Source organism: Sorex fumeus, unplaced genomic scaffold (genome assembly GCF_029834395.1).
Source record: "Sorex fumeus unplaced genomic scaffold, SorFum_2.1 ptg000033l, whole genome shotgun sequence".
Classification (NCBI taxonomy): Eukaryota; Metazoa; Chordata; class Mammalia; order Eulipotyphla; family Soricidae; genus Sorex; species Sorex fumeus.
In genome coordinates, this window is record NW_026606090.1 from 17,989,863 (window position 1) to 18,061,951 (window position 72,089).

The 72,089-nt window shown below is 44.0% G+C and overlaps 1 protein-coding gene across 1 annotated transcript; it reads left to right on the plus strand.

Moving 5' to 3' along the window:
* Positions 1-1,015: 1,015 nt before the first annotated feature.
* SFRP1 (secreted frizzled related protein 1) lies at positions 1,016-48,802 on the plus strand. The gene is made up of 3 exons (XM_056116655.1): positions 1,016-2,021; positions 7,773-7,850; positions 45,506-48,802. Exons 1-3 carry the CDS (start codon positions 1,016-1,018, stop codon positions 45,826-45,828), a joined length of 1,407 nt encoding a protein of 468 aa, XP_055972630.1. The 3' UTR covers positions 45,829-48,802.
* Positions 48,803-72,089: the final 23,287 nt, after the last annotated feature.

Consider the following 72,089-nt stretch of genomic DNA (forward strand, 5'->3'; position numbering starts at 1 on the left):
ATCCCCAGCACTTCACAAATAAGTTGGCCCCACGATGCAGCGATGCAGGGTCTCCTCTGCTGTTGACCTTGTGCTCCAAGTCCTGTGGCCCTTTTGCCACACAGTGAGCTACACACTGCCAGGATAGGGGATTTCGGCCCCCTCCTCCCCTTCCACCCCCAGTCCAGGACACACGAAGCTTGGAGAGTCAGCAAATTTTATGAAGTGCTGCTGTAGTCTCCCGTCCCTGGCATCCATCATGGTCACACTCTCCGCTCTCTGGAGCTTGACCCTCATTCACAGGGAGATGTTTGAAACAAAGAATTTCTGGAAACTCTGAGGTGGAGGATGGCAGGGAGACTTCTTTCCTTGGGAGGGGGTGGGAGACAAAGCTATTTCTGGGAATGGGCTCCTCTTGCTTTCTGCACAATGGGAGCCCTTGGTTTTGACTTGGAGTTTCCGAGCCAGCTCTGAATGTAGCATGTGTGCCTGAGTGATGGGCTTGATATTTACACAAGCCACACTGATAAGTGCACATGTGTTTTTAATGTTTTGGCTTTCTACACCACAAACATGTCAGTGTGTATATGCCTGCACACACAGACTTGCTGTGGGGCTGGTGGTTGACTAGGGATTTTCCTCCGGTTGGACCAAGGGTAACACCTTTCTTTGCAAGTTTTCTGCCATACTGTGCCACGTTTGCCTACTGTCTGCTCTTGTTGGCGCGACACCATTTAGTCGGAAAGGTGCCACCTTTTAAAAGCAGCGCAGTTCCAAAGGCACTTTCCTTGCTTTTGCTGCGCCAAGACCACCGCCCGGGCATTTAGATGCAGACTTTGGTCTCTCTCGCCCTCTTGAACTCCTTAGTGCTGAGGCATGGCCCTTCCTCTTTGGAACAAAACGAAGGAGACGAGCGGCTGGTCCGCTGGGTCGCTCCTTGAAATTAAGGAAAAGTGCAGACTGGAAAAAGAATCTTCAGGATGTCAGGGGTCTGCAAGTACCACCCCGAGTTCTCTGCGGCTGTGTGTCCGAGCGAATGACAAAGTCCAGCCTTCCCTCTCGCCCCTGCGCCCGGCCCGCGCCCCTCTCCCCTCGCCTCTCCCACAGTGGCCCCCTTCTGTATTTGTTTATCGGGTTTTGTTTTGGAAGGGGTGTGACCTGTGCTCAGCCCCAGGAGCGGGCCCCGTGGCGAGCGCGGCGATTGGCTGCAGGAGAGCGGCCCGCGGGCGCCGGGCGCCCATTGGCTGCGCGGGGAGAGGCTTTGCCCGCGAGCGCCGGGCACTCGGGTCCCGCCCCGGAGTCGGTGCCCGCCGCGCGCCTCAGCCTGCAGCCCCGCGCTCCTCGCGCCCTCCGGCCGCCGCTGCCCAGGGCGCCCCAGGGGCAGGCGCGAGCGCGGCCGCACGCGGGCGGGCAGCAGGGCCGGGCCGGGCAGCGCCGGGTAGCGCGGGGCAGCGCGGGGCAGTGCCGCGCCGGCGCCTTTTGTCCCGGGACGTTCCTCGAAGTTGGCCGCGGAGAGCCGGCCGTGCGTGGCCGCAGCATGGGCAGCGTGCTGCTGGCGCTGGCCGCCGGGCTGCTGGCCGCGGGCTCGGCCAGCGAGTACGACTACGTGAGCTTCCAGTCGGACGTAGGCGCGTACCCGAGCGGCCGCTTCTACAGCAAGCCGCCGCAGTGCGTGGACATCCCGGCCGACCTGCGGCTGTGCCACACCGTGGGCTACCGGAGGATGGTGCTGCCCAACCTGCTGGAGCACGAGACCATGGCCGAGGTGAAGCAGCAGGCCAGCAGCTGGGTACCCCTGCTCAACAAGAACTGCCACATGGGCACGCAGGTCTTCCTGTGCGCTCTCTTCGCGCCCGTCTGCCTGGACCGGCCCATCTACCCGTGCCGCTGGCTCTGCGAGGCCGTGCGCGACTCCTGCGAGCCCGTCATGCAGTTCTTCGGCTTCTACTGGCCCGAGATGCTCAAGTGCGACAAGTTTCCCGAGGGCGACGTCTGCATCGCCATGACCCCGCCCAACGCCACCGAGGTCTCCAGGCCCCAAGGTGAGCCCCACGGCCCCGGAGCGCGGACCCCATGCGCGCCTTCGGCTGGGTCCTTGGCGTCGCCAGCGCCTCGCCCCTGGGCCCGCTCTCTGTCCACTCGCCGCGTGCCAGCTCCCATCCACTGCCGCCACACCCCCGGTGCCCGCTCCCTATCCTCTCGCCCCGTGCCCGCTCCCTATCCACCCCACTCCGTGCCCGCTCCCCATCCCCTCCCGTCCAGGTGCCCGCTCCCCGTCCCCTCCCGCCCAGGTGCCCGCTCCTCACTCCCTCGCCCCCAAGTACCCGCTCCTCACTCCCTCGCCCCCAAGTGCCCGCTCCCCACTCCGTCGCCTACAAGTCCCCAACCCCTCCCAGCCCCAGGTACCCATCCCCTCCCGCCCAGGTGCCCGCTCCCCATCTCTTGCCGCCCTCCAGGTGCCCGCTCCCCATCCCCTCCCGCCCAGGTACCCGCTCCCCACTCCCTCGCCCCTAGGTGCCGGCTCCGACTCTCTCGCCCCCAGGTGCCCGCTCCCTGCGCCCCTCCCGCCGCCCCCCGACCCCAGTTAGGGGGATGGGTGTTTAGTCTATTTCCCGCACCTGAAGCAAAGTGTTAAACGCTGAGGAAAGGGGCGCGAGCTCTTGCCGCCTCCGGAGTTTCCTTTAGCACTTGAGACAGGATGTCCCGAGTCGTGGCGTGGGGGTGCGGGGGCACGCACGGGACCAAACCCCAAAGCTTGGAGAAAGGCCGAGGAAAGGCTAAGGAGCATCTTTGTTTATTTCCATCGTTTTGATGAGGATGGAAAACAAACAAAACCCCTTCCAAACAAGCTTCTCGGGGACTAAAGCAGAACTGGCAGAGAAGTTTAGAAACACGGGTTTCGGTTTGTCCACGCGTTCGGGTGGGTTGTAGCTTTGGCGGGCTTGGAGGTGGGGGGAAGGAAAGTCTTATCTCCCATTCTTGCCTCCCCTCTGCGCTTCTCATTTGCACAAATCCTCAGGTAATTAGAAAGATAAGAGTGTAATTAGTGCATTGTTCATCTCTCCTTAGGGAGTGAGGCTCTCCAATTCGGAGACTTTCCTAACCAGTTTAAGATTTCCTTCAGAACTCTTCTCCTTTAAGGAAATGGAGGGGGAAAATTCTAAGTAAAACAAAACAAAACAAAAAAAAAACACGAAGAAAATTAGCTCCCTCCTTTTCCTCCTCTCTCCACCCCCCCTCCTAGCCTAAAAGACCCAACAGAGTGACTGACTTTTTAAATATCATCTTCAGCTCAGAATTTTTGATATAGCAGAGTTGAGGCTCAAAGATGTGGAGATAATCTGGCTGTACAGTCTTACTCAGGGAAGTTTAGTACCCAGTACTTTAAAACCTGACCTTAGACCTCTTTGAGGAAGGCATTTGGGGGTGGGGGGAGGGTTCCAAGTGCTTATGGACTTAGCTTTTCTTATCTTAAAATTTTTCTTTTAATGGACTGAGACATGCAGTATAGGGGTTAAGTCACTTGTCTTTCTTGCAGCCAACTCCAGTTCAATTCCTGGCACCACATATGGTTGCCAGAACACTGCCAGGAATAACCCCTAAGTACCACCAGGTGTGGCCCAAAACAACAACAACAAAATCTTTAAAATTATAATTTAGGTAATATGGCTATAACTGTTACAGTTTATGGTGTTGTTGTACGCGAAGTTACTGCATCCAACCAGTAAGTGCCCATGGCCCATCATCATTGTCCCTCGGACTTAGCTTTTCTCAAAGTGATTCCTGAAAGAGAAATGCCTGACTGGGTGGGGTACCTGTGGGGGAAGAGGCATCCGCATCTGAAAGGCTCTTGATTCTTTTAGACTGGGTGGAGACCAGTTCATAGAGATCAGTGTTGGGTGGCATAGGCGCTGACTAGGTGGCAGAGGACTGGCGCCTCTGCTGTTTCCTGGGCATGTGTCTGTACAGGGTTAACCTTTGGGAAAAGCAGTTCTTTGAGAGCCAGAGCTAAGCAATTACCTAGAGCAGACAAAGCAGGTTGTGTTCTAGGAGGGATCATCGCCTGCAGCCATTAGGATATTCCTTCTCCCCTTCCTCAGCTGACTGTGGGAGATTAGTGAGCCCTTCCCTGGAGGCTGGGGCCACCTCTGCCTGGGAGTTCCCAGTGATGTCTCTCAGGGACACTCCATCAACGTGCAGAAGAGGGGGATCTTTGGGAACACTATGTGAGGAGCTATCTTTTCAAACTCTTTTACTCCTTGACTGATGTTTACTTGTCTGTTCCTGCCTTAGCCCGATCCTTTATACTTTCCCTCTCAGACCTTCCCTCTCTCCAAAGAGAGCTCATGTGGTCATCTCCCGAGACCGTCTGCTGAACAGAGCAAAGCTGGAAGGGGCCAGTCAGGTGTGAGGTGTAGGTCTTAAACTGGTGCTCCATCTTTGTCTCTAGTAAGAGGGTATGCTGGTTTGTCCCCTGATGTCTGTGAGCCCCTCATACCTCCTGAAGTTGTCTGGCTGATTGCCATAAACATGATGCGAGAGGGCTGTGTGTGTATGTGTGTGTGTGTGTGTGTGCGCGCGCGCGTGCGCGCGCATATGTGTACGTGTACACTTTGTATAAATGTGTAGGGTTTTATTGAGATAGACAAAACTACTGTTTCTCATAACTTTATGGCTTCTGTCTCTTGAATAAGATTTGCTACTGTTAGATGAAAACAGTGCATGGACTAATTAATCCTCAAGTGAAAACCAAATTTCCAGAGTAATATATCTCTGCATGCTGTGAGTTGATTTCCGTTTGCATACATGAGCGTGCATGATTTAAGAGTGTTGGGTAGTCATATGTTATTAAAGGCAAATTTTACCAGGAAGAATTAGTCCAAACTAATCTTCTCCTCAGGCATTTGTGTCTGTTAGGGAGCAGCAATTGTTCTTTTTTTGTGAAGTTCTTTCTGTGTACTCCAGTTAGTTTAGATGTACACACTCCAGGCTGAGAAACTGGGTCTTCTCCTGGCCACATCTTACTGACCCGGGTGATGAACCTCCATATACTCTGAGTCTGTTTTCTTGTTTTTCAGGATGTGGTACGTACTGTTGCTTGGTTCTTGTAGTTGCAGATTTCAGAGGCAGGTGCCTTCCTTCTCCCTCTCCTGGGCCCCTTCTTCCAATATGGGAACTGGTCAGGGCAATGTGTGTGCTTGTGTACATGAGTACTTGCATTTATCGGGTTTGTGTGTTTGTGCATAATATGTGTGTATATGTGAGGCTGTACGTGTGCGGGCATATGCTTTTGTGCTTCTGTGTCCGTGTATATGTGCTTGTTTATTTGTGTGAGTATTCTTGACTGTGTGTGTGAATGTGTATGCTTGTGTGTGAAAGCACTCGTGTTTGTATGTCTGTATTAATTTTTTTGGAAGAGAGATTTTGGCCTGTGCTCAGACGTTGTTCCTCATTCAAGGGCCCATATGTGGTGCCAGGGAGTGAAGGGGTCAGAAGCAATGCAAGGCAGGTGCCCTACCCCTTCTTTGTACCATCTCTAGCCCCGGCACATTCATTTATAAAGGTCTGCTTCATGCTGATTTCATTCTTGGACTTTGTCTTCATACTGTGCTTAAATCTTAATGAAACACAAAATCTTAGGTTTGGGTTCCTTTGCTTTAAACTTTAAGTACTTCTGAAAATAGCTATTTACTTTTAGTCTCAAATGGATGACGGTTGAATTTTTCCTGCTTGAGGCAGCCTCAGGGCCCCAAGGACGCCCCCAGAGGGGCCCAGATTAATATTGCATTACACATTCCTCCCTTCTCTGGATCAACTGCTCCAGAGTTGGCTACAGGAAACCTGACATGGGGAAAGCTCGCTGGGAGGACGGAGCTCACCCTAGTGAGTGCCTGCGAGACATGAAGGCAAATGTAACTGATGGAGCTAGGAAATGCCTGTGGGCTCCAGGGCCTTGGTGCCAGTTGGACTCGGGTAACTCAGAGTTAGCCGAGGAGAGCATGCGCATGTGTAAAGGAGATGGAGACCCCAGGACACTGATTTCTGAGCTGAGGGCTTTGTCATTTATTTGGTTAAGGTTGTATTTCTAGGACCTTGCAGCAACATGACTTCCACTTTCATTACTTTTTTCCCCCAAAACCTAAACCAAGACAACCCCTAAACACAAATCACTTTCCAAGTATAGGTAATTTCCTATTGTGTATACATTCCCATATTAGGGCTTTCCTTTCCTTGCCCCCCCACTCCCCATGGAAACAAAAACTACAGTGTAAAATTTGGGTATGTTTTACTTTTTTTTGTCAGTAACACACATGCAGAACCAAACTCTAATACTGTGTTTAGAGAAAAATTGCAACTCCTAAACCAAAAAACAGACACACAGCCTTTTGCTTGGGATGTGGCTATGGTTTTTGCTACACTGAAAATCTGGATGGTGTTTGGGGTTGGGGCCAGAGTACTACTTGGAGATGAAACTGTCCATAAAGATGAAGTTGTGTGGTTTCTGCCCAGCCATGTCTTGGAGAAGGGTGCAGTAGCTGGGCATTACCTTGTCACTATTTCTAGCCAGATTGGCAGTTCTGCATCAGTTGTGTCAGGGGCAGGATAGGTTGGGAAGGAGTGCACCTTCTGCCTTATCACTCTTAGAGGGAGACTTTGCCCATTTCAATCTGCGCCGCAGAACCCAGTGGGGAAGGAGATGCCACTGCCAAAGCCTGGGGTGGAGGGACGTGAAAATACAGAGACACGCCTGAGCAGAGGTCACCCAAAACACTATTGTTCCTCAGTGTGTGTGTCCTGTGTACCCCTGCTCCTGACTGACTTGGCCTACAGTTCTGTGTCCAGTGTCCAGGCATGGAATTCCCTTAGGGCTAAGGTCCTATTTCTAGACTGAATGTTTCTCCATGTGGATCTTAGATGGAACTCCAATTTGTTTGCTCGCAGATGGTGGTGGTGGTGATGATGGTGGTACATGTAATGAATAGGATAAAACCCTTTATCCTGACAAGGGTTCCATTATACCCCTTCTCTTCTGCCCTTCACAAAAGGTTCTTACCTTTCAGAGATCTCTCCACAATAGCAGTAATTTATTTAGAAGAGGATCCTGTGGCCTTGGTCTCAAAAGCCTCCTCTCTCTTTGGACTTAGCTATGTCCCCCCCCCCCCCCCTTCCTGAAATGGCCTCTCCCCACACATGCACGCACGCACGCATGCATACATGCACACTTTCCTCCTCCTGTCATGCACTATCCTGGCATGTGGCAGCTCCTGTGCATGCCTCTTTCAGGCCCCATGTGTGTAGGTACTCTGGTTGCAGACTTTAGTGGCGGCTGTTCTGGGCCCTATAGTTGGCGCTTGTGAGTTTGGCTGAGTTTCTTTCTTGGCTCCTAGAAAACTGAACATACTGATGGATTGTCTTACTGTGAATTTGAGAATGGGAAAGCAGCAAGAATCAGAGGGGGTATTTAAAGGAAAGGAACTCAAGAATAGGAAAGCAATACTGAGATAGATGTGTTTTCCCCCTAATAACAGAAAACCTACTCAACCCAACCCCAAATAGTTTTGGTTGAGTGTACTGTGACCTAATAATTTAGTTTGCTCTCAGTTTCTCAAGTCATTCTGTTCTGTTTGTGGACCTAGGTCTATCTTGGGTTCTCTATGTCCTGGGCTGCCTTTAAGAAATTCTAAAAAACTCTTCAGACTGGTCCCTGGACTGAATCTTCCACGTGGGGTAGTTGCTTCTTGTGCTCTGCTCTCTGTGACTCATGACTCCCATTTCTCTCTCTCCCTGTCTAGGTACAACTGTGTGTCCCCCCTGTGACAACGAGCTGAAATCCGAAGCCATAATCGAGCACCTCTGTGCTAGCGAGTTTGGTAAGAGAGTGCCTGGGATCTGTCTCCTCCTGGTCTGTGTTTCTGGTAAACAAACATGTTGAAACATCATTTTTTGAGCTTGCTTCTCTCTCTCTCTCTCTCTCTCTCTCTCTCTCTCTCTCTCTCTCTCCCCCCCCCCCCCCTTCCTGAAATGGCTGCTATTCTCAGGCAGCGAGCAGCATAGAGAGAGCGTGGGAAACTGGCCGGTCTTGACTAAAGTCAACTTGGCTTCTGCCTTACTGTATGTGGGGTCTTTAGGGGAGGAGGGAGTGGTTGGGGGCAGGTGGAAAGGAGAAAAGCTCTCCGTGGCTGCTTCCAAGGCTTGCCTTCTCTTCACGCTGGCCTTCTCCCATCTCTGCAGCCTCTGAAGTGGTTGACTGTAGTGTGCCTTCCAGGGAGGAGGAATCCAAGAGAAAACCTGAAGCGCACCCTTTGGAAGGATGCGCTCATGTCTGCCTTACATTTCTGTGACAGTGGAGAAGTGGCCAGGCAAGTCCCTACTATGTAGGTCCAGCCTGGCAGGGGATAGTCTGTTGCTTATGATTCCGCACAGTGTTCCCAAGCCCAGGAAAAGCACAGTTGTAGGTGACATGAGTCTATGATTTTTCAGAGTTATGTGCACCTTGTGTTTATTAACAAATGATAAGAAAATGCTTGGAACTGCCTTGATCTGGCAGATACTGTGTCTGAAGAAGCCCCACATGTATGTGCATGCACCCAAAAGTTGAAGAGAATTGTGAATTTGATAGATATTGTCTCAGGGTATTTGCAATTGTGACCAAAGATAAGATTTGGTGAAATCAAATCCTTAGCCAGAGAGCTTCCTGATGTTTTATCCATGCATTATTTTTCTGTCAGGTTTTGTTGTGCTCACTGGAGGCCCATGGGTATTCTAGAAAAATTGGCTCTGCATTGCATTTTGCTGCTGGTATTTGTCATACCCTTTTGTTCCTTGCTGCCATTTCAATGAACTTAAAGTAATTTGGGGTACCTGCCTGATGCATGTAAAGTCTGACAACCTTTTCTTTAAATGGCAGGGTATTTTGTCTCTTGAGGTTAATATTTTTGTTCTATACAATAGCAAACACCAGGATGCACCTCCATCTGGAAGGCTGTGGTGCATAGCCCACCTCAGGCTGCCATAGATACAAGCTTTGCTTGATGAAATTTCTTCCTGAAGGTTAAGTTGAACATAAAAGAAAAAAGGCAGAGAAAATATCTCATGAACAAGAAGCCTTCCCTAAAAATTTTTAAACTGAAATTCTGTGGTTCACAGTACTATTAATAATGGTTTCTTGTGCACATGATTCCAATACCACACTCTTTACCAGTGTACCTGCCTCAGAAGACTTTTATCATGTGACTAAGGCAGGAAGAACCTGCCCAGAGGTAGTTATGTTCATGAAGGATCCCTCATGAGGGAAACTAAAAGGTCACCTTTAGATTTCATTGATCCATTTCAGATATAATAAATAATCCTGCTCACTTGTAGTGTAGAAATTGGTCCCCTGACATTTTAAGAATCCCAAGGTATTTATTGAGCTCTGAAAGGCAGTATATCAGCTGATACTCTCTGCTTAGATGACTTCTGCCAGGTTTAGCACCCTAGGAAAGATGATAGAAAACCTTGGAACAGAATTCGTGGAGGTAAGTAGTAGGTGGAACCTTCCTAGTATGGAATTCAAAGTCAATGTAACCAATTAATCAAGCTTTGAATTATATATATGTTTACACACATATATGTATATATAATTATATATGTATACATATATGTATATATTTGTAGTATATGTTCATTCAATATTAACTGGGTATGGAGAAATATTAGGCACTATATAAAATACTTATTTGAAGTAGAGTTTAATATTTCAGTTCTTAAAATCCTGACCAAGCACTACTTAGTCATCATAGAGAATCTTGGAGTTATTTCTATCACTAGCAGTAGAAGAGACTATGGGAACTCAGGGCCAAAGTTAGTGTCAAGGAGATCTGAGAAGAAAATTCATGTCCTTATGCTCAGAGTTTTGTCTGAAACTCATCAATCTTAATTCCTAATACTTCCCAATTTTGGATGCACACCAAGATTCTGGTAGCTAGGGGCTAGTGGCAGCTAATTAAAAGCATTTTTGAAAACACAGACTGAAGAGACAATCTGGGGAAAGAACTTGAATGCGAAAGATTGACTTGATGATATAGGGCCAGATAACTCTCTAGGACATGAGTGTCCTTTCCCTAGTGTCTAGGAACCTCGTGAGTTAGCACGTCACACTTCTGTAAGTTACTGCTTACAGAAGGTGCATTCAATCTTATTTTAAGAGCTAGTTAGATCTTGACAAATTTGAGTGATCAGGTATTTGAGACTGTGCTCTTTCAGTTCTGAGAGGTTTTTTTCCCCTTAGAATTTTTGAGTGTTGGACTCTGGAGTATATCTTGTCAAGTCCACGTTATAAATAAGGCCTCTGACTTTCCCACTTGGAGTTCTGTTGTTCTGGTGTGCTGCCTTTCTCATTAACAGATGAAGAGTCACTAGGCTTTGCTATAAAAGTGTTATGTCCTTGGCACAGGTATTGCCAGATTTAAAAAATGCTCTATTGTATTGGACCAGAGCGATAGTATAACAGGTAGGGCACTAGCCTTGCACACGGCTGACCAGGATTTGATCCCCAGTGCCTATTATCCCTGAGTCCACCTGCAGAGATCCCTGAATGAAAACCCAGGAGTAAAGCCTAAGAACCTCTGGGTGTGGCCCCAAAACAAAAACAAAAAAAATTATTATAGTTTGAATAATGTGATTACAATAGTTTTTAAGTTTATTATTTATTATTTATTTATTATTTATTTTTATAGTATTGGTATACAAAGTTACTCTATTCCTCCCCCTGCTCCCCAAAGTGTCCATGACCCTCCACTGCTGTCCTTAGGTCACCTCCGGAGAGTGTCTTTTGTTATTTTGCTTGTAATATTCATCTGAGACAATAAATAGGATTTCCCCCCTCTTTCTGTGCAGGGTTATGCTTAGCTCTGTTCTCAGCTCCCCGGGGGAAACAGCCCCGTTGAGAAGATTGTTTCCGATCTAAGTTCATTTCTAGTAAGAGAGGCAGTCAGCCACACTGATGGGATTCAGTTAGGAAACAAAGAAATCCACAATGCAAGCTTATGTGAAAGAGAGGGAAAAACCAATATTTCACTCTTCACTCTGGGGATCAAACTGCATCGTGGCCCTAATGCCACTGGGAGGCCTCAGACTGTGAGCAATTTCTCTGTGAGAGCCAGGAACAGGGGTGCATTTATTATGTGTCAGGCTGCGAGCTCCCCTTCCTGCTTGGACACTGCTGGACTCTGCTGCTTCAGGGCACTCGACCTGCTCTCCCCAGTGCCGCCTTCCCCTGGGTGCATTTTAATTGGCAGATCAGCTCGGCCCCTGACCCCTGCTCGGTACTGTGAGCTTCAACAGTGGAGATACCTGTGTGCTGATGGTCAGGAACGCAGCAGAACCAGCCTGAAACAAGCCTCAGGACTTGGGAAGTCAAATAGATAGAGGGTGCAGAGTCTCCAAATTCAACATGGCCACTGGCCTGTGCTGCTGGACTTCAGTCCGAACCCCCTGGGCTGCTGTTACTGCCCTCAACAGGCTGATGCTCTTTTCTCTGAAACAGGCCAGTGTAACATTTGCAGGCAGTCACACTAATAATCTTGCTGCCATCAACCTAGTGCCCACAGGCGTCCTTACCCCCACTAATTTATCCCAGAGATGTGAGGATCTGAATCACAACCACTGTGAGGTCGGGACCTCATGTTGCACACTCCCCTGGCTTCCTTTTCTAACATCTGTGAATCCTTCAGCTTTTCTGGTAGAGTATGCATGATGATCTACTTCTGCAGAGATGCTTCAGTCTTTCCTCTTGGGATAACTTCTCCAGTTTTTCACTTTTATTGATTTAAAATGTTGTTAATTATAGAGTTCCAGGCGTACAATGTTCTAACACTGCACACACCATCAGAGTGTCTGCTTCCTTTCTCTACTGTCCCAGAGTCCCTTCTGATTCATCACAGCCTCCTTTCCCTTGGGAAGCTCAGTTCTATAGACCACTGCTCAATTCTTTCCACTCTGGCCATTTGTTATTCCCTTCTTGTTTTTTTTCCCCCAATATTTTACATGTGAGAGTAATTATTTTGTATGTGTCCCTATTTTTCTGACCGAACTCAGCATGAGTTATACTCCTTCCATGTAGTGACAAATTGTATGATTTATCTTTTCTTATAGTTGAGTAATTTTCCATTGTGTGTGTATATATCACAATATTTTTTTGAGTGGAAGTGTTTGGGTCACACTCAGCTGTGCTCAGGGCTTACTTTTGGCTATGTGCTCAGGGATCATTCCTGGCAGGACTTGAAGAACCATATATAGTGTTGAGATAAAACTAGGTTGGCTGCGTATATGGTGAGCAGCCTACTGTATTATTTCTCTGATCCACATACCACAACTTCTTTATCCAGTCATCTTTTCTTGGGCATTTTGATTGTTTTCTGATCTTGGCTGTTGTGAATAATGTATACAATGAACATAGGAGCATAGATGTAATTTTGAAATAGTTTTTCTTTTTTTGGGTCCTTGGAGTAGATGCCAAGAAGTGGAATTGCTAGATTATATGAAACTCAGTTCTCAGTGTTTTGAGAAGAGTTTATACTGCTTTCCAGAGAGACTGAACCAGTGATGTTCCTTCCACCACATTCGCAGCAGTTGCTTGGAAGCAGGCTCTGTGTCTTACCCCAGGCTCACCAAATGTAAAATGGACCTTTATTGTGATATACACACTCTATTTTGTACTATTGACAATGAGCACATGTTTTCAGGTAAAATTAAAAGGTAACTGTTTCTTAGAATGAACAGATTCAGGTCTGTTTATACTTCAGTAGTTCCAAGTATAGTGGTAGGCATAAGAGAAAAGTTTGTTTTATGAGTCTATGAATGATGCAGAATGGCAGAGACAGGGAAATTGGACTTCCTTTTTTAATAAAAGGAGTAGAAAACGCCTTTCAGTTGAATATGTGTAACTTGTTTTTCCAGCTCAAGGAGGACTCATGTACTGCTTTGGATGACTGAATATATATGTATATGTCAAATAAAACAAAATAAACAAATAAATCCCCCAAACCCTAACATCCAGAAGTCTTCTTTAGTCAGTAAAATTAAATAGACATGGAAGAAGGAGCTGGTACCCTGGGGTGAAGTTGGCAGGCAGAAAACAACCGTTTTTTTATTGTCACTGAAGATCTCTGAAACACATATCATCCACAAATCTGTAATACTTGGAAGGAGTTGTTATGGCAACTCATGTGTAGTAAAATAGGGTCAGTGCCACAAGTGTGTGTGCTGGAAGTGCAGTTATAGTTTGCGGCCCCCCTCTCCCTCCATACATTTCCAGCCTTCCCAGGCAAGGGGCTGGCAGGAAGTATATAGTCAGAGGCCATGGCCCAACCAGCACCAGCCTTTGAAGCCTTGAAATTGGCTGGGTGAGTTGTGATGTCAATAACTTGCTTACCCACATCTCTGACTGGAGAGTCCTGAGCAGGTCCTGACCTGGGGGCCTGCCCTGAGGACACAGGCCTGGGTCAGTGTGGGCTGAGATTATGTGGGGGACACTGTACTCTGAAGTCAGGTCAAGGAGAAGCTGGGAAGAGAACCAATGTTTCCCTCTGGTGAGCATGGTGCACCATAGTGTCATCTCTGATCTGTTCATGGTTGTAAGTGTGGCAGGAAGAAATGGAGACAAGGGACATTTCTATTTGGGAGAAACATTTTGCTCTGGCACCTTAAACTATGAGTGTCTATTGAAGGAGGGCACAGGATACAAATGCCCAATCTCCCTGGATGATGAATAGAGCATGGCATCCCCTGGCACAGAGGGCAGGCCTCCTTCCACTGCAATACACATGGCCTGCAACACAGGGCAAATCTATTAGCCTTCCAGGCCTCATTTTTCTCTATGAAATGGCAATTAATACTCAGTGTTGGTTTCAGTCAAGATCTAATGAAACAGGTGTCAAGAACATAGTCCTGGACACTACCCATGCATTTGGGTGCATTATTCAGGGATTGAAGTAGCACCGTGATCTATGGCAGACAAGACCTTACTTCAAAGAAGTGATATGCATCTCAGATTCTCCCTGATCTTGTCTGTCATTCAAATATGTGTAAAATATACATGACAATATATTTATTATTTTCTGCCTCTGTACCTTGTGGGATTGGTTGCTTTTCTTCTTTTTTGTTTTTGGATCACTCTTCTGCTTGGGAAACTACTTCCTACCTGGTACTCACTATCATCCATAGTAATTAAACATTGTCTCGAACTGAATCTCTAAAACCTTGATGACCTTTTATTATCATTTCCTTCTTTTCTTCAAAACTTCCTGCCTGGTAGTGATCAGGGGCCCATGCAATGCTGGGGGATTGAACCAGGGTCTTAAACAGGCAAAGCACGTGCTCCAGCCCTTTGAACAATTTCCCTTTCCTTTTTTAAGGACGGGTGTAGGTGGGATGTGAGTGGCTCACGCCTACTTTTTCCCTCTCTGTAGTTAAGTGCAGCTCTGATGAGGTTCATCCTTCAATGGTCAGTCACTCATCTGTGTGAATTGGTTAACTGATTCCTCTCCAGCTGGGAGTTCTGTGATTCTCTGGTTCTGAGTCATCCTGCCCCATGGTCTAACTTTCCTTGCCTTTTATTTTTTTCCATTATTTTGTTAAAATAGATGCGATAGAGTTTACTGTTCTTATCACTTTGAAATATGTGGTTATTGGCATTAAGTATATTCACATTGCTGTGCCACCATCACTGTCATCCATCATTATTTATCATCATCTCAAACTGAAATTCAAAAGCCTAGATGATAAAGATAGCCATTCATTACGCCTTCCTTCTGTTTCCTGTCTCTATGAATCTGACTATTCTGGCTCCTGAGTATATGGCAAAATCCCATTTAATGTGTCTGTCTTGTTTCACTTAGCATGATGGCCTTATCACATAACATAAATATAGATACTGTGGTGAAGTGAAGCAAGGAGATGGATTCACTGACACATTCACCTTTGTTCTTCAAAACTTTTCAGAGGGTGGCTGCAGAAAAAATAGGATAGGGGATGATTTGGATAAGAACTATTTATAGCCCACATCAGCAGCCCATTTCTTTTTGTTTTTTACTTATAAAGCTTTCATGTTTGAGCTTTAGTCATACAATGATTGAACACCCATCCCTACACCAGTGTACATTTTCCACCACCAGTGTCCCCAGTATCCCTCCCCCGACACCCCACTCCTCTCCCTGCCTCTATGGCAGACAATTTCCATCTTACTCTCTCTACTTTTGAGCAGCCCAGTTCCTTGTAAGCGGTACTGCTTACTTCTTTACCTCTGCCACTCAAATGATTTAGTGAGCTGGATGGGACCTCAAAATTTAGCCAGTCTAAGACTCTCATTTTACACACAGAAAAATATGATGCAGGTAAAGGAGTTAGTCATTTGATTGCCCAAGGCCACTCCACCTGGCACCTTTAACAGTGTTTATTCCCACCAACTCTTACCTGGGTAGCCAGTCTGGATTCCATACCCTTCTTCCTTCATGTTCTCTCACGCCCATCACATTCTCATCTTGCCAGGAACGGTCGAGGAGGCTCCATGAGAATGGCACAGCAGGTTCTCTCGGCGTTCAGTCTGTGAGATAGAAAATGGCAGAGGTCTCTGCTGAGCACAGGGAAGTCTCTTGGAAATCATTGGCTTCTTTGTGAAGAGACAGGAGGTGTGGTAAGATAGAAAGCACATTGACTTCAGACCAGGTAGACTTGGATCAAATCCCAGTAGTCTTAAGTTGAGTGACCATGAGAAGGTCTCTTCACCTCTCGAAGCTTATTTCCTCATTTGCAGAATGTGGGTTTTTTTTCCTTGTTACTATGTGACTTGAATTAGTCAAATGTGTATAGTTCCTAGAAAATGGTGGCTATTCAATTTATTGTAATTCTATTTCCTTTTATTGTAAAAAATTGTTTCTGAATAGAAATTAGTCTAGGTAAGAGAATTATAGCCCTGATAACACAAGCAAAAATTTGCGCAAATTATTTGGGCAAAAAAAATATAGGGAAAGAGTGGAATGCCCTGGTTAATTGTCTAGTTAGTGGAAGATTAAATTGATAAATTAATTTTTTAAAGCCCATTAGAAAAATATTTAAGGCTTTATGAAGACTCAAAATGTTACAGTTTTTTGAAAAACAACAGATGAAACTGAAGTGAAAACGGAGCCAGATCAGACTAAACCAAATCCAAGCCAACCCTCTATACTTTAGTTAGGAGAGCCAGGCTTTAGGTAAGTGATGATTTCATCTTAAATTCTGAGGAAGAGCAGAGTGTGGGAGGGCAACTGGGGACACTGGTTAAGGGAAGGGGACACTGGTGAAGGGATTGACATTGGAATATTGTAGGCCTGAAACTCAGTCAAGAATTACTTGTAACTTGGTTATTCATGGTGGTTCAATAAATTTTAAAAAATAGTAGCATGTAACATTTGAAGGCAGAAGGCAATTATGATTCCATAAAACACATCTTAGATGTGTGATTAAATTTCCACATCAGAATGTACCACTGAAGTTTTTCTTTTGTGTGTTTTGTGATTTTTAGAAATCTTATTCCTAATAGGAGTTTTTTTCTCATAATTATCAGGTTCTGTCTAAGAGAGATTTGAGATTCCTTGTGTGTTATACTCTTACATTGTATCCACAAGCAATTTCCATTTTCCTTTTTCCCCAACATTGGCCTTGCAATGCTTGTGACATGCATTCTCTTTAACCAAATAAATAGGCTACATTCAGAAGCAAATGAGCATTTAAATATTGGTAAATTTCATCTGATTTACAGAAATGAGATAAGGGCTCCAACATGTACATTTTTTTTTTAAGAGAACAAATGGCCAAAGAGATGTCAGACCCTTGCCCTGCCCCAGCCTGCTTAGAGCAGCCAATTAAACATGCATTAGCTTTGGAATGGTTCTCAAAAGCCTATAGATTGCGCTTGAAATCTTTGTTTAGTCTTTCAGGAACACTGTCACATGGATGATTTATCAAAGAAAGTTGTTTATCTGGCAGTAAAATAAACTCTGGGCCTGTTCAGACGAAGGTTTCTCGTGAGTTTCTACCAAGGTAAACAGTGGTAACTGGCAGGTTGCAAATTCCGTGTGAAAGCCAGACACATACAATAAATATTTATTTGAGCTACAGCTTTGCTGTGGAAATGGCCCAGCTGGGCACTAGCACTGTCACTCCTGTCATGCCCAGAGGGACCTGGCACTCCTCCTAGCAGCAAGGACTCTTGGGACCCATGTGCAGAAGCCCTGGCTTGAGTGCCACTTAGTGCTGGCACCTCGGGCTTCCTGGTTCAGAGGGGGAAAGCCTCAGGATGGCATCCCTGGGCATCGCACAAACAGCCTGTGATGTCTTACAAGGGAAGTCAACCAGAAGCAACCAGCTTAGGTTTCTTGGAAAATAGACATTTGCTGGACCAATTTGGCAGGGGACCAGTTGTGTCGAATGACAGGGTGCTAGAGCCAGGCCTTGTAGTGGTGGGTGGAACCTCCCTGTGAATTCAGCTGAGCTTGAGTTTGAGTGATACAGGTATGGCAGATGCTGCCCCAGCAGAGAGCACTGCTCACTGATGACGAGGAACAAGCCATTTGAAATAAAAGCAGCTCTGTGAATGCTTCGGGGAGGAGTGCCCAGGGCATGCTGAAGTGAGCAAAGGCGTAGATGAAAGAAGCATAGTGAAGGGAAGGGAAGGAGATGGAGTCATCTTTGAGAGCATTCCAAGAACAGTGTTGCGTAGATGCTTAGAGAGACTTTTCTGGAGGGGCCACTGCAGGCATTAGGCTTGTTCTGCTCCCTGTGCTACTGAATGAAGGTCTCTCTGGGGTTCCAGCATCCTGACCCTGATGCTGCTCAGGGGGACCCAGGGGAACAGGTTGCTGTTGTATCTGTTGGAGGAAAGTTTCGGCATCCAAGGACTGGCATCCTTGCTCATGGGAGTGTCACTGGGGGAGTGTTGGCTGTGCTAAGGGCCTTTTCCTGGCTCTGTGCTGAGGAATGACTCCTATTGGTACTCAGGGCACTGTATTGGTACTGAGGCTTGAACCCTGGCCAGCTAGTGCAGGGCAGGCTCCTCATCCTGTACTATCTCAAAACCAACCATTATGTCTTTTTTTTGGATGGTGCAGGAGTAGAACCCAGCTCTCACAAATGTAAGACATAGGCTCTACTGCTGAGCCATGCTCCGGGTCCTATTCTGGAGCTTTATTTGGGGGCATGTTTCAGTTCCTTGGGAGTAGTGGTAGTAGAGGTTTAAGCAGGGTCAGCTGTGTGTAGAGCAGGTGCTGTCAGCCCTGTACTGTCCCTCAGGCCCTTTATGGTTGTTTCTTAAAGAGTAAGTTGTGCTAGTCTGCCAGAATGTGCAGCCTGGCTGAGTGAGAGCTTTAAGAGATTGCTATGCAGGGGGAAATGCTTACTGGTTTAAAGACATTTAGGGGACTAAAGGAAAATTTTCTTTAGGACAATAATGAAGAGAAATCATTTACAAATCTCAAAAGGATGGTTGTGAGTAGTAAAGAGATAATATAATATATTGGCTTCTAGTTTTCACTCATGCAGATAGGATTAGGAGGAGTTTTCTGGCTTCTGGTTTATAACTGTTGCTTGTACCCAGGGCTCTCTGCAGGAGACTTCCTCCTGGACCCCTTAGATGCTCTCTTCTGTTTGTACACTTTTTGAAAATTAGTCCACACAGCTGTCTTCCCCACAGGTGCTTTCTGCTTGGTTTTTGGCTTTACTGAGGAAGGAAATACCTGACGCAGTGTCTGTGGCAACAGATCCTGAAACAGGGCCCTAGAAAAACTCTTTAAACCCTCTGGGATGATATCCATGGGGTGTCACCACGCAGTCGGCCAGGTGGGTGTCATGCTGCCTGCCCCCAAAGCCTTTGTCTCATCTTCTATGTTTGTGACTGAAAAGCTTGTGTTCCTTCTATAGTGGCGTGCGTGGACCCTATTCTGTCCTCTAAGTGTCCCCTGTGTTGTGGAGATGAGCCTCGGTGGTGCTCTCTGTCTGCAGGCAACAGCAGTGCAGGTGTCTCAGAGCATAGTTCTGTGGCACTCCCTCAGGTCTGAAGAGGGCTGGGAGCTTCTGGGAAGATTCCTCAAGAAGATGAGATTTCTGCCAAGAGAAAGCAAAAAGGTCAAAGGATGTAACTTAATTCAGGCAAATAAATGGCTTACTGTAGCCATTTGTAAACATAGCTTGGCTATTTGTAATGATTACCTCAGTAACTAGTATTAGGGCCACCCTGGCAAAGGCAAAGGCTGAACTGACATCTAAGGAAGATCTGTAAGCCCCCCTTGGAGAATTGGGGGTCCCTGTAGCAGGAGCCTGTGCCATATGGAGCCATTGGAGTGAGCAGATGTTTTCCAGGCTACCTCTTTCGTGTGGCCCCTGGCCATCTTTTGACAAGGTCACTACCCAGGCTGGGCACAGTACAGGAGGACAGGTGCTGAGAAAGGGACAGCCAGCTGTTCTTGGAGGCATCTCAGCGTCTGTTTCTTGCAGCCTCCTCTGCAGAGGGTGCAGGCTAATGGAGGAACTGTGGCCTCTGAGATGTGGAGGAACAAAGGGTGCCTGCAAGGTGCTCAATGCCTGTGAGGTGCCTGTGAGGTACCTGCGAGGTGCCCAGTGCCTCACATCACTAGCTTCTCAGTTATGGCTGCTTTGCCCAGAACACATATTCATTTAGGAATGGTGTCTTACATGAATGTATGCATGTGTGGAGAATCTTTCATCAGAAGATATACACTCTTTCATAGGTTGAATCTGGCAGACCATACTCTGATTACTACTGAATTGTGGCCCTGCAAATGTAAACTTTAGAATAAATATCTGAGATTTAGTTACGTAGAATGAAATATGCATCTTTTTCCCCTTGGCAGAGGGCGTAATTTTAGACAAAAGATTCCCCCAGGTGTCCTAAGTCCCAAGTGTAGCTCTTGGCAAGGAAGGTAAAATCTATTTTTTTTTTTTGCTTTTTTGGGTCACACCCAGCGATGCACAGGAGTTACTCCTGGTTCATGCACTCAGGAATTACTCCCGGCGGTGCTCAGGGGACCATATGGGATGGTGGGAATTGAACCTAGGTCGACTGAGTGCAAGGCAAACACTCTACCCGCTGTGCTATTACTCCAGCCCCAAGGAAGGTAAAATCTTGTGGGCTAGAAGATCTCTTACCTTGTGCACTTCATTGCAAATGGGAGATTTCCAGTAGGCTCTGCTGGATTCTTTTATGTTTAGTTGGATACTGAGTAAGAAATCCTAAACAGAGCACCGTCATGAGACAAGACCATCTTCTTCATCATGTTTTCAATAGGAACTTGTGAGTTTTGGAGGTGGGGGCGAAGGGGGGCACGACATTTCTGAGAATGGAGTCATAAGAGGAGAGTGTGGGGTGGTACACTGCCAGGTCCCAAGGCTCAAGGGTTGGGCAGTTTGAGGAAGCGAGGAGTTGCAGGTAGGTCTGACAAGCTTTGCTTGCTTGCTCAGGTTAGGCTGACATTATATAGAGGCATGAACAAGCACAGCACAATCGATGTTTGTCCCCTTCATCCTGTGCCTATGCGTGTGTGCCATACATTCTGTACTCATATACGTATGCCTTATATCCTGTAAGGTACATACCCCATGCGTGTGTGCCATACATTCTGTACTTACGCACAATTGCTTTATATTCTGTAAGCACATACCCTGTGCATGTGTGCCTGCATCCTGGTCTCATGAATGTGTGCCTTACTTGGAAATGTGGTTATCCCCTACACCCTGTGCTTCTGTGTGTGTGTGCCTTACGCATTCTGTACCATGCTTAATAGGTGGTTATGTAAACATTGATCATACCCAGCTGGAAGTTAGGCCTGGCTGGAAGCTCTGGAGAGTAGTAGGGGCTTGGCCATAGGTCCCACATCCAGACACCTCACCCTTCCCAGGGCTAGCGTGAGGCCACAAACCCATCTGTCCTGATCTTCCAAAGTTCCTTCATTCAACTCTTAGGCCTGACACTGAGCACCTTCTTAGGCCTGACACTGAGTATCTTGTGCATGACTATGTGTCATAGTTTCTGCTGTGAGGAGTGTATTGATGATCTCAATTGAGAGTATATTCCGTGTGGTCTAAATTGAAGATATATAATGTAAAGCTCAGCCTTGTTTATGTATAGTAGAATGGCCATGAGAGGTGATGGTATATGGGTTCTGCTCTCAGAGGGTTCACTCTCTAAAGAGATAAAGTGGAGAAAGCAGATAAATACCATATCACCAAATGCTGAAATGTGTGTAATTTGAGAGAACTGGGGATCATCAGATCATAGACTCTCCCCTATTTCTTCCTGGGAGGGATCAGGGAGAATATACCTTGTGCTGAAATTGGCAGGAGATTATTAGGCTGAAAAAGTAGGGAAGGGAAGAGTACTCTAATCAGAGATCAAAATGGAAGGCAGGGCATTCGTTATCTATAACATGGGGAGCATTGGTTAGGTCATAATGTGTGTATGAATGGTGGTGAGTTTCCAGAAATGAGATTTTAAAAAATAGTTCTTAAATTCCATGCTAAGTAATGGGAATTGGTCTTGTTAGCAATCAGGAGCCTGTTTTTAAGTGATACTAACATCATACAAAAGGCCTGGATAGGGGGAATGGAGAAAGAGACAAGGAGAAGACTTCAAAGAAAAGGTGCTTTCGAATTCATAGTACAAACAGACTAAGAATAGAACTTTAGGCATCGAAGTGCAATGGTTCGGAGAGAACAGTTTGTGGTTGAGGGTGAGTGTGGAAAGGGGAGGAGGTAGCTCTTAAATCATGTCCCTTCAGAGAGGGCTCAAGGCAGTGCTGGCGTGCCTGGGCCAGCACTGGGCCACTTGAAGGCACCCGGAGAAGACTGCCTTCAAGGCCCGAAGGCCTCTGTGGCGGCCAAGAAAGGGGCCATTTGCTGTAGGCAGCTACCGCCTCCTCCCCGGAAACCTTTGTTCTGGAGAGGAGAGCAGGAGCCAGAGCCTGTAATCCATTCGTACTTGGGTCACTGTAGAGCTGCTTATTACCAAGAGCAATTGTTACTAGGAGTGGTTATAAACTGCCCTGACTTCTTTCGAGACCTTGCTGGCCCAGGCGGGCAGCAAATGAAGAAATCCTTCAGGAACCAGCCCAGAAACATTTGAAAGTCAGGCCCAAGGGATTGGGTCAGGTCCGATATTGGGGACTTTCTGAAGGCAGAGGGCAAAGGGGAAACAGTTGCAATGAGAACCGTGGAAGAGGGCTTGTTTGGTGGGTACGTGGAGGTTTGTGCATGTGTGTCTGTGTCAGGCTAGTTGGAGCTGTGGTTGTGGTACTGTGGCCTTTGTCCGTCTACCTGGTAAGCGTGTCTGTGCCGTAGTTGCTGCCATAGTCTTCTCAAGCTGCCATGCGTAGTACTAACCTCTTCCTCCAGGACTTCAGAGGATGGCCTTCAGGCATGGACCAATGGGTGCTGAGGGAGCAAGTCTTATCTGCTCTTCTCTGCCTGAGGGCCATGTAGAAGATGGGGACTCAGTGCCTGTGGCTGATGTGCTGTGTTAGAGAGCTCCCCAGTGCCAGAGAGGAACTGATGAATCATCACCCCCATGATCCAGGGCTCATCATGGCCGCCTCTCTCTTTCCAGCAGAATAGCACTTCCCATTCCTTGGCCTCCCTCAGATACACAATCTTCTTTGCAGTTGGCCTCTTAAGGCCAAAGGTGTCAAAGAGATATGAAGCCATCTCACTGATAAAGGAAAGACATTGCCTGTGGTGCTTTGGCAGAACCTAGCACTATTATGACATAAAACCCTGTTCACAAGGTAATGGGCTTCCTACCACAGGAGAGCCGGGTGTCTGCTGTACCTGGGAGGCCTAGAAAGCATGAAGATCTTTTTACAACTGCAGATTTCATGACTCAGTGGCTTATAGAACTTTCTAGAAAAGTTCTTTGCTTTCCTGTTGTTGCTCCCCTGGGAAGTGCCTGTGTCAGTGGGGGCACCTGCCTTCTAAACAAGAATGATACATGATTATCTTGAGGAAATTGGAGGGATTAAGTGGGAGCCCAGCTCATTAGATGCCCCAGTAACATGGATCCCCCTTAGACATGTGTTTCTGTTCAGTCCCAACCTCCCAGGTAGACACCTCCTTTTTAGTGCAGGATGGGTCAACTCCTGAGTGTACAAAGCAGAACTTCAAGTTGTGTTTCCTTGAGACACAGACCAGATGGCTTGGTGCATCGTGGTGGTTCTCACTCTTGGGACTCGGTCCTCTGACTAGCAGAAAGGAGGCCCGGCAGACCTGGGGTGAGGGGAACCCCTGCTTGGCCTCCCTCTCCTGCCCTTTCCTTCCTCTGCGCCCGACCATCTGGTCCTACCCCCATTCCTGGGTATCAGTTTTCCTGGAGATTTAAAAAAAGTCCTTTTTTTCCCCCCTTCACAGTTGTGTAACTGTGTGTGGAGGGGAAGGGAGGGTGAGCGTGAAGCTGCCCTTCACTGGAAAGGGAGTGGAACCAATAGGTGCTGTAGATTTTTCTCTTTGACTGACAGCTCTTTGCCTGGAGCCTTCTTTTCTTTCAGACTTAATGTGTCTTCTGGCAGATTTCCTTGTTTTGAGTGATTACACAGAATGGAGAGCAGGCAAACCTAGCCGGGCACCCACACTCTCTGCTCTCATCCCCAGCCTGCCCACCCCCTCCCCCTTCCTGATGGCCCGAGGGCATTGCTGGGTAGGAGGAAGCTGTTTGTGCCCAGAGGCACACTCTGGGCCTCCATCTGACCCCCCAGATGATGCAGTTTGCAAGTGCCAGCACCAGTGGAGGAGCTCCTGTGTCTTCCATGGTGTCCTCCGCATGAAATTCTGGGGGCTACACCCCAAGTAGCTCTGATTTAAGGCTCTGACAGACCACAGATGGTTGTTCCTAAATTTCTGCATCTCCAGGTCTTATCTTGTGCCATGAGGTCAGGGTGCCCATTTTCTTATTGCTGTATACCTTTAGGGGGTACTGGGGACACACGCTGTCTCTCCTAGTCTGGCCTCACCCCAAGACACTGATCAGAAGAAGGTGTATCCCAGTGTAGCTCAGGAAGTTTTCTGAATTGAGAAGGTGTGGAGTCTTGAGCTGCAGCTATGTGATTTGATTGGGTGGAGGTGGGGGGGGGATCCTTGGCCTAGCAGAGGATCCACTGTACTGCCCAGGTTCTTCCTGGAGACACGGGGGCTTGGAGAGGGGCTTCTGGTCAGGCATGGTTCCTCCGCCATAGCCATATTTCCTACAGGAAGTGATGCAGCTAACAGTGAGCTGGGATTGTCTTTCTTCAGTTTGGAGTGGAGAATACAACTCTGGTTTTTGACAATTTATTCTGGGGGTAAAGTAGGAGAAAGTTTGCTTGCATTTGGAGAAGCAGACGGGAAGGCTGTAACACAGACTATCATCTAGAGGTGCTCAGAGCCTCTTGCAGAAACTGAATGACAGAGTGGAAAGACAAGTGGTTGAGGGGTAGGGAATGGACATGTTGGAGGCCGTAGGAAGTCAAGGTCCACACTGGCAGCCTAGGCCCTAGTCTCTACCTCCTTCTGTCCTGTTTTCTGACCTCTAAGATTAGACCTGGACTGGATCACAAATCACACAAATCACAAATCATCCTGTTAATCGTCGACTGCCTCAAGCAGGCCCCAGTAACGTCTCCTTCATCCTAGCCCTGAGGCCCTGAGATTATATTCAAGGCTCTTTAGGAGAATGAGACCCATCATTGTTACTGGTATTTGGCATATTGGGTACACCACGGGGAGTTTGCCAGACTCTGCCGTGTGGGCAGGCTACATTCAGTAGCCTGCCAGTTTGTCCAAAGTAGGAATGAGATAATAAGATGTTATAATAGGATGTCGCATGGCCGCGAATGTGGCCGTGCGGTTCCGGGAACTGGTTTTTATAGTCTCTGAGTCTTGGCCGTTGATGGGATTACACGGTGCCAGGGGGCCATTTGGTGGGTGTGGCCCCTGCCTACTGGAATTTGGAGGATCTGGGTGGAAGATGCTCGGCCCAAATCCGAGTAGGCTTGGAGATCTCGGCCCCAGAACCCGCGTGACTTTGTCCCTCTGCCAGTACCTTCATGTGTGCGGAGAGTGGTCTCAACTTGGCAGTGGCTGGTCCTGGAGGTCTTTGGCTGCCGGAGCCCTGGTTGGGGCGGGGAAGAAAGCTCAACCCGCTCCCCTCCAAGGGGCCCCGGCGGCGAGGACAGTCAGGCGCGGGGCCTCTTCCATTCCATTCCGTTCTGCTCTAAGAGCTTGGGCGCTTGGTCTGCTGTAACACACACACACACACACACACACACACACACACACACACACACACAGAGCCTTACCTTCCCTGAACAGGAAATCTCAGTCTGGACACCACCAGTGAAGTCTTTGGGTCTATGGGGTTGAGAATGGAGGGCTCTAGAACTGCTGTCTTCCCTGCTCACTTCTAGACAAGCCTACACACAGAGCTTCATAGAAGCCCTGAGAGAAGTGAATCTGAATTCTAAAGTTAGAGTTATTTTGGCCTAAACACAGTTGAAAATTTTACTTACACTGCTCCTGAAGGCAGAGAAGTACTTCAATTTTGGGTAGTAGTTTAGAGGAGTAAAATAAATAAAGTATAAATAAAGACAAATCTATATGGGGATGGAGAGAAAGTACAGCAGTTGGGTGCTTGCCTGCTTGCCTTGTATATGGCCAATCCAGGTTAGATTCCCCAGCACCCTGTATGGCTCCCCCAAACACTGCTGAGAGTGATTCCTGAGCATAGAGCCAGAAGTAAGACCTGTGCACTGCTAGATGTGGCCCCAAAACCAAAATAAATTTATACTTATATACAATATATTTTAAAATATATAAATGTTTTTATATTTCTATTTTTAAACATGTAGTTTACTTTGAAAAGCAATTATTCATGGTATAAATTTTTTTCAGTGTGCAAAAGATAGTTAAAGGTAAGAGAACAGTTAGCCATTTTCAAACTGTTTTGAACTTAGTTTTCTATGGTAGCTGCCAACAGCCCTGGGTGGTGTGGTATGGAGAGTATTATCACCTCCCTTTAGGCTGAGGAAAATGAAGTTCATTGTCCTGCCCTAAGTTATACGGCAGACGTGGGAGTCACATACAGGACATCTTGGGCAGGGAGCAGGTGAAGACTTTGCAGCAAACTGTCCCGATTTCTCAGACCTATGTTGTGACCCTGCTGAGTCAGCCCTGCAGGGGGCTTGGCTTAGTTTCGAGGGCTGCTATCACAAATGAGCAGAAGCTGGGTGGCTAAAGAATAGGTACTCTCTCATTTTAGGAAGCAAAGTCCAAACCCAAGATTCCATCAGGGATGGTAGCTTCAGGAGGCTCTGAGCAGGAATGTTGTTCTGTCCTTAGTTGCTGGTGCCTACCAGAACCATTGATGTTCCATGACTTGAAACACTAATCTTTGTTTCTGTTTTCACATGGTCCTATTCTATGTATGCTGTGTAGTTCTGTATCTCTTCTCTTCTGAAAAGGACATGAATCAGTGGATTTGGGGACACTCTAATCCAGTATGTACCCATCTTAACTGATTATAACTGCAAAATATTTGTTCGCAATAAGTTTCTATTCTGAGGTTCCAGGTAGACATGAGTCTCGGGAGCACTGTAGCACTGTCCTCCCATTGTTCATCGATTTGCTCAAGTGGGCACCAGTAATGTCTTACAACAAATTGTGATACTTGTTGTTACTGTTTTTGGCATATTGAATACACCACGGATAGCTTGCCAGGCTTTGCCGTGCGGGCGAGATACTCTCGGTAGCTTGCTGGGCTCTCCGAGAAGGGTGGAGGAATCGAACCCAGGTCGGCCATGTCAGCCACGTGCAAGACAAACGCCTTACCTGCTGTGCTATTGCTCTAGCCCTTGAATCTCGGCAGAATACCATTTAATCTACTATAGGGTCTAAGGATCTAATTTGGATGGAATCTTGGCAAACACCTTACCCACTGTGCTCTCACTCCAGCCTCCTGAATCTCAGGAGAATACCATTTAATCTACTATAGGGTCTAAGGATCTAATTTGGATGGAATCTTGGCTCTAGGTCACTTCCTAGCTGGTGTCTTTTGGAAAATTGTGTGTCTAGGTCTACTTTGTGCAAAGGTTGATGGTGACTCCAGTACCTCCTTCACTAGATTGCTTTGAAGATGAACTCAAAGCCCCTAGAATATCACATGACTGTACTAGGAAGCCCTAAGGCAAACTTGGTAGCTGATAGTAGAGGGTGGAGTTGTGAGCTCATAATCACACAAAGAAAAACAAACTCGCAGTGATTATTGATATGAGCATCTTAGGAGAGATTTTGGATTCGTCTGGGTGTCTTGCTTGGCACAGGAAATTCTAGAGGTGCATGGCACCCTTTGGGAAGCTGTCATGGGCCAGCTTCTGGAAGCAGCTGGAAGTGTGACAGCAGCTCAAAATATGCCTATAGTTCTGCTACTTAGCACCTGTCAGGTAATTTCTATTGCAGGCATGCTTTGTGAATGGAATGACAGAACCAAAAGCTACAGTGAAATTAAATGTCTAGAACACCTGAGCAGGATTTTAATTGTGAAGCCAAATCTGGAAAAGGTAGATACCAATGTAGGGGACAGTCAGCACTTAGAAACTAGGTCCTGGAGGGCAGGGGCAGAGGTGGAATTTTCCAAAGGTCTCTAATGCTGCAGTGAATCACCCGAAGAAGCTCATGTTAAACTTGAAGAAAAGCGATAGCACAGCGGTAGGGCGTTTGCCTTGCACGCAGCCAACATGGCCGACCCGAGTTCGATTCCTCCGCCCCTCTCGGAGAGACCGGCAAGCTACCGAGAGTATCTCACCCACACGGCAGAGCCTGGCAAGCTCCCCGTGACGGATTCGATATGCCAGACACAGTAACAACAAAAGTCTCCAATGGAGACGTTACTGGGCCCGCTCGAGCAAATCGATGAACAACGGGAGGGCCTTTTTAATAAACTATTTGCTGAACTAAAGACACAATGTATGCATTCACCAGAGGATAGTTCTTATAAAGAACCCTGTTCAGGGTGATTAAAACAGTTTTTCAAGGTTGTAGACCTTGAGATTTGGTCTCCCTGACTGGCCACATCGGAGGGTTTTTATCTGGGCATATGGAGTGAGTCTCCTCTGACCACGGTGGTGCATAGCCCCTGCAGCCCCCCATGGCAGTGAGCCAGGTGTGCGGGCCTTAAGGATTCCACAGCACACCTTTACTTTCAATTTATGACAAAGTAGCACTGTTGTGGGTTTTATAGAGTGTCTCTCTTTCCACAAAAGACACAAAATGGTATGCTATTTTGTCCCACACCTGACAATTAAGATGCCGTTTCACCTACCAGCTTATCCAAAACTTTCACGAGCTTAGCTCTGAGTGGTTTGGGTGCTGTGATGTGGTGATGGCATGTGTGTTGCTATTCATCTTTTGTCTTCCCCTGTCTGTTATGCCACTTCCCCTCTGCAGGGACAGTGAGGGTTGCTAGACCCTGTTTCTCCAGAACATCCGTGGGATATTCCAGCCTCTTGGTTAGGACCAGAGGAAACGTGTGCTGGGTGTGCTGTTTCATGTCTGGAGGTTGAGGAGAGGAACACGGGAAAAAGAACTCTCCCTCCGGGGAAGGGGATTTAGAGAAACTAGCGTGTCAGCCTGAGGGTCAGAGCTACTGACCCTGTATTAATAAGGGACACAGTTCCTGAGGGAACTGGTGCCTCAACAGTGCATCGACCCAGGCACTCAGAGCCAGAGTCATTCTCCTGAGTCCTGGCGTTTTTAAAAACTGTCTTCAGCAGGAAGAGAAACATTATGCATGGACAGTGCTGGGCACAGGGCAAAATTCCTACACGCTCTGCAGCTAGAAACTTGGTAACTAGCCAGTGTTCCTATTGAATGAGAGATGTGTACTCCGGAGTTGAGGGAGAAACCCAGAATGCAGTATGTATTCCTGTTTCCTGTTAGTCTCTGCTGTACTTTGCTTCTTTGCCACCCTCCAAGACTTCATGTGAATCTCCTCCAGGTCTGGGACCAACTCAGACCCAGTGGACAGCAAGGGAGACATGATACATGAAAACATATGTGTGTGTGCATGCATGTGTCCATGTATTTGTTTCTTTTCAGTATTTTTCTTGAAGCAAGAGAAGAGTTGGGGGGTGGCTACATCCCCCTTAAACTGCCTTGAGCCATGTTTTCCCCTGAGACCTCTATCCTGTTCCTTGTACGTGCAGCCCCTGATAGGTTTAATTAAAGAGCAGAGAATCCACACAGGAGTAGCACATGCAACTGGGCCCTGCTGCCCCAGACTGTGCTGAATGATTTGTTCATAGAGAGGAAAGCCCGGGAAAAGAGAAGGGGCCAGCTCTGAGCTCGGGTTGACTGCAACTTGCATGAATGCTTTAGATTCTTGGCTGCAGCCAAGTCTGCTTCAGGCCAAGACCCACGTCACCTTTGGGAGACCAGCATTCCTCTCTGTGTGATATACATGCAATACAGCTGGATCCAGGTCTGTTTCTGGTAGGGCTTGCTGGGGAGAGAGGAAGGAATATACGAGCCCTGTCCACTGACTGACTTCGTGGTGAAGCTATGAAAAGTGGTGGGAAGCTGTCTCTGGTGGGTAGGTCTCAACGTGGCCCTGCGTACCTTCCAAAGTGGCTGTCCTGCTGTTTATATGGAATCTAGAGAGACTGGTTTATTAAGAAAAGGAGGAGGAAATTCAAGTGCAGAAAATTGTATACACGTATCAGGTAGGAATCTTAGATGTGTGAGTAGGGCACTGGCGGGAGGGCAGCTGAGCTGGCTTCAGAGGGATCCTCCAGGGTTTGGGCAAAGGAGCAGGGGTGGGACTGTCTGTCTTGTGCTTCCTTGGCCTGGTGTTGCTGAGGAATCAGAGAGACACGTTAGCCCTGAACCCTCAGGATATCTTGTGAGATGAAAAGGGGACAGTGAGTCCTAAGAGGAGCCCTTCCTTAACCATCCTAGATCTGACAGAAAGCTTGCCACAGTCGGGAGGGAGAGATGGCAGGCCTGCGCTCTACTTATGTCCCAAATAGCCTCCTCACTGTGTCTCCCCTCACTGTTTGCCCTTTCTCTCCTCTTTGTGTGTCCCTCCTCTCCTTACTCTGTGCCCCTCCTCTTGTACCTGTGTACCCTCCCCATCTCCCTGTGTGCCCTCCTCACCTCCCTGTGAGCCCTCCTCACTGTGTGCCTCTCCTCCCCTCACTTTGTGCCCCTCCTCACTGTATGCCCCTCCTCTCCTCACTGTGTACCCCTCCTCACTGACCCTCTCTGGTCTCAGGTTTCCTCCCATCAACTGGGATAAGCCTATAGCAGCGCCCTTCTAGTTCCTTCCAGTTCCCTGGCTCTGTGCCCAGTACTCTGTATCCCCCATCAGAAATATTGTGTTTCCTGCCATGGAAGATTGGCCTCGTGGGTTAGACAGACTGCCTTAGTCTCTGACCTGGGCACAGACTGGGAGCTTTGTGAACAGAGGAGGGGAGGAGGACTTGGCTCCTTCAGTGCTGTCTCACTGTTGTGTCTGTGTCTGTAGGACACGGGCCCAGTCTTTGCACCAGGCTATTTTCTTGTCAGGGTAGCTAAATATCCTGGTGCTTATTCCTGTTCTCCTGGTGTAATGACAAATTACTCTTTCTCAAAGAGTTTGGCAGTCCTTTTACAGCCATCCCTCAGCATCCATGGGGAATTTATCTAGGTTCCCAAGGGTGCTTAAATCCACACATGCTCAAGTTTCTTATAGCAAATGGCATTATCCCACGTGTAGAAAGGACCTACCGCATTCTCCCTATTCTTCAGTCATCTCTAGGAAACCAGGCAAGTGTTCTGCAAGTAGTTGTTATATGGATTTGCTTAGGGAATAATGACAAGGAAAAAAGGGAATCCGTGTTTCGTTGCAGACAGTGCCTCGGTGCAGGGCCTAGCTGCCTGGCTGATATTTTCCATCTGAGGCTGATTGAATTTGCGGATGTGGAACATGAGCATCTGAGGACTGACCGTCCAGGGGCCCTGTGTCTCCTCTCCTTCCCCACCCATGACTAGTGCTTCTCTAGGGTAAAAAGCTGCTTCCTGAAACTTCAGGTGGTAGCCAGGAATTTACATTTTTTTGGATGGGCGATCCTACACAAGATGAATTGATGTTTAATTTGATGCCTGCTGGTGTTTATTTTCCTTAGTGTTTTTATGAAACCCTCTTTCCCTCCTCAGGCAGTTGAACCTTCCAGAGGAGCAATAACTTCAACCTGCTCCTAAATATGGAGAGATATGCAATGTAGGTTTTGAATATCTCTGCTCAAATCTTATCCTAAAATGGTTTACTTTTTTGAGAGCTTTTTCCTTTACTGATTGTAAAATATGTATGTGTTGCACAAAACAGAAAATGGTGAATAGCATAGTGTGTAGATCAGATATAGTCCAGAGACAGTGACTGTTGAAAGTCTTGGCATATTTTGGCTTATTTCCTCTGCATCATTAATACTTTTTTTCTGCTAATTTTTTCCAATGAACTTTATAGTATATATTTCAATAGAATTATTATTTCCTCCTCCAGATTTCTTTAGGGCTGTAGCGATAGCACAGGGGGTAGGGCGTTTGTCTTGTACAAAGCCAACATGGCTGACCCAAGTTCTATTCCTCTGCCGCTCTCGGAGAGCCCGGCAAGCTACCGAGAGTATTTCGCCCACACGGCAAGCCTGGCAAGCTACCCGTGGCGTATTTGATATGCCAAACACAGTAACAACAAAGTCTCACAATTGAGACGTTACTGGGCCTGCTCGAGAAAATCGATGAACAACAGGAGGACAGTGACAGTGACAGATTTCTTTAAGAGCAGAGTTTTTGGCTTTTGACCTTTCAGCATTGATGAGACTGCTTATCACCTAGTTAAGGCTCCAACCAAGGTGTGCTTGGTACTCTCAGTGCTTTCAAGAAAGAGTGTTTGGGAGAGCACTTTCTGTTTGTTGAAGAGAGCAAGTGAACTTGGGTCACGGGGGTCACTTGAGCAGGCTCCACTGGGTAGTGTTACTCACATGGGTCTGTACTGTTCACTGGCCTTTCCTGTGAGTAGGGTCAGGGACTGTGCAAGCCTGACCTTTACTCTCCTGCTAGCACTCATTTTCCCTCCGATATTATTTGTATTCTGTGATTTACATTATCTGGGGTTAAATTCCAACTCTACATTGACAGCTTATGGAGAATTACTTGGATCTTTTCACCTCAGTTTCCTAATCTGCAAGCTGGTAGTAGAGGATTTCAAAGATTCAGTGAGTTCATGTGTGAATTTCCTAGTCATTGCCTGATGAGGCAGTTATCCGAGATCAGTGATTATTACCCACTACTATCTGTGCGAACGCAGAGGTTTGTGCAAGAATTTCCAGTCTTCTAGGGGTGAGGCTTTAGGACTATGGCTTTGCTGTTTACACCTCTTATTTATTTCCATGTCCAGCAGATGTCCCACTGAGTATTCTGTTGTGTTAGGCCTTATGCTATACCCTACAGGAGCTCATGTAGGGAGCATACATGTAAGGGCACTCAGGAGTAATGCTATGCTATGCTGAGCCATGATTCAGGCAGGGGGAGCTATAAAGGTCAAGTTTGAGTGGGGCTTCAGAGGTTGCAGGAAGATGGCTTATCCATACATTTTGGGAAAAGCATACATTTTACAGAGAGTGTAGCCTCTGCCGCTAGAGGAATCAACTAAAAGCTGGACTGTGCCTGCTTCTGGTTCTCAGAGACCACGCAACTCATAGTTTATTCAGGACTGTCCCAGTCAAGCACCTAAGACCAGCCAAGAAGACAGGGAACTCTTTAGACCTCTCCTTCCAGTAGTTATTGGGATAGCTTAAGGATCAGCTGGAAACCATGCTTGGGGGTCCGCTGTTAGGGTTAGCCAACTTCCCAGCCAGGAGTGAACTCCAGTGTTCACCATGAGTGTGGACTGTCATGAATATAAGCAAGGTTGCCGAGAGCTGTGAGCAGGAGAGGGCAGCAGCTCCCATCTGAACTGGGGAACTTTCCTTGAATGATTCGAGCTTCTGAATTGAAGTTCAAGGAACTAGAAATATTTAGAAAGAGTTTCAGAGCTGTAATGGAAATGAAAATCAACTAGTTCAGAGACTTGGAGAAGCAAAGTGATTTACTCAAGTTTGAATAACCAGGTTAAAGATGGAGGAACCTAACCTCATCTATTGCTACTGAGTGGAGCCCCATCCACTGCTGACGAATGGGGAACTTTAGGGGTGGAACATAGCATTTATGCCCCTATATTTTTACTTTTTCAGTGATTCGTAATATTATGAAACTTTCAGGGTTTAGGTTAACACATTTTTAATTGTGTGACCCTTACTCTGCCCCCATCAATGTTCAGTGTCCTCCCACCCCCAAGGACCCTTTTACTCCTTTAGTCCTGGCACCATCCCCTTTTCATCTAGTAACTACCTTAGTTTTCACCCAGGCTAGGAATTACACACACACACACACACACACACACATTTATATACATCTGTATATATTGTATATGTAGATATACACACATATATGTATATTATATATACATATGTATATATGCATATATTTGTGTATGTATGTATATGTATATGTGTATGTGTAAGGCAGCATGCATTATAATAAATATTTCAGATGATTCAGGTGCTGCTGAAGTTTTGAGGACCCCTATCAAGTTTCTCAATAGCCAGGCTATCTGCTTCTAAAGCCTACTCCCTGTTTTCCTCAGAAAAGATCATCCCACCCTCTAAATTACCATTTAGGCAAACACTGGGGGATGGAATGGAAAACCAGTGACCCCACAGCAGGACAAACTATTTGCTTTGGCAAGTCAGTGCAGACTTGGAGCCAAGATTCAATCAATCCTAATGATTGACTTGATTTCCAGATTCTCCCATTCCTTGCCTCCTGCTAGGGTGGTGAGGGAGGGCTGTGGTGCTTACAGGGAGGAAAGACCGAGGATCTTTGTCCAGCACAGAGGACCCTGTCCTTGCTGCCAGGCTCATGTCTTCACAAATAAAACCATACCAGGCAGTGCTTGGCTTTCAAAGTGGGGTTTTCATTTTGCACCATTAGCTTAAACCAATGGGGACTGAACACAACCCATGAAATCAAGCAATTAGGCGGTGGGATTCCGGGTAGCTGACATCGATGATGCTGTTGTGTCGCCTGTGTGAGTGTGTTGGGGAGGGCGCCCCGGAAAGTTTCCAACTCCACTCTCCTGGCTGAACCCAGCCCATCCCCCACCACCTCAAGATGTCTGGGGTCCAGAAAACAGGACAACTTAATTAAATAATTTGCTCCAAACAAGTCACTCAGGAATATTTTCTACATCTGCTGATTGTTGTCAGAAAGAGAAAAAGCAAGCTGCTTTCAATTTTTTTTTTTTTGGTAACGTATGTCTTGTAGTCAGTAAATGCATGTAAGTATGCAGCATGTGGTTTGTGGTCAGGGGAGAGAGTCTGAGTTATTGTGATCAAGTGCTAGCTCCTTTCTTTGCTAAAGGAGTTAATGATGCCAAACATGGGCTCCTTCTGGGAACAGAGAGGTCTGTTACACTGCCACTGCAGGGCCTTTTGTCTTTAAGACTCATTTGAACTTTAATGCCTCAAAGCCAGTTCTCCAGGGTGCCCAACCCCCTGTGCTGGATGGAAGGCAGCTTGGGAGGAGGCTGTAGCCTTTTCTAGCCCAGCTCTTTTTATCCTGAGACTTTTTACTAATTCTCATTGCACAGTAGAGCTTAAGATGCTGCTCTCTGCTTAAGGTGCCTTTCCACCTGGGAATATGTAAAAATGGGTCCCCAAAGCAGAAAATTTCCCATTTCCATAATTGCTTTTTCATGGCTTGCTATGTGACTAGATGTTTTCATCTAAAGGCTCTGTGTGGGCAGACAGCTTTTGCACGATGCCCATCCCATTCCAAGGAGCTTTTGGATCAGGATGGATCCATGGATGGGGAAGGCTGCGTTGTGAGACATCTGCCTGTTTCCTCTGAGAAGTAGACAGCCCGGCTTCTCAAACCATCCATTTGGGATCTGCACTGCTCTTTGAAGGCAGAGTAGTTTAGGAAAAAAGGTAGTTACCAAGAATCAGTGTCTGGCACAGGATAAACATTCGCTAGCACGTATTGGAGAATATGTGTCCAAGCATTTCCCACTAATCCCCCAAATCAGCTGTTCATCTCTTGTTCTCATACTCTGAGGAATATGGAATAAAGCAGAATTTTAGACAGTGATCAAAGGGAACAGACTGAATAGAGAAGAGACCCTCCAACTCTGTGACCTCAGCAAGTTACTTTCCTTCTACACTTCCGTTGACTAGGTTTAATGTTGCTAGTATTCCATTGTAACTAACCCAAATTCTATGTATGGTGATATTAACCAGGCTTATTGGCTTATCAACAATACAACTATTTGATAATTATGTTTTGTACCTAAAACTAATACGTTGTGTCAGTTATATCTTTGATAGTTAACTTTTTTTTTTCTCTCCTTTTTGGGCTACATTCACTGGTATGAGGATTATTGGTGGCTTCTGAGGGAGGGAGCGCTACTTCAACCAGTGCTTAGGGGACTGGATTTTGAACTTGAGATTCTACTTGTAAAACACATGCTCTAGCCCTTTAAGCCATCTCCTTGACCCATAATTAACTTTTTATTCTAAAAATAATGGGGATTGACTAGATCTGTAGATCACATCCTTTTCATCAAAAGCAATGGTAAAAGTATAATTCTTACTCAATCAAGACCCTTAAGATGTCCTAACTAAAGATAAGAAGCTCTAGTATATGGAAAACTGAAGGGCTGGAAATGTATTTCACATTTTGGGATTAATGTATATTTTATATACATTTATTTAGTGACTGGGATCAAACCCAGGATCTTACACATGCAAGACTGGCGGTCTACCACTGAGTGACATCCCAAATCTGTACTATGTGCTTATTAGAAGCTTGAGGTTCTTGCTTTAAGATTTAAATTCAATTTTAGAAGTCAAATAGTAATAAATGACTGTAGTCCTCTGCACAATGCCATTTCACTGCTAATTCCTACAACTTAGAGGTAAAAATTTTAGCTGTTTTATCTATTCCTTATGCTAGAAAAATAAAGTAAATAAATAACATACTTATAGTTTGATTTTTTGACAATATTGGACATTACATTTCTATTACTAAAGATAAGTACTTATCTATTTTACACTATTTTCAAAAGTTTTATTCTCTGCAATGCAGTTATATTACACTTTAGGTTACATGAGTATTTAGGGAGAAAGAAATAGCACAGTAATCTTGAGTGCATGCTTTGTATGCAGGAGACCATATTCCATATTCCATATGGTTCCCTGAGCACTGAGCTGGGAGTAGTTCCTTGAGTACCATTAAGTGAGGCTCATGGCTCAAAAAACAAAGACATGAGTATTCAGTATTTATTCTAATCATTAATACATTTGTTTTCCTTTGAAATTATGATTGTGTCATTTTCTTTTCCCAGTTCCTTATTTCCATATTATGAAATAAGAAACCTTCCTGCAAATTTTAATCAGGTAGAATACACTTCTGTTTCAGTCTGGAAATTCAGCCACTCTAAGATGTTCATTGCCTTTATAATCTTTTTTGTGCTGTTTTTCTTCATTTTTTTTTTTTAGAGCACATATGGAGGTTTCCTAACAAGACATACATTGGGAGATCTTTTTAGTTCTTTCTTTAACCATTTAATGTGTGAGGGTATCTTTATTTTCTTTTTACACACTGATTGATGTCTTGGCCAGTATTGAAAGTGGAAATATTTTTTGGGGGGATGTGGGCCACTCTTGGCAATACTTGGGGGTTCCTCCTGACTCCGCACTCAGTAATCACTCTTGAAAATGCTTGGGAAACCATATGGGGTACCAGGAATCAAATCCAGGTCAGTCACATGCAAGGCAAGGGTCCTCCAAACTGTTCTATTGCTTTGACACCAGAATGTGAATTTTAGAAGCATTTAAAACATAATTATTTGCCAGCTTCTATGTTGCTGCTGATAAATTTGATCTGTTCTGATGCCTAATTCTTTGTCTTAAATGCATACTTTCCGTTTCTTTCTAGTGCAGTAGTCCCAAGCCCACTGCCCAGTTTGTGGACTGGTGCTGGTTCACAGGTTTGGAAGAGTTCAGAACCAGCAGTTTGCAGTGTATCTCTCTGTCTAGAAGGGGACATGCACACATTAGCTGGCCCACAGATGTGAAACAGTTGAAAAACAATGCTCCTGGAGGATGAGAATGTTCTTTTTATCCCTGTTACTTCAAATTTTATGATTCATTGAATTAGGCCATCAAAGTTCCTCATTTATGGATTTTTGTCTTGTATAGTGTTTTTGATGTTTTCTTCCATGTCTTTCATGATAAAGCTTTCTCGATTCATTATCATGCCTTTTATTCAGATATTGAAACACCAGAGTTGATCCCCTACCTGTTTTTTTTCCCACCTATTTTTCATCTCTGATATTTTGTTCAGTTTCCTAGGATATTTCTTCAATCTTTTCTTAAAATTTTTACTTTGTGCTTTTATTTGTCTGCCTGTATTTAAATGTTTTTCAAATTTTCTGTTCCCTGGATTTTCTATGCTGTTCTTGTTTTAGAAATCATTATCTTATATAATTTTATCTTTTAGAAAAATTTTTGTGCCCCCCCTCCATTGTCTCTTTTAACTCCATTTTGGTGGGCTGGTTATTTGCATACTTTAGTCATCATTGTTTTTCACATTCAGAGAACTTAAATGTCTGCTGATTCTTGACTGTCCACTTAAATTTAAGTAAAAAGCACCAAGTAGAAATGTTTGTGTATATATCTATGACCTGTGATTTGCTGGATTTTGGAGAGAGAGTGAGAGAGTGAGAAAGAGAGAGATGAGAGAGAGAAGAGAGAGAAAAAGAGGAAGAGGAGAAAGAGTGTGAGAAAGAGAGACACACACAGGCAGAGACAGAGAAAGAGAGACAGAGAGAAAGAACCTCCAGGGGAGCTAGAGTGATAGTAGAGTGATCATCTTGCATGAGGTCAACCTGGGTTCGATCCCTTACAGCCAGCATCTCATGGTTCCCTGAGCCCCATCAGGAATGAACCCTGAGTTCAGAGCCAAGAGTAAGTCCTGAGCACTTCTGGGTGTGGCCCCCGAATTAAAACAACAATAGCAGCAACAACAAAATCCCTCCAACCCTCTGGTTTGAGGATATAAATTCGCATTCTCAGTTTCCCAGACAGACTTTCACCTTATTCTTTGGGAGCTGGTGCAGCCTCTCACAGCTTTATCCTCTAAGGTTACTGTGTATCCAAGCCCACAGCTGCTGGAAGGGACAGTCATCTGGATTTATGGTCCCAACTGTTAACTGTTGCATTAAGCATCCTTATACAGACTTTCTTTCTTTCTTTTCTTTTTTTAACCAATACCCATATTTACTACAACCTTTGTAATGGCACTCAGAAGAACCCAGTGGTCCAAAGGCCTGAGAGTTTGGCTCTTGCTTGCTTCTGATTGACATTCCTATCTTTACTCAATGAGGTTTCAACTTTTCTTCTCCCCATCAACCAGGCTCCACACCCATTTGCTTTCTAGTACACAACCTAGTTTCTTATTTCCCTTACTGTTTTCTTGCATGTGTTTGTAAAGATTTTTTTTTTTTTAAAGCATGTTTTTTAACTGACTTCCAGGAAAAATGGAAGTGATTTGTTTGGTTAGAAATGACCAGTAGAACATTCTGGAAAGTTGGTGGTTGGCAATGTCATCTGATTTCTCTTCCTCACTACTCTGTTGGCTTTTCTCTGAAATTCATCCTTTGGAGGATGAGTTGTTCCAAGTCATTAGTGGCCCCTTGTTACCTGTCAAGTAATCTAGTCTCACATTCATTTAAAAATATTTTTCCTACACTCCACACTATTATTATAGTTTAGATGACAAGGTTATAGTAGATTAACATTTATGGTTCTTGAATTCTTCAGGATCTGGGACAGAGAAGCCTTTATTCCACTTCAAATAGCTTTTTCTGTGCTTTTTGAGACGCAGGACAGTTTACTTTTTCATCTGGACCTCTGATAGATTTCATAATAACCTTTTCTTCTAATCCCAGTGAAAATTTTCCTTGTGATCACTTTTCTTTCTTTCTCTGCTTTGCTCTGCATTTTAATTATTATCTGTAATCAGAACAGTCACTGTTTTAACTCCATTCCCCTTATTCCTATCAGATCTCTCTTACAGGCCTTTGGTCAATGATTGCTGTGGCCAACACACACTGCCTAATGGGGGCCCCATAATATATGGGGATCACAAGGAAAAGATGATTTTGAAGGGAATATAGGCTTATGATGGCTGTAGACTTTCAAGTACCCGTTTCAGCTACAGAAGTATGGTCAGCTTGCGGGCAGCTACCAAGGGAGTTTATTTAATTTGTGAGAATTGCAATAACATGGTGTGTTATGGTTTGACAGTGAGTATAATTAATTTTTGAGTAAATACCATGGTTTGTTATAGTTTGACCGAGATTATAATGAAACTTTATGGACCTGCTTGAATAAAGGTTCTGGGTGTGTATTCTTGCTGGCAGCGATCATCAAAGTGAGAGGTAGAAATAATATTCTGGGCTTGAGGGATGTTGAATTGTTGCTAAAAATAAAAGTAGGAAAGTCAGCTGTCTCGTTTATTGCTTTGTTTTTGGTTCATAGTCAAAACAGGTCTCAGCTGTAGGTCGCTGAGATCAAGGTCCTATGGTGGCTGTAGCACCTCGAGGAGGGGAGACGGGGAGCTGATGAGAGAAGTTGAAGCGAAAGTCAAGGTGTGTGCCAGTACCAATTGGAGCTTGGCTGTATGCTCCACATGGGCCTTCTAGGTGGAGGGCTCCGGAGCAGCCAAACTGTTCTCTGCTTCACAGCTGGAGAACCAAGGCCCAGTGGTTCCAGACCATGCTCACAACGTTTAGTGCTCAGGACACAGGGTATTGTTTTACCTGCTGCCTTCAGGGGCTTCTCCTCCCTGTGCACTACCCTCATTTGCATTACAAACTGGAAACATGGCCCCTGGGCAAAGTCCGTTGGGTGCCTGTTTACTGTCAGCTGGATGCTGGGGGAGGTGGTGGTGATTAGTTCCAAGTTGCTCCTGGGACAAAACCCACCCCTATTCCTGCAGCCCCTAGATGTAGCATGGTGGGGGGTTGCTCCCAGATCCATAAGGCGCAGGGAAATCAACCTCAAAGGACTAATCGCCTATCCAAACATTGTTGGTAATCTGCATCCCTAAAATAAACCCTTGAAAGATGGAAAGATGTTAGTAATTTCTGGCCATATGTGCCTCCTCCTTCTCTACTCTCTCCACCTCAAAAAGGAAAGTGAGCCAAATGGCAAGAAATAAAGAATCTAATGCATAACACATTTCCATCATTTGAGGCCCCTCTCCCCTCACTGTCTCCCCCGCCCCCTTCACCTATGTAAACTAAATTCCTTTACACGGTCATGGCACAGGAACATTAATTTTTGATTTGAGTTGTGATTAAAAGCAATACCATCAAAGAGTAAAATAGTTTCCACTGAAACACTATCACTTTAAACAGATTCATGATATCGTAGCAAAGAGTGAGGTCTTTGAGGTTGGGTTTGGGTTCTAATCTTTATCTTCACTTACAAACTATGGTATTATGTTATCATTACTTAACCTGATTTGGAGTAAATAATAGCGATGTTTTCTTGACATGGTTGCTGTGAGCGTTCTTGGAGCTGTGCACAGAGAGAGCATATGCAGGGCTCTTATACAAAGCCCAAGAGAGAGGGTTTTCAAGGGGACTGGCTTTTTTCTCCTTGGGAAAAGAGGTCGTCCACAATGGCCCTGGCCCATGCTGTCTCTGATGATAAATTGATTGCTCTCCTACTCAGACTTTGGGAAGTAGTTTGAGATTTATCCTCACCTCAGGGATTCTTCTTGGATGATTTGGTAAAGGACAAGAGTTGTTCTTCCTGGCTCGGCTCCATACAATGCTCTTTGCTACCTTTCTTTGACATGTGTCTTTACCTAGCCATTTTTGGTCTGCTTTGCAGAGGGGAGGCAATGACAGAGACTTCACTTGGCTTTGGCCTGGGCATTGAGTCTTCTCTTGCTGTTCCCCCATTCATGCCCATGGAACTTTTCTCACTTGGTGAGATACAGAACCGGTGAAGTTTTCTGTCAGATTATCCACCAAGGCCTGGCCTGGCTCCACCCAGCCCAGTCCTTCCCTTCCCAGATAGTGCTCAGGAATGACTCCTGACTCTGTGCCCAGGGATCACTCCTGGTGGGGTTTGGAGATCACAGGTGATGCTACTAATCAAACCCATGTTAGCTGCATGCAAGGCAAGCACCCTAACTGTTCCTCTATCTCTCTAGTTCTACTCTCTCTTTTCTGCAAGACTTACCCCACCAACTTGCTTATCTTACTATACCCTGTCTACAGTGGTGGCAAGAGTCAAACAATCAGAAGCATTGGGGCCGTAGTGATATAGTACAGCAGATAGGGCGTTTGCCTTAACACTTGGCCAACCAAATTCCATCCCTGGCATCCCATATGGTCTCCCAAGCACCGACAGGAGTAATTCCTGAATGAAGAGCCAGGAGTAACCCCTGAGCACCCCTGGGTTCTAGGTATGACCCAAAAAGAATAAAAAAGAAAATCAAAAACCAAAACAACCAGAAGTGTTGAAAAAAAGCTGGTCCCAGTGATGGAAAGTTAAAGAAGCTCATTAGGAAGCTGTGCTCAAACTTTCTCCCTTGGGCTGGACTAGCTAAGGGGTCAGTGTAAATCCTAACCTAGAGGATCCTGCTTCTTTGTGCCCAGTTTTTGAACTCACCTTTGGGAGTAAAGCACTGCATAAGGGGTACCAGGCCTAGGGTACCATATTAATATTAATTCCATATTAATATGGAATTAATAGGCATCAGGACCTGGAATTATTTTTTAAATTTTTTGTCACTGCAATTAAAAATACTATTAACAATAGGGTTTCATACCTTCAGCATTCTAACCCCACTCCCTCCACCAGTGTCCACGTCCCACCTCCCACCCTGCCCCAGTCCCCTATACCCTCCTTCCTTAGCCAACTCCTTTGCCCTTATGTAGATCAGTTCTCAAGTTCTTTTATCTTTGGCCATTTGTAACTTGCTATGCTTTTTACTGTGTTTGCTACTTACTATGCTGTATTTGCTGTGTTACTTGTATTTGTTACTTACTATGCTTCTTGCTATGACCTTACTATGCTTCTTCATATCCCATACATGGGAGCCATCATTCTGTATCTGTCCTTTTCCTTTTAGCTGACTTCTTTTAGCATGATACCCTCCACTTCCATCTATAGAGCTGTGAATCGCTTAACTTCATTCTCATAGCTGAGTAGTATTTCATTGTGTAATACACCATAGTTTCTTTAGCCAGTCGTCTATTCTTTGACACTTGAGTTGTTTCCAGATTTTGACTATTGTACGTACTGCAGTGAACATAGGAGCACAAGTGTCTTTTCGGATTAGAGTTTTTGGGTCCGTGAAAGAGATGCTGAGAGGTAGAATTGCTGGATGCTGGATCATATGGAAGCTGAACTATTAGTTATTGAGGATTGTCTTTACTGTTTTCCAAAAATGTTGAACTATTCCCATCAGCAGTGTATAAAGGTTCCTTTACCCCAACATTCCCTCCAATTCTGCTTGTTTTAGTTCTTTTTTTAAAAAAAATTTTATTAGTGAAACACCTTGAGGTACAGTTGTATACTTACAAATTTTTGTGCTTGGGTTTCAATTATACAGTGATCGAGTATCCATCCCTCCACCAGTGCCCATTTTCTACCACCACCGATCCCAGTACCCCTCCCACCCCTCATCCCCCCCATCCCACCCTGCCACCATGGCAGGGTATTCCCTTTTGTTCTCTCTCTCCTTTTGGGTGCTGTGGTTTGCAAAAGAGGCATTGAGAGGCAATCATGTTCAGTCTATAGTCTACTTTCAGCATGCTTCTCCCACCCTGGGAGGATCCTCCCAACACCCTTTATTCGGTACTCCCTTCTCTATCTGAGCTGCCTTTTCCCTAGCATGTGCGGCTGGCCTCCAAGCCATGGAGTGAACCTCCTGGTACCTATCTCGGCTATTCTTGGGTGCTAGTCTCTTATTTTATTACTTTATGTTCCTCAGATGAATGCAATCTTTCTATGTCTGTCCCTCTCTTTCTGACTCATTTCGCTTAGCATGATACTTTTCATGTAGTACCACTAGTTTTTTTTGATGTGTGCTGAACTCTTTTTGTAAGGAAAAGAAAACATAATTTACTGAAAGCTAATTTACTGACTTTGACACATTCATTTATTTTTTTTCTAGAATATTTTTCTCTCCTTATATTTGGGTTCACTGAGGGTATGTTTTCTAGCAGCTAATAATTAAATAATAAAACCTTCACAAATGCAGCTTTTCTTTCTCCAAAATAGCCCCTCTAACTATGATTATACCTTTTACCATTTTTTCTAAGTCAAATCATAGAAATGTCAGGGAAACTGGGAAGGTGATCTGAATTCTTCTCTTTGTTTTTTGGCCTGTCAACTCAGTTACTCATTGAGGGTTCATTCCATGGTAGCAAAGAGTTTTGCTGCCATGGAATCAGTGTAAAGAGCATGGTGATCCAAAGTGCGCTTTCAGACATGGGTTTAAGTTTAGAATCAGTGATTTTTTGGTAAATAAACTTAACCCCTTATATCTTGATTTTCTCACTTGTTATATAAGGAAATTGTCTTACCTTCCTCATGGTCTTGTTAAGTTTAATGGAAAACATGCATGGAAAATGCAAAGAACACTTCCCAGCTTATAATAGACTTTCACAATTATTAGCTACTCTTACTTTTCTCAGATTCAGAGCTACTTTTACTTTTCTCATAAATTGTGGGTGGAGTTTTGAGGATTTTTTAAAAGTGTGCTCAATAGTTTTAATTTATTTATAGGATGTACACATGACCTGGATACTGATCTCTAGAAAGTAATTTTCAACTCCCTTGTAACTTCCTGGGGTGGCTCTTTAGAGACTTCCTCATAAGACCTTCATGTGATCAGTGTTTAGAGCTTATCGACTGTTTCTGTGTGAATTTCTCTTCAGAAGACCCCATGTTCCCAGTAGCAAACTATCTAGTCTGCATGTTAAAACAATAATATTAATTCAGGGTCTGTAGAGACAAAGAAAGGAGAGGGCAGAGTTGGTGGCCAGGCTGGGTTCTTTCTGCAGAGTTGAACGGAAAATCGAAACAGCCCAGGGACCTTGTGAGACTTGAGGAGAGATCATCACCTGCACCCCCCACTCAGAATTTTACCAGGATTCCTCTCATTTGCCAGGAAGTCCAGGCAGAGTTTGATATTGAGAGGGCCTGCTGAATAGATAAAATATAAGTTAATTGTCCTTGAATATGACACTTTGGTTTTTAGATCGTACACCCAGTAGTGCTCAAGGCTTATTTCTATCACTGGGCTCAGGGATCACTCCTGATGGGCTTGGGGGACCATATGGGGTGCAGAATATTGAACTCAGGTTGGCTGTGTGCAAGGCAAGCACCCTGCATGCTGTCCAATTGCTTCAACCTGAACACAACATTTTGAAGAACTATAAATTTTCCTTTTTTAGTGCACAGACATGGATATTGTCTGTCTTGTTTACAGGACTCAACTTTTAAGGAATATGGGGTCCTTTTAATGTTAAAAGCTAAATCGATAACTTTCTTTCTTTCTTTCTTTCTTTCTTTCTTTTTCTTTCTTTTTTTTCTTTTTGAATCACACCCAGTGATGCACAGGGGTTACTCCTGGCTCATACACTCAGGAATTACTCCTGGCAGTGCTTGAGGGACCATATGGAATGCTGGGAATAGAACCCTGGTTGGCTATGTGCAAGGCAAATACCCTACCTGCTGTGCTATGGCTCCAGCCCCAAAATCAGTGTTTTATTTTATTAAGTCTTTTATTTTATTCTTAAAAAATAAAACACTTAAGTATATTTTTCCCTTCATTTCATTCCTTCACCCTCCCTCCTACCCTTTCTCTCTCTGCCTCCCTCCCTCCCTCCCACCCTCCATCCTTCCTCCCTCCCTCCCACCCTTCCATTCTCTTTCTTTTTAAATGTACTATAGTACTGGAGTACACAGAACATATTGGAGCCCCTTGGCTCACTATATATTGAGTCAGTGAATTGTAAAATGATATATATATATATAAAATTAGATTTTGAAATTTTATTTAAGGATCTCACGGTTTCCTACGACAACTATTGAGCTATCATGGAATACCACAGAATTAGGGGGATACTATCAATACATAAAGATCAACCTAGACCTTGGTTCTTATCTATAGAACTCCATCTTCAACATGCTATTTGTCTTTTTAACGTCTTTGAAGCCATCCATTTGGGTTATTGTTTTATATTAAAGATACATTCTAAAATGCTTTCTCTCCCCCTTCTCTCCTTCTCCCACCCTGCCCTCACCTACTCTAGCACTGAGAATGAAAATCAAAGAAGTGAAAAAAGAAAATGGCGACAAAAAGATTGTCCCCAAGAAGAAGAAGCCCCTGAAGCTGGGACCCATAAAGAAGAAGGATCTGAAGAAGCTTGTCCTCTACCTAAAGAATGGGGCGGACTGCCCCTGCCACCAGCTGGACAACCTCAGCCATCACTTCCTCATCATGGGCCGAAAGGTGAAGAATCAGTACTTGCTGACAGCAATCCACAAGTGGGATAAAAAAAACAAGGAATTCAAAAACTTCATGAAGAAGATGAAAAATCATGAATGCCCCACTTTCCAGTCAGTCTTTAAGTGATTCTCAGGGGTAGGGTGGGGAGGGAGCCAGGGACTGGGTGAAGGGTGGGGCTGAGCAGACCACCCAGAGCCAGGGAGGGTCCCACTCACTGTCCTCCCTCTGGTGTAGCACAGTTTTCCATTGGCGTTTTTCCTGCAGCATCCCTCTCCGTTCCCTCCACAGCCATGCTCCATATCCCAGCATAGCCCATATTTAAAGCCGCATGCCCAGGTAAGGAAAGCAGTTAGATTAGGAACCCTTTAAGATAATGTGGATCAGCACCATGCTGAGAGCAAACACCATTTCAGCCAAAGGAGATACAGGGACTGTGTCAGTCTTTTTATGCCAGTAGAAACAGGCTGATCCAAAGGGACAGCAGCAGAGTCAGTTCTGCAACTTTCTTTGTCATTATAAATTGTGGCTTGATGCCTTTGGAAGTAGAAAACTCAAACTGTTAGTAGGACACTTTAGTGCCAGAGTAATGTCACTTCCACTCACCTTTAGATGGAAACAGATGCCCACCACCCTTTGAACACAGCATCCTTTCCAAAAGTAGTAGGTCAGGGAAGAAGCACAAGCATCACAGTGGAAGTTGAGAAAGCTCATGCCTGCTCATCATTTGCATGCGAGTGTCCTTGATGTGATTCAGCCAGGCACTGAGGACTCAAGAATGCAATTGGCAACTGCTTCAGTGAATGATTTCACCTCTGACATGTGTAGGGTGGCGCATTTTTGTTGCCCCGTGAGAAAAAGGAGACCCCAGGGCATGCAAGAGATAATGGTTTTTAGAATGAAAAGACAATGTTCAGTGGCTTTCAAAAAAAATGGTTAAAAAAGGAAAATAAGAGCAGGATAACAAGTTGGTTGTCAGGTTAAATAGTAATTGGGTGAAGAGCTTATTCTAATTTCATCTGCTCTTTTCATTTACATGTTTTGAAAAAGAACAAGAAACCTACTTTCCTTTAAAAGCCAAAAAATAAATGTCTGCATTGATCTTCTGGAGGGTTCTCTTGGTTACAGGTGTTGGTTCTGAACAGGGCACACCCTCATGTGGCATTTGCCAGGGCGTGGAATAGGCTGGTAGTATAGATGCACAGTCCCATTTCCTGAGGGGTTCTGAGTTGCTCTGGACCCAAAGAAGCACCATAGGAAACTCACAGTGCTTCACATTCTTGTCTTTCCTGTAGAGAAATAAATTCCTTAAACTTGACTATTAATAGATCAAAGAAATATGGAGGGTAAAAAAACAAGTTTTCCTATTGAAGGAAGAGTTTTAAAGGCAAAATCATCTCCAAAGTTTTTCCGAAGTGCTGTTTGTCTAAGACCTGATGTTTAATAAATGCTGTTCACTAACACATACACTAAAGTAACTTTACTCTTTTTGTTTAGTGTATGGAAATATAAAATAATCAATGTTAATCTTGTCCCCTTCAAGCTGATTCTTAATTCTCTGGAAGCTGAGATAAGGCTGGATATGTTACTTGCTTTGTGACTCTGGCCTGATGCACGAACATCAAAGTATCAGTTAATATCTGAAGGCTCCAGTCTTAGGATCAGCCTGCCATCTTCATTCCCTTCAGAAGGCTTGTCCTGTACAATTCATCTCTTACAATTAGTGATTCCATTATTTTAATGCTAAATTTCTCTCTGATCTTCAATCATAAAGTGTTGGGGAACTTAAATGATGTGCTTATAATTGTGAATGATTTTTAAAAAATATGTATGTATTTGTTAATTAGAAAGATTCTACTTTCCTGTTGTCAGTTGAAATTCAGGGCAATTTCCTGAGTTCATGGATTTGATCTTAGTTTTGGTTGATTAACTGGAGTGCAGTGCTGTATGTATCTGCTTATTTTGGCAGTATGTCATGAAAGAAGGCCCTCTGTTTAAGTAGAGACCCCAAGGGCGGGGGATTTGTTCAGTATTGGCAGTTAATGTAGCAAGAATGTGGAAAAATAGTGGTCATGCTATGCAACTCTAAATGGGAATTCTTAGGTGGGAAGTGACATTTTCAGAAAGAGTTAAAAATAAATTGCAAATGTGAAATGGCAGCTGCAGGTTTTATCCCAAGTACAAATTCCTTTTGACTTGGACTATCACATGGTGATGAGATAAATCTGTTGATGAGACACACACCATCTAGTCTCTACACATTAGCGATTTCAGGGCACAAGGGAGCAACAGCCCACAGGTTCATTATTACAAATCTTTGTTTTCCTCAACTGAGGATGTGAAAAAAAAAACAACCCAATGAGTAGACTCATTGGTCATTGGTTTTAAAAAGAGTCTCTTTTTTTTTGTGATTGGACAATTATAGCTTACACAAAGATTTTTAAATAATTCTCCTGGGTAGAATCCTATGAGGTAGAACTCAGCTAAATATTTGAAGTGTATTAGTAGTTATCTTAGAAAATAGAAAGTAAGGTGAGAAGTTCAAGAGCATTTATTTTTAGAGTCTTCTAGTGTAATACTTGGCTTGTGGTTTCTGTTAATTTAGAAACCAGGACCTCCTAAAGCAGAATCTAATCTGAGTACCAGTTTCATTTTGATCTGTAATTATGGAAACCCCATTGCCCAAATCTCAAATCTTTATTTTCTTGTCAGACTGCACATAAACTAATTGCTTGTAACTGCATTGGTATGGTGGGCTCAGATGCTCTGTTTTAGAAGTGTTTCTTAGGCACCTCCCATGGAATAACATATTGACCCCTTTGACCTATCACCAGCAGATACACAGGATCTGAATGAAAGTCCCCTTTCCTCTAGCTCCTTCATGTAGCTCCTCTTTTAGAGTCTAAATCTTTTACAAAAGCTTTGAATACTGTGAAAATGTTTTACATTCCATTTCATTTGTGTTGTTTTTTTAACTGCATTTTACCAGATGTTTTGATGTTATCACTTATGTTAATAGTAATTCCTGTATGTGTTCATTTTATTTCATGCTTTTCCTGCCATGTATCAATATTCACTTGACTAAAATCACTCAATTAATCAATGATAATGTGAGTTGTGACTTTTTTTTCTCCCAATGATACATCACTCATCCCCTTACACTATATATGTCTGACCCACACCCTCCCTGCCCTGCCTTAAGTTTATATAGTGATGTTTTCTGGTCCCAGCTTCAGTGGACTGGAGGAGTGCCTGGGAGGCACCTCAGGCTACCTTTGTTTCATCCCACATCACCATCTGTTCCATGAATGCTTCCAGAAGTGTTTCTCCTGGCTGTGTGCGTTTCAGATCAGAGAGAAGGTTAAATACTTGCTCTACAAGAATGTAGCTCTCGTCTCTGCCTGAGTTTCTTTTCCATGATTTTGGTTTCAGATGCTCTTTCCCCTCTGGTCAATTCAATGTTAAAATTACCAGCTAAATTTGAAAATTCTTTGGCATCTGGAACCTTAGACCCACACAAGGAGACCATGTCCAGCTCTTTAGTTTAGAAATGAAGAAGCTAAGATGTAGAGAGGCGAAGCTATTCCAGTGTCTCAGGGCTTCCGGGTCACTGGTGTTGCTGGAATTACAATTTAGTGCTGTTTAGACTCAGTTGTGTGTGACCTGTCAGAACTGCCCACTCAGAGTACAGTATTTGCTGAATCCCTGTGTTTGATATTAGCTGTATGCTTCTTGCATAAGGAATTTTTCAGTATGAGTTTCAGTTGACTAAGCAATTACAGTGACTTTTTTGTTGTAGTTGATTTGGGGCCACAACCAGCAGTGCTCATGGCTTACTCCTGGCTCTGCACTCTCAGGGGTCAAGTGCTACCGTCTGTACTAATTGCTCTGGCCTATAGTTTTCCCCTGATTATCAAACATCAAGCAAGGCTAAAGAGATACCATAAAGAACTAGAACTCATGTTTGGCATGCGTGGGACCTGAGATTTGATCTCTGACACCATATGGCCACCTATACCACTGGGTGTAGGCCTGGTGGCCTCCTGTGCTGCTGGGGAGGCACAATAAGCCGCAGACAAATGGCAATTTTATCCCAAAATGAGCAAATACCTTAAATCCACATGCAGAGCACGGAAACGTCATTTCAAAGGCATAGTCTGAGTACTTGTGAACATTGCATTATAAAATTGTGTTCCAGGACAGAGACATTTCCCTCCCTTCCCCCCATCCCCTGAAACTTGATGGGTGAACAGTGATTTTCTACTCAGATGAAAAAAGTATTGACATTTCCTTTCCCCCCTCTTGTGGTTAAAATGAAGGTAAACCTCTTAGGCTTGGTGTAGAATTCACTGTTTCCCCACTGAAGTCCCACCACCATATTCCCGAATTTCCTCTTAATTTTAATTCTTTTAAGAAGAATCCAACAACAACAAAAAAGATAATAGCACACAGATGCATCTCCCAGCTTTAACTGCTGGAGTCTTGGGGTCCCTAAAATCAGGACTGCTTGACCCTTTTATCTAAGCAATGCTGGTCTAATAATGCACAGACAATTTTGCATATTAAAATTTGTTCCTTGGAGAGGAGAGTTTCAGCTGTAAAGCGAAAAATGAACCTCATTTTATCATATTTTCAACTGATCCCTGTTAACCAATATCAAATAAGAGTAACTCACACCTCCCAGAAGGGCTGCAGCAATAGTAAATGTGTGGATAGGAGAAAGGGAGATAGAGAGCAATCAAGAGAGAGAGAGAGAGAGAGAGAGAGAGAGAGAGAGAGAGAGAGAGAGCAATTCCGCCTTCATCCCTCGCCAGTGTCTCACTAAAAAGTTGTGCAAAGTGAAAACTCCTTAAATTGCTGACTTCTGGAAGTTTTTAGTAGTTAGTCAACGTTTAGTTTCTAGGGTCTTAGAGTAGATCTGGATTTGAATCTCTAGGTGTAGGAAGACAGAAACCGTGGGTTAGCCATCTCCCTCAACTGTTAGCCAGCTGCCCTTGGTGATACTGACACGCTAAAAATTTAAGATTTTATCATCTGTTGTTACAGTTGGATTGTATCAGTGTTAACCAAAGTGGACAGCACAGGATTAGTGCTGGACTAGTGCTTCCCATGGGCAGTACTTGAATGAACTCATGTGAAGCTTTAGAAATTTAAGCCCAAGTAAGGGGTGCTTTCTAGTTCTTTGCTTAAAGAATCTCGATTTCTTGGGTAGTTTTTTTTCTTTTTCTTTTTTTTTTCTGAAAAGGGAGTGGTAGGTCGAATAAATTTAGAAAGCTTTGAATTGCAGGTACAGATTTCCTTTTGTCAGAAGTCAAAGTAAATTTCCCACATTTCTGGATTGGTTTGGAAGAAATGGTAGAGAAAATTACCTAGATTGTATCCCTTCATGTCCTCTACACTGAGTGAGAAAATCCAAACACAGAATCCCAGAAGAGAGGTGGGTGCTACAGAGATGGAGGCGTGGCTTCTCTTCTGGGGCTGAGTGGGGCTGAGGTTTCCTCTTTGATGGGCTCCCTTAAGGGTCTTGGCTATAAAGACATGTGAGTAGGGCTGCTAGGGCTCATGGAATTCATGTTTTAACTCTGCCATCTTTGGTAGCCTTGGATAGAGACCCTCTCTTAAGCACTCAAAAATCAGCCACTTTGTAGTGGAAACTGGGGGAAAGTTATAGTTATAAATCTAAAGCTGGGACTCTCAATCCACTTACTCGGTTTCATTTTGTGTTAGACCTAAAGGGTTGATTCCACTTTGCTTCAGACTCCACTAATTCCAGTAAACTCAGAGAGCTCTGTTTCCTGCAACAACAGACTGAGCAATACAAAACGATCACCCTTTGCCTAATTCCCCCAACACATCCAGACCTGGACCTAGTCGGATCGTTAAAATTAGCCAACTGGTGGCATTCGCCTGGATAGCTAAAGTGTGATCAGAATTTGACACAGAATTTGCCTTTTTTCATGTTTAATTTGCTCACATGTGGGCAGTTTCAAACTCAGGTTATGTGAGACACCAGGAAAACGGGGGCATTGCAATATTTTTTTGGAATCCTACCTTGATAAATTGAGGACAGCCTGCCAAGCAGAACTGATTTACTAGGGCAATAGGCACAAGGAATTTCTGTCAGCAAAGGCCAAGGAATACTGCCTTTTGTAGGTTTGGAAAAGATGGGTACCAGAACAAGCCCATAGAGGGGCAGAAAGCGTCGTGTCTTTCTACATCTGTGGACTATTTAGATAAGAAGGGGCTGTACTTAATCATACAGAGTTGTTTGCTTAAATAAAGGGAGTGAAAGTTGCATGTGTGTGTTTAAGGAGAAAAAGAGGAGGTGGGAGGAAGGAGAAAAGATCCAGCAATTTTCCACAGCTGAACCCTCCCCTCCCCAACGTGGTTTTAATTAGGATGACCTTCCCATCACCTGAGCACCAGCATTGGGGGCTGTGGGTGTGGGGGAAGGAGTTGGAATTCTCATGGTTCTGGGATTTGTGATGAGCTCTGCTGGGGGCAGTCAGCAAACGAGAATGCCAGGAAAATGTCGGTTACCTTTCCAAGGGATTGGCTGATTCCTGGCCCTAAAATTGTGTTAGGGTTAAGTAGCTAGGTGTCATCTGGGGCTAGGATTTATCTGCAGATTCTTGAGCTTGGAGACTTAAGTAAAGCAAGCAAGCCCAGAACTACACATTTGAGTTCCTTTTAAAATAGAATATTAGGAAAAGGCACCTTGCTAAAATGCTTTGCACACAATCCCAATTATGCTAAACTTTTCAATAATCCACTTCAGTGCCCACTAGCATTTTTTTCCTGGGAGTGGGTAGGGAGAGTTGATAGGTGGTTTAAAGCCCCAGTTTTCTTCTTTGCTATCTAATTCTCAAAAGACCATGTGCCGATCTGGGTCACTTTACCTTTTGCCTAGAATATAACCTGAGGGAATAGAAGAATTGCCTGCCCAAACCATTTCCTATTTCACAATGTGTACCAGAAATGACCAGAGTCAATTGTACAGAATTAAGTGGATTTCTCTGGGTTCAGAACATCCTTCTGGCAGCTGAGGCCACTGGAAATTGAACTTTGGCTGCTAATGAGGCAGGTTGCTCAGTGACTTCCAGAAGTGCACATCCCTTCTGCCTGGCAAATCAGAGCTTGCCAGGCCCCAAGTCCCCTACAAAGGGTGGAGAGGAGGCAGTAGTAGCTCATTGTTGGCTAGAGAAAAAAATAAGGACCAACCTATAAGCTGCAACCAATAGAGCAGTAAGTCTTCTTCTTGCTGCCTCCGACTTGTCAACCACCACAGTAAACTATTCTCCTGTAATTATTTCAAGCTGTCTCTTTGCTTTCAGATTTCTCCTTACTACAATGCCAGGACTGATGGTTATTTCTGGTGCTGAGGCAGGAGATGGGTGATGCAGGAATTGCAGTATGGAGATGAAGCTGGGCCAGAGTAGATATTGTAGGATCCCAAGACTTAAATCCATTCCCACTGAACATGGTGGGAGGCAAGAACTCCCTCTGAATCCTTAGGGACTAGCTGTGTATGGTTCTGGGTGAAGAAAAGGAGTAGCAGGTGAATCTGGGCCAACGTGGTGTCTAGCAAACTATTTCCATCGCAGGCCCACTTCACTCTGGGCACCCCAAATTTGGGGCAAGTAGTCTTCACTGGACCCCCTCTCAGCCCTGCACTGAAGAGCGTCGGGCCATGAAAACCCCATTCACTCCCGATTTGAATGTTTTCCAGTGATTCTCAGATGGAACCTATAGCAGGTCCAGAGAAAAGTCTCTCCTTGCTTCTGACTCACTATTTCCTCCAGGCTTGGTGGGTGGAAATGTGTTTGTTCAGGAAAGTGGTTTCAACTGCAGGGGAAGAGATCCAACTCCTAAATGAAGTCAAATGAAATGCATGTGTTTCAAGAGCACACACAGATGCGTGTGCACGCAGAGTCCCCAGCGTGTCCTCGGGGAGTCACGGCCCAGCCCCAAGGAGCCTCTTTCCACAAAGGGCAAGCTGCCCTGATCTAAATTTGTTGCTATCATGTTTTGCGATCTCTGTTATGTGTTCGGATGATTGTGAGTGGCGTTGGAATGTTTGTTCGCTTGTAATTGCTTGTTTCCTACTGAAATTTCCATGTGAGATCCTTTCACTGTTCTAATCTTTTGCTTCTTATTTTCCCTACCCAGGGAGATCCAACCTGCCTTTGTATCATAGGCATTAGGTACTCGGGTGTGGGTCTTCCCGAGACCAAATCAGGCCAATCAGGTGGCATGAGCTGGCACCCCCAAATCTGGGGCCAGGAGTCTCAGCTAGGAGATGAGCAGCAGGAGTTCCTGGCTGCTGGGCCAGGCTTTGGGACAAAGGCTACTTGAGGAGGGCCGGGTTTGCCTCCTCATTTGGGATTAGGAGAAATTCCAAATGCATTTTATGCCCCCTCCTGTCAGTCCCACCCGCCCCCAAGTATTCCAGAGAAAATGAGGCCCTTGGGTTCTTACTCATTTGCACTTAACTCATGAAAATGTTGATTTACAGAGGATAGGTGATGTCCAAACAAACTTCTGGAATCCCTACTCCAAGGCAGCCCCCTCTTTTTTTTCCTCAAGGTTTTTGTGGGGAGAGTAGGTCAGAAGAAAAAAGATTTTTGTCTTTGAACTGAGACTGAAACTTGGACTGAGAGAACAAGACCTTTGGATCGATTGAATGGTCTATTGGAGAAGCCTCCTGTTTGTGTATCTAATCAGAACCACCTGATTTCTTTAAGGCCCAGTCCCTGTCCTGGCAGCATAAAGCACTTGAACTTGACCTGTGCTGAAAACCAGCCAGAGTACACTGAAAGAAAGAACAACATTCTTTTACAGGCGGAAATGCAAGTCTAAGGAGAGTACATAGTTTCTTCCTCTCTTCACCTGGAATTGCAGTGACTATCTCCCTATAAACACTAATGTCCTCCTTTAGAAACCCGACGGGAGCTAACGGGGTGTGTGTGTGTGTGTGTGTGTGTGTGTGTGTGTGTGTGTGTGTGTGTAGAACCCGTTTGCAATGGGCCATGAGGACATTTTATTTCTTTATTTCTTTTTTTTGGGTTACACACCGTGGTGCTCAGGGCTTACTCCTGGCTCTGTGTTAAGGTATCACTCCTGGAAGTACTCAGAGTGCTGGCAATTAAATCCAAGTTAGCTGTGTGCAAGGCAAGCAACTTACCTTACAAGGCAAGCAACATTTTAAAACACATTTTAAAGTGATGTGACTTCTTTTGTTTGCTTGGTTTTACATGGAGATGCTCAGAAATTACTCCTACATTCAGGGATCACTGATGATGGTGCTCACAGGACCAGATGGGATGCTGGAGTTCTAATCCAGGGCAGCCACAGGCAAGACATGTGGACTACCCGCTGTACTATTGCTGCAGCCCCAGTAAGTGACTTATTGGACCACCAACTTCTTTAGGAAGCCTTGGAATTTTGTCTATTTCTCATTTCTTTTACATTTAGGCACTATTAAAAAGTTTATTCCTGAATTTGTGTGTGAGGAGAACATCTGCTTCCAGAATTTGTGTGTGTAGGATGTACATGTTTATCTGTGTCAGAGCACATAGGCGTTGGCAGTGGGAGAATGTTTATTTGGGTGTAACATGGCTCCATTACCAAGTCACTGGGGTTTCCTCTCTTCACTCAACCCTTTTGACCTCATATTCATAATGCAGTGTTAAGTTCTGTGGTCCTAGTCTGTTTCATATTGATTGTTCTTCTTTCTATAACGTCTTTTCATCACTTTAGCTAGTTTGGGTAGCCATAATACTACCATAAAACATACTTTAGGGGTTGGAGAAATTGTACAGGGGTTAAGGCGTATACCTTGCATGCAGGTTAGTCCTGATTTTATCTACAGCATTGCTTATGGTTCCCAGAGCACTGCCAGGAGGCTTCCTGGGTCCAGAGTCAGGAGTAATTGCTGAGAACTGCTGGATGTAGCACCCAAACCAAAACAAAAATACCAAAAAAACTCACTGCACAGTTGTATTATATACTAGTTATAAATACAAATATAATAATTCCTATTATATTTATACATAGGATAAATTATACACATATAATACTAGGTCTGTGTTAACCTTTTCACAGTTCTCTTATCCTAAGTACCATACTTAGAACTTGACTTGTATTCAAGTAACTTGTATTGATTTGGTGGTTGAAAAATAAATATATGGGTCTAGGGAGATGGCTCAAAGGGCTCGAGTGCTTGCTTTGCAAGGATACCCAAGATCATTTTAACCAGAATGAACTTGGTTTAGTTGAAGTCTCCTGTTTGTTCAGGAGACCTAGGGCCACCTCCTGGGGCTTCTCTGTCAATTTTGTCAGTGTTCAGGAGCTTCCAGGGCTGAACCAGAGACCATTTAGTGCCTGAGATCAAACTGGGGTTGGCTGGGGGCTAGAGCGATAGTACAGCGGGTAGGACATTTGCCTCACACGTGGCTGACCTGGGTTTGGTTCTCAGCATCCCAAATGGTCCGCCGAGCGCTGCCAGGAGTAATTCCTGAGTGCAAAGCCAGGAGTAACCCCTGTGCATCGCTGGGTGTGACCCAAAAAGAAAAAAAAACTGGGTTGGCTGCATGCAAGGTATGTGCCTTAACCTCTGTACTATCTCTCTAGGCCCCATGGCGGTACATTTTAATGTGTTAAAGGTTGGTGTGGCTTCACAGATGGTGTCCATCAGATGCTGGCATACCAATGAAATTAAGAAAAATCTGGTTTCCTGATATTTCTTTGGCAGAAAAACCAGCAACTGACAATCAGAATCAAGGCTTGTGAAGCATAAAGCAAAGACCCTGAACACAGTACTTTCTTATAAGAGATTTTTATCTTCTTATCCTTCAGATTACTTAAATGCCTGAATTGGCCCACTTTCCCATTTATTAATTTTTCATGATAATATCTGCTGGTGCAAGAACTGGAGATCTGAAATGACCAGAAAGCCTGGGACATTCTCTTCTAAGTATGTGGTTCATTTTGAATTCTTGATGTGAAGTTATTTTTTCAAGATTCCTTTCTGTAGTGTTTGATAGCTCATATTCTTAGAAGGCAGGAAAAATCCCACTGCCAGCATCAAAACTAAACCCAAGCAGAAACAATAAAACAAGTAAAAAGCTAAAGCCCTAAATTTAACACAGGCCCATAAGTAAAGAATTTCCTGAACCTCATGTTCCAAATCTGACACAAAAAGTAACAGAAGAGTTAGTTACTAACCTAATCAACACCCCTCCCCCTGGGGCATACACATCGCATTCATCAGAGTGAAAATTTGTCATTTTTTTTCTCATTAAATTTCATGTGGAGAAAGAGTGGTAGTTTGAGGTTAACATACTACTCCTTATAGATTGTAGAATAAAAATAAATTGTTCTACGTCAAAATAAATTAACACTTTTGTGATCAAAGAATACAATCAATAGAGTGAAAGGGTAGTATATGGAATGGGAAAATATAAAAATCATGTATATGATTAAAGGGTTGATATACATAATACAGGAAGGATCTGTGCAACTAAAACCAGACAAGCTGATTTTAAAATAGACAAATAATTTGAATAGATACTCAAATTTTATAGAAGTTATATAAATGCTTAATAAGCACATGTAAAGACACTCAATATAACTAACCATTAGGAAAATTCAAGCCAAAACACAAAGAGATAGTATCTTATCTCCATTATAATGGTCATAAAATATTGAAAGTAAGGAGAATTAATGATAAAGTTGAAAAATTAGGATCTTCATGAATTACTTGTGGAAATGTATAACATATAGCTGTTGTTGGAAAGAATGGGTAAAAAATTGAAAATAGAAGGATCATATAATCTAGCTATTTATCTTCTGGGAATATGATGAAAAGAATTTTAATGAAAATCTTATAATTTGGGGCAAGTGAGAAAATACAGGGGTTAAACCATTTATTTGCCTTACTATATATGTATATGTATACACACACACACACACACACACACATATATATATACACACACACACACACACACACCCAGAATCATTGTAGCATTATTCACAATAACCTAAAGGAAAGTGAAGGGCTAAACAAAATAGGATATAAACAATGGTATGATTTTTAACTTGAAAAAAGAAGGGCATTTTGACATAGACAATCACATAGATAAATCTTGAGAAATCGAGGTTATGGTATGTCCTTGTATTTTTTTATTTTCATTGTCCTAATGATTGGCAATGTGAATTGAAATAATCCTGTTACATAAAAGACAAATACCATAACATTCTACTTATATGAGGCACTGAAGTAGTTAAGTGCACAGAGACAGAATGAAGAAGTATTTCCAGGGGCAATAGGCAGGGGAATGGAGGATTGTTCAGTGGGTACAGAGTTTCATTTGCAAGCTGAAGGGTTCTGGAGATTGGTTGCACAAAAGTTAGAAATGGTTGAGATGATAGACAAATATCTTTTTCTTTTTCCTTGACTTCTGAGATTAAGACTTATTACTCCTTGCAAGTCCTATCAGTCCTCCAACACCCAGCATGAATAATGACCTTGAGTATGTTTGCTAGTGAAATAAATCACATAGAAATAAAACACTGCATAAGCTTACTTTCATGTGGAATTGGAAAAAGTCAAATATATATGTAGTATATATTATATATTATACATACATATTATATTGGCTGGAGCGATAGCACAGTGGGTAGGTAGGGCTTTTGCCTCACACACGGCCGACCCAGCTGACTCAGCTGACTCAGGTTCGATTCCTCTGCTCCTCTCGGAAAGACCAGCAAGCTACCAAGAGTATCTCACCTGCATGGCAAAGCCTGGCAAGCTACCTGTGACATATCCAATAGGCCAAACACAGCAACAAGAAGTCTCACAACGAAGACAATACTGGGCCCACTCAAGCAAATTGATGAACAATGGGAGGAGAGTGCTACAGTGCTACATATTATATACAAACAATATTTGTTGTTTTTTGGGCCACACCTAGCAGTTCTTAGTATTTACTCTTGACTCTGTGCTTAGGAATAACTCCTTGTGAACTTGGGGGGCAATATTGGGTGCTGGAGATCAAACCTAGGTTGACCATATGCAAGACAAGTGCCTTACCTACTGTGCTATCTCTCTGCGCACAAATGTATTAATTAAAATATTTAAAGCAAGAAAATCTTCAATTTTCTCTTCTTGGCCCTATCTTTCCCCACCCCCCATTTCTATCTCTTTTTCTTATTCTTCCCCTGCTCTTTCTCAGCTCTTCTTCTTGGCCACCTACATTTTTCACACAAGGAGTCTTGATTTAATATGAGATTCCTTAGGACCCCTCAGGAATCCTCTTCCAGCCTGGCCCTTGTTGGAGAAGGTACAAGGGGCAAAGCCAGAGAGGTCTCCTGTCTTCATTTTTCTTAGTCATCTTGCTCAGACTGCCTGTGAACTGGGGGCCATACCTGATTTATGGCAGAGACATAACAGCGGAATTGCAGGAATTCTACCTCTTTGAGGGCCAGGAGAAACTTTGCTTTGGTTCCTGGAGGTATGAAATGTGGCACGTTGCGCCTGAATGCTGCCATTCATCCTGGTGCATCCTTAGACACAGGAACAAAAACAACTCATGGTTGTTTTCCAGCAGGGCCAGGCATTCCTTCTACAGCTCATCACCCTGTAATCAAGCCTTGTGCCTGCCACGCACCTGGGGGTCTAAACAGAAGTGATTTCCCTTCACACAACACTAACCTATCTTCCATCTGTCAAATCTGCTTCCCCATTTTGGGACAACTGGCACTGGGCTTTGACTCCCTGCTGGGCAGTAAGAGGACTGAGAGAGATAAAAGAAAACATCCTGCTTTACAGAAACAGTGGACAGCTGGTGTCCTCATTTTCCAAAGAGCTTAGAGAGGCACCAAGCCCTTCAAAAGGGTCCCACTTAGCAACCAACCATCTTTCCTCATGCTTTTGGGATTTCCTGGCTGGGGTCCATCAGTGGCTCGACCTTCTTGGCACTTGAGGCAGGAAGAACAGACAAATGGCTCTTTATTTCTGCCCGGCCCACATTATCCAACCGATGGAGAGGTTCTGTTGTTTTCAACGATTGATAGGAGCTAACCGTACTGAATAATTTCTGTGGTAGGTATTAGGAGTGCTGCAAAGATGAAGCAGAAATCATCTTTCCACAAGTGTCTTACAATTCCACAGGGAAGGCAAGACATGGGCAAAAACAGTCACAGTGCAGGTTAGAAAGTGAAACTTGTGGGAAGAGGTATATTCTCAGAGACTTCAGAGTAGCAAAGAGAAGCAGGAAGCACTGAAGTTGGACCTCAGAGAATGGGTAGAATGGCAAGCAAGAAAGATGGCATCCAAACAGCAGGAATATCATGGACATAGTGAGAATCAGGACATGGAGCAGGGCCAAGAGGCATAGGACATTTGAGGCTTCAGAGGTAGATCTAATTAGTAAATTAGTAGTTGCTTCAATGAAGCAGGAGAGACCAGAATTAAGGCACAAGAACAAGGGGGAAATCTTTCCTGAGTTTGAGTAGCAAAACCCCTAACTAACCCTTTAATTCTCATCCGCACAAGATTTATTTTCCCTTGGTGAGATGTCCTCAGCTTCCCACTGCTGAGCCCTCTCACTGGACTCATATCTGTTTTCTCTTTCTCAATGCACAGACAGCACAACAGCCTGCATAACTGTAGGACTCCTGCGAGTGAGGCCGAATGTCAGTGTTGGGTGTCTGTGAGAGTAAAGACTGGCTGATGTTTTGTTTCTCACTTCCCAAGTTACCCATGGGTCATGACGCAGGATTGGACCTGAGTCCTGCCAGGGGTTTGTCAGGCATGACCTCTGAGGCAGGCTCAGGAGAGGCCTAATCTTATTGACAACACTCTGGACTAAGGTCTCTTTTCCTGTCAGCTATTTTCATACGCTTAGTATCTGAAAATTGTTAGATAAATGAACTTGACCCGGTTTAAAGTAATAAAATTGTTTTCACCTATTTCCTTTCTTCCCCACACCACTGACTCCCCATCCCAAGCTCACCAAGGTTCTATGACTTACTAGCCCCTTTTAGGGATGCAGGAGGATCTATTCTGTCGTGTATGTCATAGTCCAGATTAATCTAAAAATTTTAAGTTTCTATTCAAGTGAAACTATTCCTATTCTCTTCAGCCTGATGTCTACAGTGGGTAAAGGACTGTGACATCCCCTCCCCCTCTTGGTCCTGCCACACCTCTGCTGGCTCTTCTGGCTGGCAGGAAATTCATCGTGTAGGTAATGCATCCAAACTGGGTGAAACCTCATCCTTGACTAAGTAGTTCAGAGGAGAGTTCCTCTAATGTGGCTGGTGTCCAAAGCTAGCAAAACCCCTAATTAACCCTTTAATTCTCATTCGAACAAGATTTATTTTCCCTTGGTGAGATGTCCTCAGCTTCCCACTGCTGAACCCTCTCACTGGACTCGTGTCTGTATTCTCTCTCTCAATGCACAGACAGCACAACAGCCTGCATAGCTGTAGGACTCCTCCAAGTGAGGCCGAATGTCAGTGTTGGGTGTCTGTGAGAGCTTGAAAGCTCCCAAGTGAACCTTCAAGAGTTACTGGGAACTCTATTCCCCTCCGCACGTTGTGCAAATTCTCTAGCAGCAACTTCCCTCATCCAGCTTCTGGAGGTAGAGCCCAGAGTTGTCTTTCAGAGTCTGCTGGTTCCTTTTGCTTAGACCTCACTGCTGCTTCTGGTGCATGATAGCCCTCTCCAGCCCTGAGCGCTACTCTGAGTGCAGTCTTCTCCTCATGCTGCCTCTCCAGTCAGCAACCCACGAGCTCTCCTCAGAGGTCTTCTGTTGAAAGTCAGACTCTAACCTGGGACCTTCCAAATCCAGGGGAAATTTTTGGTGCTTCTGTAGGAACTTCTTTACCTTACTGACATCAGCTGTGCTATAGACCTTCTTTATTTGAGGTGGAGAGAGGAATGGAAAAAGCTACAATGACTTTTTTTTTATTAGTGAAACACCATGAGGTACAGTTGAAGACTTACAAAATTTCGTGCTTGGGTTTCAGTTATATAATGATCAAGTACCCATTCCTCCACCAGTGCCCATTCTCCACCACCAATAAACCCTGTAGCCCTCCCACCCGCCCATTCCCACCCATCCTGCCCCACCCGTGACAGGGCATTCCCTTTTGGTCTGTCTTTCCTTTAGGGTGTTGTGGTTTGCAATAGAAGTATTGAGTGGCCATCATGTTCGATCTATAGTCTACTTTTGGCATGCATCTTGCATCCCAGGCGAATCCTCCAAAACTTTTACTTGGTGTCCCCTTCTCTATCTGAGCTGCCTTTCCCTCCCACATGTGCTGCAGGCTTCCAAGCCGTGGAGCAGACCTCCTAGTACTTAAATATTCTTGGGTGTTCATCTCCCATTCTGTTACTTTATATTCCCTAGTTGAGTGCAGTCTTTCTATGTCTGTACTTCTCTTTCTAACACATTTCACTTAGCATTATACTTTCCATGTAGAAACACTTGTATGCAAATTTCATGACTTCATCAAACCATTCATTCAGGGTCTTGATGAAGAAGTCTGACCATCTCGTAGGTGGGTGGCCGGGCTTTCTTTCTTTCTTTCTTTCTTTCTTTCTTTCTTTCTTTCTTTCTTTCTTTCTTTCTTTCTTTCTTCCTTCCTTCCTTCCTTCCTTCCTTCCTTCCTTCCTTCCTTTATTTATTTCTTTTTTTCTATTAGTGAAACACCATGAGGCATAGTTGTAGACTTACAAAATTTCATGCTTGGGTTTCAGTTATACAATGATTTAGTAGCCATCCCTCCACCAGTGCACATTCTCCACCACCAAAGATTCCAGTAGCTCTCCCCCACCCCCCACACCATCCGCCCCCACCCTACCCAACCTTTGTGGCAGGGCATTTTCTTTTGCCCTCTCTTTCCTTTAGGGTGTTGTGGTTTGCAATAGAGGTATCGAGTGGCCATCGTGTTCGGTCTATAGTCTATTTTCAGCATGCATCTCGCATCCCAAGCAAATCCTCCAAACATCCTTTACTTGGTGTTCCCTTCTCTATCTGAGCTGCCTTTCCCCCCTGCATGTGCTGCCAGCTTCCAAGCCGTGGAGCAGACCTCCTGGTACTTATCTCAACTATTTTGGGTGTTTGTCTCCCATTCTGACACAGATCTCTACCTAATGCCATGTGCAAAAGAAAGATCAATATGGATTAAAGACCTCAACATCAAACCTGAATCAATAAGGTACATTGAAGACAAAGTTGGCCAAACCCTCCATGACATTGAAGCTAACGGTATCTTCAGAGGTGACATGCCACAGGCCAAGAAAGTGAAAACAGAGATAGACAAATGGGACTATCTTAAACTAAGAAGCTTCTGCACCTCAGAAGAAACAGTGACCAAAATACAAAGACAGTCTACAGAATGGGAAAGGATATTCACCCAATAACCATTTGATAAGGCGTTCTTTGATGTCCTGTGGAATCCAGTTGGTAACAGATCTAGTCCAGAAGTCATCTCCAAATTGCATTACATGTCCAGCCCATTTGATTTTCTTTCTTTCTTTTTCTTTTTTATTAGCGAAACACCATGAGGTACAGTTGTAGACTTACAAACTTTTGTGCTTGGGTTTCAGTTATACAATGATCGAGTACCTATCCCTCCACCACCAATGATCCCAGTAGCCCTCCACCCCCCCTTCCATCCCCCCACTCCACCTCTGTGGCAGGGCATTCCCTTTTGCTCTGCCTTTCCTTTAGGGTGTTGTAGTTTGCAATAGAGGTATTGAGTAGGCATCGTGTTCAGTCTATAATCTACTTTCAGTATGCATCTCGCATCCTGAGTGAGTCCTCCAAACATCCTTTACTTGGTGTTCCCTTCTCTATCTGAGCTGCCTTTTCCCCCCAGCATGTGCTGCCGGCTTCTAAGCTGTGGATCAGACCTCCTGGTACTTATCTCAGCTATTCTTGGGTGTTTGACTCCTATTCTGTTACTTTATATTCCCCAGATGAGTGCAATCTTTCTATGTCTGTCCCTCTCTTTCTGGCTCATTTCACTTAGCATGGTGCTTTCCATGTAGAACAACTTGTATGTAAATTTCATGACTTCATCTTTTCTAACAGCTGCATAGTATTCCATTGTATAAGGCCCATCTAATTTTCGACACCTTGGCAAACGAGACAGCATCCCTGGTCCTCGATCTTCGATGGAGGTTAACTTCGAATTTCTTCTCTCATGTGAGTGAAGCGTGATACACCAAGCATAGCTCTTTGGATTCTTCTTTGTGAGACTGAATAGTTCTCATCCTGTTTTTGTAGTGCCTACGTCTCTAAGGTGTATGTTAGTGGAGGAAGAACAGTGGAGTCTCCGAATACAGCAGTTATGTGTACCTCGGTCGAGAACTCAGCACGAGGAACGACTTGGTGCCAGAACTGCAAAGGAGGAAGAGAGCAGCGTGGAGCACCTTCAAGAGCATCAAAGAAGTTGTTAAGAGGATGAAGAACCTCCAGCTCCGGGCCACATCTTTTCAACTCCACTGTTCTTCCTGGAGTTTAGTTCACCAATGTAAATATCTTAGTTTTGACAAATGTACCATAATTAAACAAGATTTTAATATTAGAAAAAATTGGGAACTAGAGTATGTAGGAATTTTGTACTATTATAATTAGTTTTCTATAAATCCAGAGTTGTTTTCAAATTTTTTAAATTTAAATGAATTTGCTTATTGTAAATTTGCTCAATCTACTTAAAGTTTTAAATGAAAATACAAAGGAAGATGAAAAAATTAAAGACATTCAAAGAAACCAAATATATGTTCTGGAACTAAAGACCATTATAAATGAAAAGAAAAAGTCACTACACTGGAATACAGAAGAAAAAAATGGTAGACTTGAAGAAAATGATATAAGCAATCTAGGTGGCATGTTAGACAATGAATACCACTTAACATTCATGCAACTTGAATCCCAGAAAGAGAACAGATATATATTTGAAGAAATAATGACGGAAATGTTTTTAATTTGTGATAACTAGATATACTTATATCTAAAAGTATCTCAGAAAATCACAAGTAAAAAAATTCAAAGGAAAGCACAGCAAGGCATATCATTATCAAATTGCTAAGAATATATGAAAAACCATAAATCTTCAAAAAAGCAACAGAGAAAAAAGATACTATTTATAGGGGAGGAAAGTTCAGTTTTACTTCTTATGAAAAACAGACAACGAAGATAGAATCTGCCGGCAGTGAGTCACGTCTATTCAAGTGGAATCGTCCGATTCGGGTTGTTAGGCATTTGAATGAATCAATGCTCATGGCCAAGTTCATGTTGACAAGGACAACTGACACCACCAAAGCCTCTTTTGTCACATGTTTGAAGGAACAGTACTTCTCCAGTGTTGAAAACGTAGTGATGTGATTGATGCCTTCTCGTCTCAGTCAGACCAATGATGTCGTACTTGATCTTTCACACTTCTACCATCAGGTCTTCGATGCATGCATCTGATGCCAGCATACGTGCATTGAAAGTACAGACAGTCATTTTTGTCTTTCTTCATTTTGGCAGCTTAGTTTGACCTTGAGATTTTACCAGCCTCTCCTTCCACATCCTTCTCAACGCTGCCGTATTGATGGCTCCTTCAGGGTCAGGGGAATGAGATCTATTGTATTTACTGGTTTTGGCATATTGAATATGCCATGGATAGCTTGCCAGGCTGTGCCATGAGGGCAGGATACTCTTGGTAACTTGCCAGCCTCTCCGAGAGAAATAGATACTTTTGGGGAGGCCTCTATTTGCCCTTGTAGATGTTCCCATGGTTCAAATGATATTTGTACCCTATCAAATATGGTGCGGCAAACCAGACAAACACCACACCTTCTACAAGATCATTGTTGGTGATTTTAATGCCAAAATAGGACCTAGAAGATCAGCTGAAGAACTCCACATCGGGGCCCATGACCTAGAATGTAACGAACAGGATGAGAGACTGTCTGAGTTCATCATGTCGACCAAGACCATCCATGGTAACTCACAGTTCCAGAAGGCCTAATCTAAATGTTGGACATGGGAGTCTTCCGATGGACGGTTCCACAACGAAACTGATCACATATTTTCAATTGACAGTTTTGCTTGACTGATGTTGCTGTTGTCCCAAAATTCCAAACAGGTTGGGACCACCGTCTCCTTCGTGCAAAATTCCACTTCACAGAGTGGGGAGAAAGGGCTGCAAAATTTAAGAAGAGAACTCCCAGAATGACCACCAACTGGGAGTTCTTTGGAACTATTGCTGCAACATGGGAAGATGCCATCATTGACAACATTGACAAGGAATACAATTGACTGGTTTAATACCTCCATGATTGTGCGAGGAATGCCAAGAGAGAGATAGCCACAAAAAAATGCCTGTTTTCGAAAATTCTTGAGCTTATTCGCCAACATGTCTTGGCGCATGCCTCAGGCAACCACAAACGAACATCCAAGCTCGCAAAGCAGTGCAGAGAAGTGATAAAGGAAAACCTCAAAGAGAGAAGAGCAGTAGTGCTGGTAGATGTGACAGAAGCCAGGAAAAGCATTCACAATGCCTGCCTGTCCTTCGCCAACTACAAGACCAAGATAACTGCCCTCTGACATCCTGATGGATCTATCACATCTTCAAGAAGGGAAATGGAGAATATTATCCATGACTTCTACTCAGATCTCTTTGATAGCCATATCCACCTGCCCACATACCAAATTGCGCAGGATGGATATGTCGTTCCCAACATTTTCCCTTCCAAAATCTGACATGCCATTTCGTCGGTAAAGAAATGAACAGCACCTGGCCCAGACAAGGTCAGACCTGAATACCTGAAGGACCTGCTGTCAGTACTCATCAATACACTGGCTCAGCTCTTCACACAAAAGTTCCATCTCAATGGAAAACCAGCAGGACTGTACTACTGTTCAAAAAGGGAGACATCCACGATATTGGCAACTACTGCCCTATCTGCCTGTTGTCTGTCCTCTGCAAGCTGTTCACTGAAGTCATCCTGAATAGGATTGGCAGAATATTAGATGAAGGACAACCATGTGAGCAAGCCGGGTTCTGTGAAGGATTCAGCATGATCGACCATATCCACATGAAAACCAAGCTCATTGAGGTTTCTTGGGAGTTCAAATTTGTCTAACGTTCATTGATTTAAAGAAGGCCTTAGATTCTGTTGAGACAGAAGCGATCAATGAAGCCCTAGCCAATCATGGCGTTCAAATTCAATACATCAGGATCCTCCATGACCTGTATTACAGATTCACTACCAGGATCTTACCATTCTACAAAGAAGTGATCATCGATGTCAAGAGAGGGGTTTAGCAGGGTGATACCATTTCACCGAAACTCTTCAGTGCCACAGTTGAGAACAATATGCGACGACTGGAATGGGAAGGAATGGGAGTACAGATAGATGGTAGGCAACTACGTCACCTCCACTTTGCTGATGACATCATTCTAATAACACCAAACATTAGCCAAGCGGCACAAATGCTAGCTGACTTTGACCGCAAGTGTGGAAAGGTCGGACTCCAGCTGAATCTCACGAAGATAATGTTTATGAGAAACAGTCTCGTTCCTGATGTTCCATTCACTCTTGATGGAATGACCATCTCTGAATGCAACAGTTATGTGTAACTAGGTCGAGAAGTCTACATGATGAATGACCTGGCACCTGAGATGTGCAGGAGGAAGAGAGCGGCTTGGAAAGCCTTCAAGAGCATCGGAGAAATAGCTAAGAGAATGCAGAACCTCGGACTCCAGATACATCTCTTCGATTCCACTGTTTTTCCTGCATTAACATATGCCTCAGAGACCTGGGCCCCTAAGAAAACAGAATGAGAATTATATTCAGGTCTCCCAAAGAGGAATCAAAAGAGCTGTGCTTGGAGTATCATGTTTCACTTAAATGAGAGAAAGAATCTGGAGTTCCAACCTCCATAGACAGTCAAGAATCACGGTTGCTGTCTCGTTTGCCAAGGCATCGAAAATCAGATGGGCTGAACATGTAATGAGATTTGGAGATGACCGCTGGAAGAGAGCTGTTACTGACTGGATTCCACAGGACATCAAAAGACCGTGTGGCCGCCTACCTACGAGATGATCAAATTTCTTTGTCAAAAACCTGAACAATCGGTTTAAGGCTGTTTGTGTTCCTAGAACGAGCAGATGCCATTGGGCTACACTAGTACAAAACAGGGACAAATGGAGACCTTACTGGAGCCTGCTGGAGCAAATCGATGAGTAATGGGATGTCAAGTGATCAAGTGATCAAGTGAAAAACAGACAAGATAGGAAGTTTTCCAGCCGAAGAAAGTGGAATTGTTAGGGAAGGGCTCTATGTCAACTCAGGATTCTATACACGATATACCTTCAAAAAGAATGAAAAATAATGGTGTTTTAGATATGCAAAAGCTGAAGGAATATGAATTCAAGAAATCCAAATTTCCAGAAATGATAAAGGAATTTTTTAGACAAAAGAACAATAAAACCAGATAGAAACTTGGATATTTACAATGGAATGACGTGTCAGAAATAGTAAAGGTATCATAAAATATTATATGTATTTTCTTTCACTTTTTTGTGCTTGGGTTTCAGTTATACAATGATCAAGTACTCATCCCTCCCACCAGTGCCCATTCTACACCCCCACCAATCCCAGTATCCCTCCCAAGCCCCCCTCCCCCTATCCCAACCTGCCTCTGTGGAAGGGCACTCCCTTTTGTTCTCTCTCTCCTTTTGGGTGCTGTGGTTTGCAAATGAGGCATTGAGTGACAATCATGTTAGGTCTATAGTCAGCTTTCAGCATGCATCTCCCATCCTGGGCCTTTATTTATCAGGCCTTTATCCTGAACCCTTTATTTGGTGCTCCCTTCTCTATCTGAGCTGCCTTTCCCCCTACAGTGTGAGGCTGGCCTCCAAGCCATGGAGTAAACCTCCTGGTATTTATTACAGCTATTCTTGGGTGTTGAATGAGATAATAAGATGCCACGTGACATCTTATTATCTCATTCTTACTTTGGACAACCAGGCAGGCTACCGAATGTAATATGCCCACACAGCAGAGTCTGGCAAACTCCCCCTGGTGTACCCAATATGCCAAATATCAGTAATAATGATGGGTCTCATTCTCCTAACCCTGAAAGAGCCTTGAATATGGCACTTTTTAAAATCTCCGGGCTAGGGCGAAGGAGACGTTACTGGTGCCTACTCAAGGCAATTGATGAGCAACAGGATAATTGTGATCGTGATCATGATTTTTTGGTGTTATTCTCCTATTTTGTTACATTTTGTTCCCCAGATGAATGCATTATTTCTATGTCTGTCCCTCTCTTTCTGACTCATTTCACTTAGCATGATATTTTCCATGTAGTACCACCTGTACGAAAATTTCATGACTTCATTTCTTCCTAACTGCTACATAGTACTCCATTGTGTAGATGTACCAAAGTTTCTTTAACCAGTCAGCTGTTCTTGGGCACTCAGGTTTTTTCCATATTCTAGCTATTGTAAACAGTGCTACAATGAACAAACAAGTGCAGATGTCACTTCGACTATACTTTTTTGCCTCTCCGGGGTATATTCCCAGGAGTGGTATAGCTGGGTCAAATGGGAGCTCAATTTCTAGTTTTTTGAAAATTGTCCATACTGTTTTCCAAAATGGCTGAACCAGCCGGCATTCTCACCAGCAATGATGGAGGGTCCCTTTCTCCCCACATCCACGCCAGCACCAATAGCTTTTGTTCTTTTGGATGTGGGCCAGTCTCTGTTGTGTGAAATGATATCTCATTATTTTGATCTGCATCTCCCTCATGATTAATGATGTAGAGCATTTTCTCATGTGCCTTTTAGCCATTCGGATTTCTTCTTTGAAAATGTTTCTGTTCATTTCGTTGCCCCATTTTTTTATGTGGTTGGATGTTTTCTTCTTGTAGAGTTCAAGAACTTTGTATATCCTTGATATCAACCCCTTGTCATATGTGTATTAGGTGAATCCTTTCCCATTCTGTGAACTGTCTTTGTATTTTGGTCACTCTTTCTTTTGAGGTGCAGAAGCTTCTTAGTTTAAGATCGTCCCATTTGTCTATCTCTGTTTTCACTTGCTTGGCCATTGGTGTGACACCTTTGAAGATACCGTTAGCTTCAATGTCATGGAGGGTTTGGCCAACTTTGTCTTCAATGGACCTTATTGATTCAAGTTTGATTTTGAGGTCTTTAATCCATTTTGATCTTACTTTTGTACATGGTCTTAGGCAGAGATCTGAGCCCAGTTTTTGCATGTAGCCATCTAGTTTTGCCAGCACCATTTGCTAAAAAGGCTTTCCTTACTCTACTTCACATTTATTGCTTCTTTATCAAAGATTAGATGATCATATGTTTGAGGGGAGATGTCAGTATATTCAACCCTGTTCCATTGGTCTGCAGCTTTGCCTTTGTTCCAGTACCATGCTGTTTTAATTATTACTGCTTTGTAGTAGAGTTTGATGTTAAGGAGGTTGATTCCTCGCATTTTCATTTTCCCAAGAATTGCTTTAGTTATTTGTGGGGGATTATTGTTTCATATAAATTTCAGGAGTGTTTGCTCCATTTCTTTGAAGAATGTCATGGGTATCGTAATAGGGATCACATTGAATTTGTACAGTGCTTTGGGGGTGTATTGCCATTTTGACAATGTAAATTCTCCCGATCCATGAGCAGGGGATATTTTTCCATTTCCTTGTGTCCTCTTTTATTTCCTGAAGCAGCATTTTATAGCTTCCTTTGTACAGGTCCTTTACTTCCTTAGTAAAGCTAATTCCTAGGTACTTGATTTTCTGGCGTACAATTGTGACTGGGATTGTGTTTTTTTTTCATGTCATTTTCTTCTCTTTCACTATTTGTGTATAGGAAAGTCATGAACTTTTGGGTATTGATTTTATAGCCTGCATCTTTACTATACAAGTCTATCGTTTCTAGGAGTTTCTTGGTAGAGGTTTTAGGGTTCTCTAAGTATACTAATCATATCATCTGCGTATAGTGAGAGCTTGATTTCTTCCTTTTCTATTTGGATGCCCTTAATATCTTTTTCTTGCCCAATGGCTATCACAAATACCTCCAGTACTATATTGAACAGTTGTGGAGAGAGTGGGCATCCTTGCCTCATCCCTGATCTCAAGGGGAAGATTCTCAGTTTTTCCTCATTGAGGATGATGCTTGCTGTAGGCTTGTGGTAGATGGCTTTAACTATGTTGAGGAAAGTCCCCTCTATCTCCGTTTTGGCGAGGGTTTTCATCATAAACAGGTGCTGGATCTTGTCAAATGCTTTCTCTGCATCTATTAATATGATCATATGATTTTATCTTTTCTTTTGTTGATATGATGCATTATGTTGATTGATTTCGGAATGTTAAACCATCCTTGCATCCCCAGGATGAAACCCACTTGGTCATAGTGTATGATCTTTTTGATGAGTAGTTTAATTCTATTTGCTAGTATTTTGTTGAGAATCTTCGCATCCGTGTTCATCAGGGATATTGGCCTGTAGTTTTCTTTTTTGTGGTGTCGTTGTTTCCTTTTGTTATTAGGGAGATATGGGCTTCGTTGAAACTGTTTGTGAGAGTTTCTGTTTTTTCAGTTTCCTGGAAAAGCTTAAGAAGAACTGCAGTAGGTCCTCTTAAAATGTTTGGAAAAATTTGCTAGTGAATCCACCTGAACATGGCCCTTTGTTTTGGGGAAGACTTTTGATTAAAGTTTCAATTTTCTTGATGCTAATAGGTCTATTCAGGTACTCTAGATCTTCTTGATTCAGCTTTGGGAGATTATAGGATTCCAGGAATTTACCCAATCCTTCTAGGTTCTCTTGTTTCGTGGCATACAGACTTTCAAAGTAGTCTCCGATGTACTTTTGAATTTCTTTGATTTCTGTTGTGATATCCCCATTCTTATTTCTGATTCGGTTTATTAGGGTTCTCTCTCTTTTTTTGTGTGTGTGTGAGTGTTGCTAGTGGTTTATATATCTTATTTATTTTATTTATTTTATTTTTCTCAAGCGGGCCCAGTAACGTCTTCATTGGAGACTTTGTTGTTACTGTGTCTGGCATATCGAATTCTCTCGGTAGCTTGCTGGGCTCTTTTCTCAAAGAACCAGTTCTTGGTTTCATTGATCTTTTGGATTGTTTCTTTGGTTTCCATGTCGTTGATTTCTGCTCTAAGTTTTATAATCTCTTTCCTTCTGCCCGATTTGGGCTCCTACTGTTGATCCTTTTCTACGATCTTGAGCTGTGATGTCAAGTTGTTTATGTGCATTTTTCTTCTATCCTAAGATATGCTTGCAGAGCTATAAATCTTCCCCTTATATGGCTTTAGCTGCATCCCATAGGTTCTGGTAGCTCGTGTTTTCA

Coding starts and splice junctions, on each gene's coding strand:
- SFRP1 (XM_056116655.1), top strand. CDS start 1,016: ATGACAAAGTCCAGCCTTCCCTCTCGCCCCTGCGCCCGGCCCGCGCCC. Junction 2,022..7,772: donor CGAGGTCTCCAGGCCCCAAG/GTGAGCCCCACG, acceptor CTCCCTGTCTAG/GTACAACTGTGTGTCCCCCC. Junction 7,851..45,505: donor CCTCTGTGCTAGCGAGTTTG/GTAAGAGAGTGC, acceptor CACCTACTCTAG/CACTGAGAATGAAAATCAAA.